This window comes from Lolium perenne, chromosome 3, assembly GCF_019359855.2.
Source record: "Lolium perenne isolate Kyuss_39 chromosome 3, Kyuss_2.0, whole genome shotgun sequence".
Lineage (NCBI taxonomy): Eukaryota > Viridiplantae > Streptophyta > Magnoliopsida > Poales > Poaceae > Lolium > Lolium perenne.
Window position 1 is genome coordinate 76,110,743 of NC_067246.2, and position 72,089 is coordinate 76,182,831.

A 72,089-nucleotide genomic window follows, 5' to 3' on the forward strand; every position below is an offset into this window, starting at 1 on the left:
CATTCAGAGTAATTGATCATCATATTATCAAGAAGCTTTGTTGCTTCACCAAGAGTGATGGACATAAAGGTACCTCCAGCAGCTGAATCCAATAAATTCCGCGAAGAAAAATTCAGTCCTGCATAAAAGGTTTGGATGATCATCCAAGTAGTCAGTCCATGGGTTGGGCAATTTTGAACCAAAGATTTCATTCTTTCCCATGCTTGAGCAACATGTTCAGTATCTAATTGTTTAAAATTCATTATGCTACTCCTCAAAGATATAATTTTAGCAGGGGGATAATATCTACCAATAAAAGCATCCTTGCATTTAGTCCATGAATCAATACTATTCTTAGGCAGAGATAGCAACCAATCTTTAGCTCTTCCTCTTAATGAGAAAGGGAACAATTTCAATTTAATAATATCACCATCTACATCCTTATACTTTTGCATTTCACATAGTTCAACAAAATTATTAAGATGGGCAGCAGCATCATCAGAACTAACACCAGAAAATTGCTCTCGCATAACAAGATTCAGTAAAGCAGGTTTAATTTCAAAGAATTCTGCTGTAGTAGCAGGTGGAGCAATAGGTGTGCATAAGAAATCATTATTATTTGTGGTTGTGAAGTCACACAACTTAGTATTTTCAGGAGTACCCATTTTAGCAATAGTAAATAAAGTAAACTAGATAAAGTAAATGCAAGTAACTAATTTTTTTTTGTGTTTTTGATATAGCAAACAAGATAGCAAATAAAGTAAAACTAGCAACTAATTTTTTTGTATTTTGATTTAGTGCAGCAAACAAAGTAGTAAATAAAACTAAGCAAGACAAAAACAAAGTAAAGAGATTGGGAAGTGGAGACTCCCCTTGCAGCGTGTATCTTGATCTCCCCGGCAACGGCGCCTTAAAAGAGCTTGATACGCGTACAGCACGCGTCCGTTGGGAACCCCAAGAGGAAGGTGTGATGCGTACAGCGGCAAGTTTTCCCTCAGTATGAAACCAAGGTTTATCGAACCAGTAGGAGCCAAGAAGCACGTTGAAGGTTGATGGCGGCGGGATGTAGTGCGGCGCAACACCAGAGATTCCGGCGCCAACGTGGAACCTGCACAACACAAACCAAGTACTTTGCCCCAACGAAACAGTGAGGTTGTCAATCTCACCGGCTTGCTGTAACAAAGGATTAACCGTATTGTGTGGAAGATGATTGTTTGCAGAAAATAATAGAACAGTATTGCAGTAGATTGTATTTCAGTATAGAGAATTGGACCGGGGTCCACAGTTCACTAGAGGTGTCTCTCCCATAAGATAAACAGCATGTTGGGTGAACAAATTACAGTTGGGCAATTGACAAATAAAGAGGGCATGACCATGCACATACATATTATGATGAGTATTGTGAGATTTAATTGGGCATTACGACAAAGTACATAGACCGCTATCCAGCATGCATCTATGCCTAAAAAGTCCACCTTCAGGTTATCATCCGAACCCCCTCCAGTATTAAGTTGCTAACAACAGACAATTGAATTAAGTATTGCGCGTAATGTAATCAGTAACTACATCCTTGAACATAGCACCAATGTTTTATCCCTAGTGGCAACAACACATCCATAATCTTAGAGATTTCTGTCACTTCCCCAGATTCACGGAGACATGAACCCACGTATCAGTCTTTTATGTCGATAGACACAAGAAGAAACATCATCCCTAAGACACCAGAGGCTGGGTATATGGCGACACAAGCTTTTATCCTCGCATCCAAACCACCTCCAGGAGATCCAAGGGAAACACTGTACAACATGGCGATAGCAGGAGTTGGAGCCATGGGGACGGCATTTGTATCAACACCGCCCGAAGGAACAGCAAGGCAAATAAGTCCACGACCTGCGGCAGCAGTAGCAGCAGCTCCTGAAGGACCAAGTGGAGCAAGGGACATGGCAGCACAAGCAAGGGTCGACAGAGCGCGACAAAGCAGGAGGGAACATCGGCAGTCCCCAGAGTTAAACGACGAGGATATGTGCGGCTTGCCGTGCTTCACGAGGAGAGTGCGAAAAACTCGAGTCCCTTCGGGATTCAAGTTACCCGATAACTTCAAGAAATTTGACGGCCTTCAAGATCCAGAGGATTCGCTAATTGATTATCTCGAGACGGTGAAGCTCACAGGAGGAACCAGAGCAACAGCTATGCAAAGCATCCAGGTGCATTTGAGTGGAGCTGCACGATCTTGGATAAAGAAACTTCCTCCAGGATCCATCGACAGCTGGGAAAGCTTCGAGGACGTGTTCGTCAAGAACTTCCGGTCCACGTGCAAGAAACCTGCGTCGTTAGAGGAGTTGAGAGCGTGCCGACAAAAGCCAGACGAGCCAATGAGAAAATATATCCAAAGGTGGAACATCATCAAAAACTCGGCAGAAAATATATCTGACGAGAGAGCGATAGATGCGTTTGTCGCAGGAATCAGGCGTGGAGATTTTGTCGAGGACTTGGGGAGGACCAATCCAAAGACAGTATCCGCGTTAATGGAAATAGCAAACAGATGGGCAGATGGAGAAGATGCTGTTCACAACAAACGGCACAGGTCGCCAGAGGAAGACCGCGGTCGAAATTATCAACCGAGGCGACGATTTCCCCGGCAGTACCCGAGCTATGATGCTCCAGGACAAATTTCGGCAGGCTTCCGAGCAAACACCGGAGGAAACAACAGAGATGATTATCAGAGAAGCAATGAGCAGCGAGGTGACAATAGAGATGACTCTCGAAGCAATAGGCAAAATAGTGAGCCAAGGTTCCCGAGGCCTTTCGTGTCTCCTGAAGAGATGATGAATGGGCCGTGTCAGATGCACTTTTTCCTCGACAGCAACGGAAAAAGACAGTCAGGACATCTGCAGAAAGATTGTCGCAATTTCCAGGCAATGTTAAGGTGGGCAGAGCATGCTAATGCTCGGGCAGCACAGAGAAATCCTCGAGAACCTAGGAGTGAAATTCACTTGCCACCCCCTCCCGCGGTTACAGACGACAATCGACATCAGCTCAGAATAGCGGCAGCACCTCCACCGCCGCCCTATGTTGATCCTAACTCTAATGGAGCGGTCTCGATGATTCAGAAGGGAAGGCCATCCAATAGAGCTCAGAAAGTAATTTCGCGGCAAGTGTTCATGGCAGAAAAAATGCCTCCACCAACAGTTGAGTACCTTAATTGGTCAGGGCAAGATATTGGCTTCACCATAGCAGATCATCCACAGCAAGTTCCTCGACCAGGGCAGTCAGCACTTATCCTACCAGCAGTCATCGCAGGGTTCGACGTCTCTCGCGTGTTCATAGATGGCGGCAGCAGCTTAAACCTTATGTATGCAGATACACTAAGGAAGATGAATATATCCCTAGCAAACCTGAAACCAACGGACACGAGGTTCCATGGCATCACACCGGAGAAGCCAAGTTATCCGCTGGGGAAAATCAATCTCGATGTTCAGTTTGGGACTCGAGAAAATTACAGAGTCGAGAAGTTGGAGTTTGAAGTCGTAGATTTTCCGTCACAGTACCACGCTCTGTTGGGACGACCAGCATATGCTAGATTTATGGCGGTACCACATTACACGTACGTGCTGTGGAGGATGCCTGGACCTAAGGGACCAATCACAGTTAAAGGAAGCTTTGCTTTAGCCGATAAATGTGACAAAGATTTTCATCGGATATCAGAAACTTTCGGGATGCAAGCTGAGTATTTGGCGTCAAGGAGTATGACTGACTACGACGTGCTACCAGACGTTGGAAGGCCAAATAAAGAATCAACTTTCAATACTGAGAAAAATTCTAAGGATGTGCAGATTCACCCGACAGACTCGAAAAAGACGACGTCCATCGCAAACGACATGGACCTCGCATAGGAAAGCGCGCTCGTCGAGTTCCTCCGTGAGAACTGAAAAATCTTCGCATGGTGTCCAGCTGACATGCCAGGAGTACCCAGGGAACTTGCCGAGCACCACCTAAACTTGGATCCACTAGCGAGACCAATCAAACAACCTTTGCGACGTTTTTCGGAACCAAATCGCAAGGCTATGCTGTCAGAAATCGATCGACTAAGAGAAGCTGGTTTTATCAAGGAGTTGCACACAGAAGCCACATGGGTAGCCAATCCTGTGTTGGTGCCGAAGAAAAACACTAAGGTCCTTCGCATGTGCGTCGACTTTACGTGTCTCAATAAACATTGTCCAAAGGATCACTTTCCCCTCTCGAGGAATGATCAAATTATCGACTCCACGGCAGGATGTGAACGTCTTTCCTTCCTGGACGCATATTCTGGTTATAACCAGATCAGATTAAAAGAAGAAGATGAAGTAAAAAACAGCGTTCATCACACCTTACGGCGTTTTCTGCTACAGAACAATGCCTTTTGGTCTGAAAAACGCGGGAGCAACATATCAGAGGATGATGCAGAAGTGTTTGGCGACACAGATTGGAAAAAACGTGCAAGTATACATCGACGATGTCGTATTTTAACTGATTTGGGAGCCGGTGTTAGTGTTATGCCTTTTTCTCTTTACAAGAGACTTTATTTAGATAAGTTGATACCTACTGATATATCTTTGCAAATGGCTGATAAATCTACTGCTATTCCTATTGGTATATGTGAGGATGTTCCTGTTCAAGTTACTAATAACTGCTTGATATTAACTGATTTTGTTGTGTTGGAAATGCCTGAAGATGATAATATGTCTATTATTCTTGGGAGACCTTTTCTTAACACCGCAGGGGCTGTTATTGATTGCAATAAAGGAAAGGTTACTTTCAATGTTGATGACAAGGAGCATACCGTTTATTTTCCCAAGAGGATTGATAAAGTATGTGGAGTTAATACCATTTCTAATGTGAGAACTATCAAAGTGGGAACTATTGATTGTCCTATATATGAGCCTAAAGAAGGATATCAAAATCTTATGATTGGATCCATATCAATACAATTCAAGGTAACATGATTGATTTGAGGTTTATTTCTTCTTATGCTATGTAAAATTTATTTGGTAGCAAGACTTGATCAACCTTGTTAACAAATACCTTTTATATGCATAGAGGAGGTAAACAACATTTCTTTCTTCCTCCACTTGTTCTACTTGCTGTAGCATTTTTGATTTGCAAAGTTCCTTAGTTGTATAGAAATTTCAAAATCTTTTTCTTCCCAGTAATAATAAATTTAATACCCAGAAATGTGCGTTTTTCAAAGTTTTCAAAAATTCACAAAAATTATACCGTTGGTCCTATTTTTCAAAGACGCACCTGGGAGCACCTGGGGATGACCAGTGGGGCACCCCAGGGTGGCACCCCACAGGCCGGCGCGGCCAGCAAGGGGGGCGCGCCACCCTGGCGTGTGGGCTCCCCTTTGCCCCACTTTTTCATCTCTTCCTCCCACTCTCTTCTCTCTCCCGAAAAAACCAGCACCAGCTTTCTCTCACTCGCGTTTCTGCTCAAGAGCTCAAGATTTCTCGATCTCTTTGCTCAGCCCAGATTTCTGTCTGAAATTTGGCACATTTGCTCTCCGGTATGTGACTCCTCCGATTATCCAAGTAGAATTTTGTTTGGTTGAGTATATCTTGAATATTTTGCTGCTGTAGGTAACATGTTTAGTGAGCTTGCATGCTTGTTCTAAGTTGTAGAAACTAGTTTTGATGCATGATTAGTACTCTAGCAAGTTCCTATAGTAGTTTCCCTCAATTATATGTCACCAAATCAAATTTTATATTGTTTGTTGAAAAATTTCAGAAAAGGAAGATGGATACTTTTAACTTTGGAGAAGTGTTTGAGAGAGAGACGACAAGCACGGGAAGACCCTCTAGGACCGCCACCCGATTCAGGCGATCCTATAATGAGGATGTCATCGCGCCAAGCTTCGAGCCCGAAGAGGACAATGGAGTCCCTAACGCTTCATCTTTCCCATGTTATGACTTTTTGAGTAATGCAGGGTTGTTGAATGATTTCTTGACCCTCGTTGATAAGGCGGGCTTAACCGCCTATATGGGAGATGAAAGGGAGCAATACCTCATGCTCACCAAAATCTTTGTTGAGAGCTTCAAGTTCGACAACAAGCACTATCGCCCGACAGTTGCATTCAAGATCTATGGTAATCCTATTACTATGAAATTGGAAGATTTTTGTGTTGCATTGGGAATTGCCCCTGTAGGTACAGCAAAGAGGATTGAGGACAATCCCAGGGCCTTGCTTGAGCTCTATCGAGAGATCACCAATGATGACTGTCGCACCATTCAGCGTGCCAAGATAAGAAACATCCAACTCCCCGCCATTAAGTATTTTGCTTATTACCTTGCTACTAGCATTCTTGGTAGGGAAAATACTAGCAATATTTCTAGCTATCATCTTGCTTTCTTAATTGCTGCACTCACTGGAGATACACCTTATCATCTTGGTGCTCTTATTGCTCGCCGCTTGTCTAACAAGGGGCCTATTTTTGGAGGAATTATTGCATCACGCATTTTAGCATATCTAGAACTTCCTCTTGACCCTACTGATGTGCCATTAACTCCTATAAGGCTTGATATTGCTGCTATGAAGTGCCATCAATTTGTTACGACTGACTCTAGTTCAGATAATATGGTCTATAGAATGTTGTTTGCTGACGGGGATGAGAGGGAAATCCCTTTTCCACAGCCAGATTTGTTCAGTATTGACAGGAAACCATGGTCGCGCTCTAAGGAGGAGGTGGATGAGAAAATGAAGATACAAGGCTTCCACCAGCAGCATGACTCCGAGGACGCCGAGCCCTCCTACGACTACACCGTCACGTATCCGGGTGCTTCTTCCAGCACATACCTGGTATATGATCCATCGTCGTACTACGGAGGTGCTACTTCATGGGCACCATGGGATTGAACTCCACTTAGGCCAAAATCCTAAGCTTGGGGGGAGGTATACCAGCATCACTCATTCTTTGCATATTATGGTTGCTGGATACTTGTATATACTTGTTTAGTTTCTTTGAGTGGTTTTCTAATAAGAGGGAGATGATATTTGGGGAAGTGCTGCCTAAAAACAGATTCTGGACTGATACCAAAAAAATTCTCAAAAACAGCCAGAACGTTATTTTGCGAAGCCAATTATTGTGCATGTTCCCCAGGTTGTTATCTAACTTTCATTAGTTGAACACTTTTCGAGCTGAGCAGCGGAAGAATTTCTTAAAAATCGATTACTGTACTGATGTCAAGTTTGACGAATTCCTGCTGCTTTGTATTTATGTGACTTTTCTAGTTTTCATTTTCTTGTTTTTGCTTTGTTTCTTTCCTAAAACACAAAAAGACCAAAAATATTTATGTTGTTTCTCTTCACCATTTGTTTATTTTGGTTTCTTGCATTTATTTTGCATTATTTGCTATCGTTGGTTCGCTATAAGAAAATCCAAAAAGATTTTGCTTTGTTTGCTTGTTTCCTTTTGTTCGTGTTTCAAATTCGAAAACACCAAAAATATTTGCTGTTCTTCTTTGGTTTTTTAAAGTTCATTTTGAGTTCAATGGTCTTCGGTGGCTGGAGCGTGGTTTTCATTTCATATTATCCAAGCTACACGAGTGAAAGGCAATAATGACGATCTACGACAATTTGACTGTGGTGAGAGGCTGGTATGAACTCTATTTGTTTTCATTTTTGTACATATACTCATCCATGTGAGCATGCTTAGTTGGTTCATGTGAGGTATATGTCATTTAAGAAAGTCTAGTAGTTCATGATCTCTCATGTTTAGCTCCAATTTATTAATATGAGTAGCATGTCATGGATGTTTGCTTGCATTGTTTTATTCATAAATAGGTATGACATTGTGGTATCCTCCTCTGAATAATTCATTTGAATCGACTTGGCACATGCTCACGCATGCATATGACTGAACAAAAGTCAATTAAGCCTTTATGATTTACATTGCTTCAGAGTTCTTGTATCACTTTTATGTCTCCGTTAATTTATTTTGCCGCAAGCATGATTATGACAGTGACTGCTCTCTTGATTTGTCGCTCCCCAGTCTATTGCTAGACTTCACTTGTACTGAGCGGGAACGCTGCTCGTGCTTCCAAACCCCTGAAAACCAAGTTGTTCCAAAGTGTCCACCATATATACCTATGCATGGCATTTCAAACCATTCCAAGTAAATTCTCATGCGCTACCTTTAAACCTTCAAAATGCTTCTCAATTTGTGTTAATGTTTTATAGCTCATGAGGAAGTATGTGGTGTTTATCTTTCAACCTTGTCATTTACTTTGGACGGACCTTCATAATAAGAGCTGGCAACGGGGTGCCCAGCCCCAATTAATAACTTCATTAATAATTCTCTTCACATGTTTTGCTCTGATTCATCAGTAAGCAACTTAATTTTGCAAATATACACTCCTCCATGGTATGAGATTGATGGAAGGCACCCGAGGATTCGGTTAGCCATGGTTTGTGTAAGCAAAAGGTTGGGGGGAGTGTCACTCATAATAAAAACTAAAGTACATGTGTAAACAAAAGAGAAGAGCGATGATCTACCTTGCTGGTAGAAATAACGTCCTTCATGGGAGCCGCTCTTGAAGGTCTGGTTGGCGAGGTAGTTGGTGTACCCATTACAATTCTTTGACAACAACAAACACCTCTCAAAATAATTTCACTCCTGTTTTAAAAATTAAAAGCTCTAGCGCATGTTAATCCCTGCTTCCGTCTGCGAAGGGTCAATCTTTTACTTTCATGTTGTGTCACCATCCTTTCTTTGAGCACTTTCTTGAGAGCACAACTGTCATTCTTAGTATAATATGCTTGTCCCAAAATATGATTGACTGTGGTATAACTTTGATGCTTTTATCTTTGACAATCTCTATTTCTAGTCTTTCTATGAATTTCAGAGGTGCCTGGGCATTTATGTTTTGCTGTTCAAATTCGGGCAAGCGAGATACCACTTTATCATACCCTTTTATGAACATTGCAATCCTGCTTATAGACATGATTCATGATGCTTATTATTAATTGTTGGTACCTTTCCATGATTGACATAGCTATTAGATGATCTTATTTGCATGTATCTTATTATGAACTGCCTAAGTGTTAGCCATATCATGAGAATATTTACATCATATGAACAAATGTGTTCGTGAAAGTTCTTTTATCGCACTCTGTTGTTAACTGAATTGCTTGAGGACAAGCAATAAGCTAAGCTTGGGGGGGAGTTGATACGTCCAAAACGTATCTACTTTTCCGAACACTTTTGCTATTGTTTTGCCTCTAATTTGTGTATTTTGGATACAACTAACACAGACTAACGCTGTTTTCAGTAGAATTGCTCTGGTGTCTCGTTTTTGTGCAAAAATTCAACTTTCGGGAAAATCCTCGGAATTTATACCAAAGGGCCTATTTTACCAGAAGACTCACGGAGCCAGAAGGGCAGGCCTGGGGGAGGCCCAGGGCCCCTAGACGCTAGGCCGGCGCGGCCTGGAGGGGGGCGCGCCGCCCTAGCGTGTGGCCCCCTCGGCTGCCCTCTGACGCCCTCCTCTGGACTACTTAAAGATTTCGATCTAAAAACGCGAGGCAGGAAGTCGAAGTCGCCAGAAACCCTCCAGTACGCCGCCACATCGCGAATCTCCGTCTCGGGACCAGAAACTCCGTTCTGGCACTCCGCCGGGATGGGGAATTGGAGGAGATCATCACCATCATCACCACCGACGCCTCTCCATCGACCAGCAATGCTTCCCCCATCCATGTGTGAGTAATTCTGTGGTGACCCTGCATACCACTGCATGTTGTAGTATGCCAGTCGTTGATATAACATTCACGAAGTACCATTCCGCAAATATTACATCCCTCAGAGTAGTACAACAGAACATAGCAGGTCCATAACTCATTCATTTATTATTACAAATATCATACACATGTGTCTCGGAGCTCCTCTTGGGTCCTAAGAGGAATACTCCTGGGTTCGAGGCGAACCCAACTTAGCTTACAATATAAGAGTCTCATTAAGTTATACATTTATTTCCTCGAGCAGCTAAATACTAAGAGTTCGGGCTGCTCGGTTACTACTACTACTGGATGTTACTAGGCTTGATCTCCTCCGGAAGCCTCCCCGGATCCGTAGACGATGAGGTAGTCTACGCCTTCGATACCTCCAGAGAGGTCTGGTTCTTCATAGCCGATGATCTCGGCTCCTTCATTGTTGTCGTAGTCCTCCTCCAGACAATTCAGACAATCTAAGCATGGGATTTAAGAGTGGTATGAGTACGAGCGTACTCAACAAGTTCATTATAGATAAGAGGTGTTTAATGCTCTAACTACCAATGCAAGTTTTGATAAACATTTCTTCAAGAGATTGCTTTTATTCCAAAGAGCTATGTCCGTCAGCCTTCACCGGTTTACTAGAACTTCATGGAGCTCCTTTCCGGCCGCGTTCGCAGTTCCTCATCCCGGAACAGGGAGTGACAGTCACGGATTCTTTACACTCTGCAGAGGTGTGTTGCTTTACCCATAAGAGATCTTAACCTTGGTGCCAACCGGGCAGCTTTCCCGTCCACACTTCCTTCGGTGTGAGGCCCGGTATAAGGTCTAGCCAATCATGTTCCTCCGCTACCTCGAACACCCACCCTTTGTTGCATGCCCCGACCCTGGGTCCTCGCCGGTCCCATTATTCCCACTCACGGGTGGACCCCGACCACGACAACAGTTTGGGACTCGTTAACCAAACTCCTTCGCCGGTAGCTGCAACCCATCATAGACCGCAATACCGTGGGGACTTAAGGCTTCCCCAGCCAACCGCTTGCACTTCAAGCGACAAGTGTCTATGGACTATGCCGTGGGGACTTAAGGCTTCCCCAGCCAACCGCTTGCCCTGACAGATACAAGTGTCTACGGTAAAGCGCATCCGTTGATGAACGAGAGGTGGAAACACTTTTGACTACTCCGTCCCACTCCGGATCTTATGGTTAACACGGGTATTACGGCACAAGAATCACTGGCGACATTTGTTGTTTAATCCTAGATGGATATAAACCCTTGCAATGGAACCTCCACCATATCAACACAATCCATGGTTCCATTGCCAACCACATAGTCATATTCATAGTTATGAAAATAGTGGTTTTGCTTCTTATGCAATAGTGATAACCATAGTACTTTGCAAGTAATTTGATAGAAATACTCAAATGACATGAGCAAGTGATGAACTTGCCTGAACACTGCAAAGTTTTGCAGTTGGAAGGTGTGGACTGACCCTTGTCCTCTGTCTCTGAAAAATAGCATCATTGTCCGATAAGGGCAATGGTTAAAGAAGCAGTTATGCATGATTCCAGTTTTAGGGTTTGTTTCCCCCCCTTCCGATGTCGTTGTTACTTCATGTGAGAGGTTAATACTAAGAACAACTTGTAGATACTTGAATTAGGGTAAATACAACCTTGAAATATTGTCAAGGTGTTTTTAAAGTCCAATTGCATTTATGGACTTATTTTCATTATTAAAAATAATATGAGTGATTTAAATTATTATTTGAATCATCTAAATAAGACTTATTCTTAATTGTCTTCAAAAATTCTGTTTGGTATTTTATTTAAATAGAGAATTTTATGCTGATCCATTTACATATTTTTAATTATTTTTTTAGAGCTCTTATCAATTTCTTATTGAATTTCAAAGTTTCAGGTTTTTATTGATTTGTGAAAAGACTATATTACCCTTGGGCCCCACCTGTCAGGTGGCCCAACGGGTTAGGTGTGGCCGACCCACTCCGGTCCGGCCCAACCCGCTCACTCTCTCTCTCTCTCTCGCTCGTGTCCGAACCCTAACCCTAGAGCTCTGGCGACGCCGTGGTCGCCGCCGTCTTCTCCGAGATTTCCCGGCCGCTCCCGGCCATCGCCGCCGGCGAGATGGGGCGCATCAGCACCGCCACTTGGCGGCGCACCAGATCATCGGCGTCGATCTGGTCCTAGCCGCTCCCTTCGCCGCTCCCCATCGCGGTCGCCCTCTCTGTGCTGCGGTGCTCTTCGGCGTCTCTGGTGTGATGGCGCCGTCGAGGCCTTCGCCGTCGTGGTGCGGGGCGCTGTGGCGCTAGGCGGAGCCTGGCCTGGCCTGGCCAGGTGCCGTCGTGCTTTCGACGCGCGCCGCCGTGGCCGCCATGGCTGCGGCAGTCGTCTGCTCGCCCCAGGTACGCCACTTCCGATCCCCTCCTCTCTCTCACTCTGGCCTGCTCTTCTTCTTCCTCCAGTAGCTCTGCTGCGCCTAACTCGCTGTGTGTGCGTATGCTGCTTTGCTGCTGCGCTGATGCTTGTGCTGCTGTGTTGTTCATGCGGCTCTGCCTCACTAGCCTTGATCATGGTCGCCATGGCCATGCCAGAGCTTGCCTTCCTTCTGTGCTATCCATTTCTTATTTAAATTCCCTTCTATGGCTCTGTTATTGTTACTAAGCTCGCCAGATGCTCAATTGTGTTCCTATAGGCTTGCTCATGAGCATCTTGTAATGCTCAGGGACTGCTTAATGGTTACTGTCTTGCTACAATTAAATCCATTTGATTGCTTAGTGGCTCTGGTTGTGGTGATGGTTTAATTATATGAGTGTGCTATTCATGTCAGGCTTGATCCAGTGGTACATCATGTATTTGATGTGCTTCTGGATACAATTACAGTTCATCCATTTGTTATCTGTGAAGCAGTTGTTGTTTACCTGTGGCCAATTAATTATCTGCTCCATGCTCTGTTGCTTAGTGATGCTCTAGCATGCTCTAGCATGCTATAGCAAGCTCTGATGATCATGTGATCATCAACAACTGGTAATTGGTTTGCTTATCTGTTGCCTGTGCATTGCTGTTACCTATCTATGTGTATGTGTGTGGCACAGATCAGTGCTGGTGCTTGCTCAAGCATCAGCTGATGCTTGCAGTGATCCTCTGGATCATTAGCAAATGTCTGTTTCATGATTTACTGGTTAATATCAATTATCTGTGTTGCCTATATTGATTAAGTGGATAATTGATGTGAACTATGATACAGTGATGATCATCACAATTGATTGGCTTGGCTAGATGGATGCCAACAGTGGTTGGGAACCCTAGCAATTCTTTGAACCCAATCAGGGTGATGATATTTGTATTTGGCTTGGTGATTTGGCTGTTCTAGGGTTTGAGGTGACCCTGGCAGTGGTTATATGCTGCCCTAGGGTAGCTCCCCTATTTGTTGGCTTTCTGTGATGGATAGATGCTCACTGGCTAGTCACTTGGTGAATTTCCAGTAGCTTTGATGTTGATAAACAAGATAGGCACATGTTGCCTATCAATCTGATGGTTTAGCTAGACTAATAGGTGCTTTGTGAATCTGGATGGCTACATAGGAGTAAATCCATGCTGGATTTCTCTGGTTGTGACACTGTGTTGTCACAACCATTATTCCCTGGTTTGATTTCCTTCTAGCCTTGGTTGTATTTGCTGGCACCAATTGGTTTAGTAACCAAATGATGATACATCCAGGGTTTCATACCCTTCTTGCTTCTGTGTGTGATGCATATGCTTATATATGAACAAAACCATCTGGTTTGTCCATGATGCTTGGTATACCTCACTCCAGCTCCTAGAATTTGATGTTGGTGTAGAGGTTTGCTTCTGTGTGGTTCTTGTGGTTGATTTACTTGCCCTGCTCCTCCTGGTGAGCTTGATGCCTCTTGGTTATGTGCTGTGGTGGTGGAAATGTGTTGAACAGCAGTGGCTGTTCAAGCTGTTCTTGTGTTCTTGGTTGTCCTTGTGACTTACTCTGTGAAGCTGCTGTCGATCAAATGATCTAGGGTTTACTGTGGCAAGTTTTATATGTGTCTGGCTTGCTCTTGTTGGTCGACAGCACCACTTGCAGCTTGTGGTGACTCACTCTGGTGTGTGTGTTGTTACACATGCACACAGCCTTGTGTGCTGCCTGGTTGTATGTGTGTGCAAGTCCAGCTTGGGACTTGTGCTGTGGAGAGATCAGCTCGGCAGCTTGATCATATCCCCTTCATTTCATTTGTTTGCTAACCTGCCAAGTGGCTTTGCCACTTGGCTTAATGATCTGGTTGTTGTGTATGTGTGCAGGTATCAAGTGCTGATCAGGATGAACTCAAGATCATCCAGATCAAGGAATTCATGAAGATCACAATGTAGTTTAGGTCATTTAGATATCTTGTAATTTTTCCTTTTTCTTTTTCTATTTATTCAATTCTTGTAATGTTTTGTAATTCCATAATTCAAATCTGAATATTGTAAAGACAATGTATTATGTGTGTGTTGATCAATAAAGCTCAAGTTTCTCTCAATGAGCTTAATTTAATTGTTGTATAACTCATATTCTTGCTTAATGATAATTGTTTGTGAAATTATCTTGAATTTGAATTATGTGATGATTATTTAATGTTTGAATTTGAAATTCAAATTCAAATTTGGTTTGAATTCATTCAAACAGCTTAACTTATAATTCAACCATGCAACTTAAGATTTCAATGTAATATCACTCCTCTCTTCTCAAAACCCTAATTTAGATAAGTAGGAACAAGTTCATCGCACTCTCGAAACCCTAACCCTGTAAGGTGTCGAGAGAGAAACCTGTCCCCCTTCGATGCAGTTTTGTTTTAAAAGCGCGAAATTTCCCCGTAATTTACAATGCAATGCACATCCCTTTCTAAAATCTACCCCTCGATCGTCTCTAAACCTGGGACATTACAGCCTTTCCCCCTTAAAGAAAACTTCGTCCCGAAGTTGTGGTTGTAATACCTGAAAAGTTCGGGGTATGTTTTCCTCAGGTCTTCCTCCTTTTCCCAGGTGGCTTCCCTCTCGGGATGGTGCTTCCATTGTATCTTGCAGTACTTTATCGCTCGATTCCTGAGTTGTTTCCAGTTTTCCTCGAGAATCTTTGCTGGCTTTTCGATGTATGTCAAATCTGGTTGTAACTCAAGCTCTTCATGTGATACTGGTTCATCTGGGGTCTTCAAGCATTTTCTGAGTTGCGACACATGAAATACGTTGTGAACCTGAGATAACCTTCCCGGTAGTTCCAATTCGAAGGCTAACCCTCGGTTTTGACTCAAAATCTTGAAAGGTCCGATGTACCTAGGGCTTAGCTTTCCTTTCACTCCAAACCTCTGAAGTCCTTTCATCGGGCTCACCTTAAGGTATACCATGTCTCCAACTCGTGGCTCCCATGTTCTCCTCTTTTGATCGGCATAACTCTTTTGTCGGCTCTGGGCTATCTTGAGCCTATCTCTGATAATGTCAATGATTTGTTGTTTTTCCTTGACATAATCAGGGTTGAACTCTTTGCTTGCTCCGGCTTCATACCAACATATCGGTGATCTACACTTTCTTCCATACAGAGCTTCAAACGGTGCCATGTTGATGCTGCTTTGATAGCTATTATTGTATGAAAACTCTGCTAGTGGCAAGTGCTCCTCCCATGATCCTCCGAAGTCTAGGGCACAAGCCCTAAGCATATCCTCTAAGATCTGGTTAGTTCTTTCTGTTTGTCCACCTGTCTGAGGATGATAAGCGGTACTAAAGTCCAACTTGGATCCTAAAGCTTCGTGTAGTTGCTTCCAAAATGCTGACGTGAACACGGATCCTCGATCCGACACGATCTTCTTGGGCACTCCATGCTTACTCACGATCTCTTTGATGTAAAGATCGATGAGTTTCTCTCCTTTGTCCTGTTGATTTACCGCTAAGAAGTGTGCACTCTTCGTCAACCGGTCCACGATTACCCATATCATGTCCTTCTTTTTATTAGTCATGGGTAGTCCGGTGATGAAATCCATCCCTATCTCCTCCCATTTCCATTCTGGAATAGGTAAAGGTTGTAACTTTCCTGCCGGACTCTGGTGTTCAGCCTTCACTCTCTGGCAGGTATGGCATTCCGCCACGTATTGTGCTATCTCTCTCTTCATATTATTCCACCAGAATAATTCCTTTAGATCCATGTACATCTTTGTACTACCCGGATGAATGGAGTATGGTGTTTGATGGGCTTCCCGGAGTATTACTTCCTTGATTTCATCAATATCCGGAACACAAATTCTCTTCTGGAACCATAATGATCCAGATTCTCTGCGGTGAAATTCTGATGGTCTTCCTTCATCTATTCTTCTCATCTCCTCCACGATGAATGGATCGTCCAGCTGACCCATCATTATCTCATTCTTCAGGTTGACATTTAGCTCATCGGCTACTTGTAAAGCCGATAGTCCTTCATGAGCTTCCTTCTCCCAAAGTTGTATTTGGGCTTGACTTATTTCCTTCCTCAACTCCGGTGATATTTCTTGTTCTACTCCGCCAGTGCTCTTCCTGCTTAAGGCATCTGCTACCACATTGGCTTTTCCTGGAGTATAATTGATTGTCAAATCATAATCCTTGATCAGTTCAAGCCATCTTTTCTGCCTCATGTTGAGTTCCTTCTGAGTGAAGAAATATTTGAGACTCTTATGATCTGTATAGAGCTCACACTTGGCTCCATAGAGAAAATGTCTCCAAGTTTTGAGTGCAAATACAACTGCTGCTAATTCTAAGTCATGTGTTGGATAGTTTACTTCATGAAGTCTGAGTTGCCTCGATCCATAAGATATCACTTTCCGGTCTTGCATGAGTACGCAACCCAATCCATGCTTGGATGCGTCACAGTACACGGTGTAATCCTTGCCAACTTCAGGAACTGCTAACACCGGTGCTGTGGTGAGTTTCTCTTTCAGAGTTTGAAGACTCTTCTCACACTCCTCTGACCACACGAATGGTGTGTTCTTTCTTAACAGCTTCATCATAGGTCCTGCTATCTTGGAGAATCCTTCAATGAATCTCCGGTAATAACCTGCCATTCCTAGGAATCCTCGGATTTCCTTGACAGTCTTGGGTGCTTCCCATTCTAGAACTGTTGCTACCTTGCTCGGGTTAACAGCTATTCCATCTTTACTAATCACATGACCAAGAAATTCCACTTGATCTAGCCAAAATTCACACTTGCTGAATTTGGCATATAGTTGATGTTCTCTTAGTGTTTGCAACACTAACCTCAAATGTTCAGCATGTTCGGCCTTGCTCTTGGAATAGATCAAGATATCATCGATGAATACGATGACAAACTTGTCTAGATATGGCATGAAAATCTTATTCATGAGATTCATGAAAATTGCTGGGGCATTGGTTAATCCAAAAGGTACTACAAGGTATTCATGATGCCCATACCTTGAAACAAAGGCAGTTTTCGGAACGTCTTCCTTCTTGATCTTTATCTGATGATAACCGGATCTTAGATCAATTTTGGAAAAGACTCCCGCGCCTCTAACTTGATCGAATAGATCTTGTATTCTTGGAAGTGGATACTTGTTCTTGATTGTGACGTTGTTCAGATTCCTGTAGTCTCCGCACATCCTTCTTCCTCCATCTCTTTTATCCACGAAGATCACAGGTGATCCCCATGGTGAAACACTTTCTTGTATAAATCCTTTCTGTTCCAAGTCATCCAATTGCTCCTTAAGTTCTTTTAACTCCTTAGGCCCCATTTTATATGGTGCTTTAGCAATCGGAGCTGTTCCTGGAATTAGGTCGATAGTGAATTCTATCTCCCTATCTGGTGGCATACCAGGTAATTCCGCAGGAAACACATCCTGGAATTCATTCACTACAGGTATATCCTCTAACTTCACCTCCTTCATGCTGTTCCGCTGTAGCTCCACTTCAATCTGTGTATGTTTGTCGCCTTGGTAGATCATTCTACTTCCATCGGGGCTTTTCAAAGACACCGTCTTGTTCACACAGTCGATCAATGCTCCATTAGCTTCTAACCAGTTCATACCAAGAATGACATCAATGTCCTTCATCGGCAAAATGAACAGGTCCGCGTCAAACGCGCACTTATTGATCATGATGACTTGTTTTTGTTTGGTATGGGTTACTACTATCGTTCCCCCCGCAGAAAGTATGGTTATGGGTGTATCTAACTTAGTGCAACTAATCCCATGTTTGATGATGAATTGTTGAGAAATGAATGATGTAGTTGCACCAGTATCAAAAAGTACTTTGCCAGGATGAGTGAGTATCTGGAGCGTACCTATCACCGCCTGATCGGAGTTGACCACCTCCTCCAGACTAGTGCAGTTCAGCTTGCCGAAGGGCTTCTTATTCCTCCAGTTCCCTCCGGTGTTTCCTCCACGATTTCCTCCTCCTCCTGACTGACCTCCTCCATTATTTTTCTTGGGGCAGTCCTTCAGCATGTGCCCCTCCTGGCGACAACCAAAGCATATAATCTTTGGCTTCTTGCAATCCTTAGAAAAATGCCCTGGAAGTCCACAGCTTCGACAAACCATTGGATTGGCAGTCTGAAAAGCTTGATTCCTCCTACTATTGTAGTAGTTGCTGTTGTTGTTGTTGTTGTTGCTGTACCTAGGCTTGAAACTCAAGCTGGTATTGGGCTTGTTACTAACAAACCTCTTAGGCTCAAACTTGGCCTTCTTCCTCTTCTCCTCCTGCAGTTGTTTGAAATCATCTTCCAGAGTGATGGCAGCATCCACCAACTCTTGAAACTCCGTCGCTCTCATCATACGGAGCTGTACCTTGTACTGGGGACTTAACCCCCTCAAGAACCTCTTCTTTTTCTTGTCCTCGGTGTTGACTTCTTCAACAGCGTACCGGGACAGTTTTGAGAATTCCCTGACATAGGTCAAGATGGCCTTGTCCTTCTGCTCGAGACTTTCAAACTCTCGACGCTTCAGTTCCACAATACTTTCAGGGACATTGGATTCCCTGAACTTCCTTGCAAACTCCTCCCATGTGAATACTTTTCCGGCCGGGTAAACGGCTACTATGTTATCCCACCATGATGCGGCGGGTCCACACAACAGATGGGTAGCATAACGGACCTTCTCCTGGTCGTTGCAACCAACAGTATTGAGCTTTCGCTCAGTGTCCATAAGCCAATCTTCCGCGTCCATTGGCTCGGGCGCGTAAGCGAAAGATATAGGCTTAGTGTTCTGGAAGTCTGATAAAGTGACTCCCTGATTCCCGGGTCTCTCCACCCTGTTCTGCTGCAGCAACTCTTGGAAGAATTTATTCTGCTGCTCCAACGTTACACGTTGTCTTTCCTCCACCAATTGCATGTACTGGACAAAATTCTGCTGCGTCATGGGTGGTGGTGGTGGTGGAAATTGATTTCTGGCTGCTTCCTCAGCCTCTTCCTTTTGTTTTGCTTCGCGCTCCATGCGCTGCGCTTCGGTCTCCTCACCTATCGCTCCCGACATAACCCCCTAGTTCTGCAACACAAGATGATACTCATAATTACTCCATGCGCAAGTTTTCTGAGCTCAACTTTGTGCACAGAACTAGTCACGCAATGGAAATCAAGAAGCAAATCCAAATCATACAAAACATATACCATGTATATACATACTTAAGTGGTCTTATTACAATACTCAAGTCGATGTGAGTATGCAAACTCACTTATTAAAGTATATGTACAAATTTCTGCAAATATTACATACTATAATACACGTGGTACTTGTGTATTATAGCCTCGCCTCCCTTGGTGGACTCTAGTCGATCTTCACTCCCGGTACATCCCAGGCTTCCATCCGGTCGAACGTGTCGTCCTCCTGATAGACCCTGGAACATAAGGTCTCCCCGTCGGCTGGTAATCCGAATCAGATGATGATCCTAGGGAGAAGTCAGTGTTCACAAACTGATCGTTAAGTGCATCATAGTCCACCCATCGGGTGTACTCCCCTGTAGCTCCACCATAGGTGTTTCCAACACTCGTACCCGACTCAACCTGTGTCGGATACCCTCCATCAACTCCTTCATTACTAGGATAACTCTGGTTCTGGGTTGTGGCGTCATCATTCATCTCCCCGTCATAATACACTGAAGTACTATGAGTTCGATGATCGAGATCCCCAACGCCAACCCGTGGAATTTTCTATAGGAGTCTCGGAACGCTGATTGTTTCCGGATTCCTCTCCGCCCTCATATCCCCCATAGGAACTACCCAAGTAGTTCCCAGGTGTAACAGGTGTAGATTCACGCTCAAGTGGATCAATACTAATGTAGTCACTAGCTGAGTAAACTGGTGTGTGCACCACATTCTCCATAGATTCTTTCCCCCTAATCTCCTCCTTGGGTTCAGTAAACTCCTCTAGCATCGTATCAATTGCTCCCGTCAGATGATGGTTCAACTGAAAGGGCAATGATATAAAGTTGCGGCTATTATCCATGTATTTTGCAGCTGCTATAGGTTTGCGTTTTGCATATTTGTAGTGGTTAAGCATGGGATCCTCTTCCTCCTGATTATGAGGAATGTGGGTGAATTCGGAACCCATAAGCTCTTTCGTCTTATGCTCCCGAATGTCGGTTATGGCTCTCATAACAGCTATATGGTAGGCTGTGTTGATAGTTCTGGCTTCCCCTGCTGGCATTACTACGCTCATTCCCAATGATTCGGGAAGTCGCAGTCCTACCCTACACTTGGCCAATACAGTACCATCATAGTACATGTATTTCTTTACTTGGATCTGGGGATCACACCCAAATTCAAGTAACATGGCACGTAGAATATCTGCAAGTCCTCCTTCGTATTCACTCAGTGTGGAATCCATCACTTTCACGTTTCGTCCGGGACGTGAACTTGCCATGTTGGCTGTAGAAATAGAAAGATTATAAGATTAGTAATAATGCATCATAATAGAGATAATAAAGAATTATCGCACTAAAAGATATGATTGTTGTATTCTCAATTGAATATACACCATATTTTTAGAGAATTCTTTACTAGTCCTATTTGACTCCTAACGTTTGGTCCCATTTACTAGGTTCCAACCTAAGGTCAAAGCTTTTGCTCTGATACCAACTGTGGCGACCCTGCATACCACTGCATGTTGTAGTATGCCAGTCATTGATATAACATTCACGAAGTACCATTCCGCAAATATTACATCCCTCAGAGTAATACAACAGAACATAGCAGGTCCATAACTCATTCATTTATTATTACAAATATCATATACATGTGTCTCGGAGCTCCTCTTGGGTCCTAAGAGGAATACTCCTGGGTTCGAGGCGAACCCAACTTAGCTTACAATATAAGAGTCTCATTAAGTTATACATTTATTTCCTCGAGCAGCTAAATACTAAGAGTTCGGGCTGCTCGGTTACTACTACTACTGGATGTTACTAGGCTTGATCTCCTCCGGAAGCCTCCCCGGATCCGTAGACGATGAGGTAGTCTACGCCTTCGATACCTCCAGAGAGGTCTGGTTCTTCATAGCCGATGATCTCGGCTCCTTCATTGTTGTCGTAGTCCTCCTCCAGACGATTCAGACAATCTAAGCATGGGATTTAAGAGTGGTATGAGTACGAGCGTACTCAACAAGTTCATTATAGATAAGAGGTGTTTAATGCTCTAACTACGATATTAGACCAGAAAGTCTAATACCAATGCAAGTTTTGATAAACATTTCTTCAAGAGATTGCTTTTATTCCAAAGAGCTATGTTCGTCAGCCTTCACCGGTTTACTAGAACTTCATGGAGCTCCTTTCCGGCCGCGTTCGCAGTTCCTCATCCCGGAACAGGGAGTAACAGGTCACAGTTCTTTACACTCTGCAGAGGTGTGTTGCTTTACCCATAAGAGATCTTAACCTTGGTGCCAACCGGGCAGCTTTCCCGTCCACACTTCCTTCGGTGTGAGGCCCGGTATAAGGTCTAGCCAATCATGTTCCTCCGCTACCTCGAACACCCACCCTTTGTTGCATGCCCCGACCCTGGGTCCTCGCCGGTCCCATTATTCCCACTCACGGGTGGACCCCGACCACGACAACAGTTTGGGACTCGTTAACCAAACTCCTTCGCCGGTAGCTGCAACCCATCATAGACCGCAATACCGTGGGGACTTAAGGCTTCCCCAGCCAACCGCTTGCACTTCGAGCGACAAGTGTCTACGGACTATGCCATGGGGACTTAAGGCTTCCCCAGCCAACCGCTTTCCCTAACAGATACAAGTGTCTACGGTAAAGCGCATCCGTTGATGAACGAGAGGTGGAAACACTTTTGACTACTCCGTCCCACTCCGGATCTTATGGTTAACACGGGTATTACGGCACAAGAATCACTGGCGACATTTGTTGTTTAATCCTAGATGGATATAAACCCTTGCAATGGAACCTCCACCATATCAACACAATCCATGGTTCCATTGCCAACCACATACTCATATTCATAGTTATGAAAATAGTGGTTTTGCTTCTTATGCAATAGTGATAACCATAGTACTTTGCAAGTAATTTGATAGAAATACTCAAATGACATGAGCAAGTGATGAACTTGCCTGAACACTGCAAAGTTTTGCAGTTGGAAGGTGTGGACTGACCCTTGTCCTCTGTCTCTGAAAAATAGCATCATTGTCCGATAAGGGCAATGGTTAAAGAAGCAGTTATGCATGATTCCAGTTTTAGGGTTTGTTTCCCCCCTTCCGATGTCGTTGTTACTTCATGTGAGAGGTTAATACTAAGAACAACTTGTAGATACTTGAATTAGGGTAAATACAACCTTGAAATATTGTCAAGGTGTTTTTAAAGTCCAATTGCATTTATGGACTTATTTTCATTATTAAAAATAATATGAGTGATTTAAATTATTATTTGAATCATCTGAATAAGACTTATTCTTAATTGTCTTCAAAAATTATGTTTGGTATTTTATTTAAATAGAGAATTTTATGCTGATCCATTTACATATTTTTAATTATTTTTTTAGAGCTCTTATCAATTTCTTATTGAATTTCAAAGTTTCAGGTTTTTATTGATTTGTGAAAAGACTATATTACCCTTGGGCCCCACCTGTCAGGTGGCCCAACGGGTTAGGTGTGGCCGACCCACTCCGGTCCGGCCCAACCCGCTCACTCTCTCTCTCTCTCGCGCTCGTGTCCGAACCCTAACCCTAGAGCTCTGGCGACGCCGTGGTCGCCGCCGTCTTCTCCGAGATTTCCCGGCCGCTCCCGCCATCGCCGCCGGCGAGATGGGGCGCATCAGCACCGCCACTTGACGGCGCACCAGATCATCGGCGTCGATCTGGTCCTAGCCGCTCCCTTCGCCGCTCCCCATCGCGGTCGCCCTCTCTGTGCTGCGGTGCTCTTCGGCGTCTCTGGTGTGATGGCGCCGTCGAGGCCTTCGCCGCCGTGGTGCGGGGCGCTGTGGCGCTAGGCGAAGCCTGGCCTGGCCTGGCCAGGTGCCGTCGTGCTTTCGACGCGCGCCGCCGTGGCCGCCATGGCTGCGGCAGTCGTCTGCTCGCCCCAGGTACGCCACTTCCGATCCCCTCCTCTCTCTCACTCTGGCCTGCTCTTCTTCTTCCTCCGGTAGCTCTGCTGCGCCTAACTCGCTGTGTGTGCGTATGCTGCTTTGCTGCTGCGCTGATGCTTTTGCTGCTGTGCTGTTCATGCGGCTCTGCCTCACTAGCCTTGATCATGGTCGCCATGGCCATGCCAGAGCTTGCCTTCCTTCTGTGCTATCCATTTCTTATTTAAATTCCCTTCTATGGCTCTGTTATTGTTACTAAGCTCGCCAGATGCTCAATTGTGTTCCTATAGGCTTGCTCATGAGCATCTTGTAATGCTCAGGGACTGCTTAATGGTTATTGTCTTGCTACAATTAAATCCATTTGATTGCTTAGTGGCTCTGGTTGTGGTGATGGTTTAATTATATGAGTGTGCTATTCATGTCAGGCTTGATCCAGTGGTACATCATGTATTTGATGTGCTTCTGGATACAATTACAGTTCATCCATTTGTTATCTGTGAAGCAGTTGTTGTTTACCTGTGGCCAATTAATTATCTGGTCCATGCTCTGTTGCTTAGTGATGCTCTAGCATGCTCTAGCAAGCTCTGATGATCATGTGATCATCAACAGCTGGTAATTGGTTTGCTTATCTGTTGCCTGTGCATTGCTGTTACCTATCTATGTGTATGTGTGTGGCATAGATCAGTGCTGGTGCTTGCTCAAGCATCAGCTGATGCTTGCAGTGATCCTCTGGATCATTAGCAAATGTCTGTTTCATGATTTACTGGTTAATATCAATTATCTGTGTTGCCTATATTGATTGAGTGGATAATTGATGTGAACTATGATACAGTGATGATCATCACAATTGATTGGCTTGGCTAGATGGATGCCAACAGTGGTTGGGAACCCTAGCAATTCTTTGAACCCAATCAGGGTGATGATATTTGTATTTGGCTTGGTGATTTGGCTGTTCTAGGGTTTGAGGTGACCCTGGCAGTGGTTATATGCTGCCCTAGGGTAGCTCCCCTATTTGTTGGCTTTCTGTGATGGATAGATGCTCACTGGCTAGTCACTTGGTGAATTTCCAGTAGCTTTGATGTTGATAAACAAGATAGGCACATGTTGCCTATCAATCTGATGGTTTAGCTAGACTAATAGGTGCTTTGTGAATCTGGATGGCTACATAGGAGTAAATCCATGCTGGATTTCTCTGGTTGTGACACTGTGTTGTCACAACCATTGTTCCCTGGTTTGATTTCCTTCTAGCCTTGGTTGTACTTGCTGGCACCAATTGGTTTAGTAACCAAATGATGATACATCCAGGGTTTCATACCCTTCTTGCTTCTGTGTGTGATGCATATGCTTATATATGAACAAAACCATCTGGTTTGTCCATGATGCTTGGTATACCTCACTCCAGCTCCTAGAATTTGATGTTGGTGTAGAGGTTTGCTTCTGTGTGGTTCTTGTGGTTGATTTACTTGCCCTGCTCCTCCTGGTGAGCTTGATGCCTCTTGGTTATGTGCTGTGGTGGTGGAAATGTGTTGAACAACAGTGGCTGTTCAAGCTGTTCTTGTGTTCTTGGCTGTCCTTGTGACTTACTCTGTGAAGCTGCTGTCGATCAAATGATCTAGGGTTTACTATGGCAAGTTTTATATGTGTCTGGCTTGCTCTTGTTGGTCGACAGCACCACTTGCAGCTTGTGGTGACTCACTCTGGTGTGTGTGTTGTTACACATGCACACAGCCTTGTGTGATGCCTGGTTGTATGTGTGTGCAAGTCCAGCTTGGGACTTGTGCTCTGGAAGTTTGGTGGTGTCGCGATCCTCCGGTAATGGATGGTTGACGCCCCTCCCAGTGATTCTTAGAACAGAAATTTGGTGCAGATTGAAAGCTCTCAACCCGAACAGCAAACTTGCTGGTTTCTTCCATGGGTAAATTGATTATTTCATCTTTTCCAGGTTCCAGTGTGTGTGACAGTCAGCACTTTTTAAGTTCGTATTTTGGTTGCAGGAAGTTGTACTATGAGCCATCTAACATGGCGTGAACGCATTATTCTAAAGGGTAGGTGATTTTATTGTTTTGCAGTTCTAGCAAGTTAGGTGATTTTATATAGAATTCAGATTTCTAGCTCTATTTCGGTATTGAAATTCCACTTGAGATGTTAGTCACGGTTTGAAGCACCCTTTTTTGCAATTGGAGGGTTGCAGCAATGTTCAGTGACACTAAAACATGAAAAGAAACCTACTACAGAAGCATGGGTAACTTTGAATGTCAGTGCCAAAAGAGAAGGCATTGTGCTGTGTCTAGAAATCTAAAGTATGCCGGTATTGTTCTGTTGTGAAAGATGCTGATTGTGTCATTTAAATGTCTAAAATTCAGGTTTATATAATGAGTCATTATTGTCTGGGCTGCTACAAAGAGTCAGTACTCATGTAAGTGGGTCATGGTTTCATACAGCCATGTTCTAAGGAAGTAAGATGTGGATAACAAAAGAAAACAAGCCTCGGATCCAATACATGCGATTGAAGCCCCAAATATGGCATCCTACAGCAAGAATGATAAAGAAGGTATGTGCTTGCTTGAATTCCTCAATCGCTAGCTTGGTGAATTACTTGTTGCGGCTGGAGGTTGACTACTACTACTACTACTACCTGAAAACTGTTTGCCTTGTACCATATTGCTGAACATGAAAAGTTACCCTGAATTCAGCTTCGATTCATGGATCTGTTCAAACATTTCAAACATAAAATGGAAATACTGCCAAATGGACAATAATAACGTGAATATGTAGTTGTTTAAAAACCATCGTGTAATACATTCAGCTCTGAATAGCAAAGCGAAGAAGGCATATTGAAAACATAGTTGAGCCATCCCATGCTTTATTTTATTACAGAGTGGCGTAATTGTAGCCATGGATGTGGCAAGCTTAAAAAAATAGTGACTTTGCAAGTAGGTGATAAATAAGATAAGACACAATACCAAGTTCTGAGAGATTCCGCATAAACATAGAAATGACAAATAACAATCACACATGCTTTATGTTTATCATCAGCGGCACCAAAACTGTTAAGCACCGTGCTCTGAATGTAAAATTGGACAAGAACTTCCTGAAAATGACCTTTATTGTTGATAAAATGCAAAAAGAAACACTGTATAGTCACTGAATAGCAAAGCATCCCATGCTTTATTACAGAGTGGGGGTATTAGGATGTGTTCGGTTTTAGGATGAAGTGGAATGGAATGGAACCATTCCATTCCATTCCATTCCACTCCATTCCATTCCACTTCATACTTGTGTTCGGTTGCACTGGAATGGCAAGGAACCTAATTAGTCTAAATACTCTATTAATTAGACCCTAATTTAATCTAAAATTTTAATTAACCTAAATTATGCCTAATACTGCCTAATAGATGGGAGAGCAGGGCCTCCATCCGCGTCGCCTGCCTGGCTGGCCCCGCCGCCGCGCTCCCTGGCCGCCGCGGCGGCTGGCCCCGCCGCGCGCTCCCGGCCGCCGCCGTCTTTGGCTGGCCGCCGCCTCCACGGCTGGCCCCGCCGCCGCGCTCGGCTGGCCGCCGCGCGTGGCTGGCCCCGCCGCCGCGCTCCCCGGCCGCGCGCTCCCCGCCGCCGCGCTCACGGCTGGCCGCCGCGCTGGCTGGCCCCGCCGCGCGCTCCACGGCCGCCGCGCTCCCTCGGCCGCGCCGCCGCTCCCCGCCGCCGCCGCGCACAGCGCCGCGCCGGGCTAGGCTGGCCGCCGCTCGTTCCGCGCTGGAGAGAAAACGATTAGCAGCTGATTGAGCTCGTTCCGCGCGGTCCGGCCGATTCGGCCGGACGGATTGGGACGGCATATTCCGGGAATATGCTCTTTCGGGGAACGAGTTGGTTCCATCCCATTCCTCAGAATTCTGGAACCGAACGCCAGGATGGGAGCTAGGCACGGGACGGTTCCATCCCGTTCCTTGCCATTCTGGAACCGAACACATCCTTATAGATACAGATCTGGTGACTTGTACAAATCACTGACTCGTTTATATCCAGCATCGAGGTCCGTCCTCTTTCATGCTTATATATAGTTTGGTCTGAACAAAAGCTGTAAATGAACAAGAAACATGGTTAGCAGCAGATATAGTTATGTAGATACAACAACATAGATGCAAATAAACCTAACGCACCTTCTTCACTCCTCTAAAACATCTCGATAGACAATGTTTTTGGTGCTTTTCCCAGATTTATCAACTTAATTGTTGGGCTTGGCCAAAATCCGTGTCGTCTTTCTTGACACTCCCCTTGACAGTGCAACATATAGTTGGCCATGTGAGAATACAGGTTCGGGAAGGTAAATACCGACGTGTGGTATGGTCTGACCCTGTGCCTTGTTAATTGTCATCGCAAAACTTAGACGGATGGGAAACTGTTTTCTCTTGAGTTTGAAGGGAAGTGAGATGTCCTCCGAAGGCGACATAGGGATCCTAGGTATGAACACCCTCTTTCCAGCATGCTGACCACCAACTATCTCCGCGTCGATTGCATTATCCTGGAAGGCTCTGATCATAAGTCGTGTTCCATTGCATAGGCCATTATGAGGGTCAAGGTTCCGGAGTAGAATGACAGGGCAGTTGACCTTTAATCTCAAAACATGCGGTGGCAATCCATTTGGTGTGACCGAGTTCAAAAAATCAATTGTGTAATTATTCTGCAAGTCATCTTCGATAGAGTCGAAGCTATGGTATAACTTTTCTTCGCCTGGAAACCTGGAGATCATCTTGTCATTTAGATCATCCACATGCTCGTTCTTGGTCGAAAGAATTGCACGTGCACTCATGTACTCTCTTGATCTAGCATTGGCATGCAGCGCAGGGAAGACATCTTCGATGAGCCTGTTAATAGCTTTTTTATTCTCGGTATAGCCAATCACAATTTCATCAGGGAGACGCACATAGTCGTTGCCAATAGTCTCTTCTGTTCCATTGCCGATCCTTAGGAGGTATTCGGAAAACCAAGGATCATCCTGTGCCCGCATATTGCGCGTGAGGCGTATCTTTCGGGTCTTCTCCCACAGATAGGATCTGAGAAGTGTAGAGTCCGTTATCTGTGCTCTTGTCCCACGTGTCACAACGGGAAGGACCTGCCTGAAATCCCCACCAAAGACAACAACCTTTCCCCCAAACGGCAAGGGACATTCCATTATATCCTGTAATGATCTATCAAGCGTCTCGACGGCTTGACGTTTTGTCATAGCAACTTCATCCCAGATTATCAAGGATGCCTGTTTAAGCAACTCTGCCGTGCCACTCTGCTTTGTGAAACTACACATGCTATTGTCAGTAAGTTTGATTGGAATTTTGAACCTGGAATGCGCAGTCCGGCCTCCAGGCATTATCGATGCAGCTATACCGGATGTAGCAGTTGCAATTGCTATTAGTCCCATGGAACGCACCTTTGCAAGCAATGCCTTGTACAAGTACGTCTTCCCAGTGCCTCCTGGACCATCAACAAAGAATATCTGGCTTTTTTGGTTGACCACATGATCCATTATGTCATTGAAACCAGCGAGCTGCTCACTATTCAAACTGCTAAATAAATCCAAATGTTCTTTGTCCGCGGTGACTTGCCTCTCCTCTATAACCTCTCTATACTCAGTGTCATAGGAACCATTGATCTCAACCAGATCCGGAAGTCCATAGGTTGTAATATCCTTTCCCATGGATTGCAACATATCCCTGATATCTCTAAGGACCATCTGCTCAAGTTCTACCTCATTGGATTGATCACGACGGTAATCCTCTGACATTGAAGCTAGATGTTTGTCCCACATCTTTCGGATTTCTGTTGCCTCACAAAATATCAGTATAGTCGCAAACAACCGTCTTAGGGCACAAGGCATCTGAAATGTGGCGGCTTCTGTCATGCAATCATCAAGGGTCCTGTCGTGGTCAATGAGGCCTAAGTGCTCACATGCCTCCCTGAAGGAACCACATAACTTGCCATTTACTGTTTTTAAATCATCAAATGATGTTGCACCTCGGACATGACTTAGGAGCACACGCAAATAGTATCTCTCTCCTTCAGCAGGGTGTGCATACACAAGTCTACCAATTTGCGATCTCCTATTTTTTCTGTTCTGCCACTTTTTATTTCCGGCAATCCATCTATAATGTTCTGGAAACTCTCTGTACAACCATTTCCGTGCCCCCGGAAACTTTCGGTTCATTTCAAAATACTCGGTTAGCATGGATTTGGAAGAGTTTGGTCGAGCGACAACATCTTCTAGATTTTCATAAGCTTTAAATGCAACTGTATGCATGTTTTCCAAATGAAGTTGGAGCTGCAGCACAGATGGACTGACACCAAACATTTTAAAACCGAAAATCCTGTAAATAGCCTCTGGAGGAGATACATAGCGTGCATCCCTGTATTGTCGAATTTCATTGATGATTCCACCATCATTGATGATATCCTGCTCGAATGCAAAGGAAGCCCGATCATGCCCTTTGTAGATGTATTTGAACAAGTATTTGACTGCCTTGATGCTCGAGCATGCTTCAACATTAATGTGGCAGTTGTATCGCATAAGTAGGCTGGGGTTGTAAGGAACCACCCATCTATTATCCAAATCTGCACCTCTGATCCTGACTACACGCCCATCGTCCCTCCTTTTATAGATGGGATATGAGTCTTTCCCTTGTTGTGTGGCATTGCAAAAATCTCTCGGATAATGGAACCTGCATTGTCCGTCAATCATGCAAGGACAACTTTTCTTCAGCTCACCACAAGGACCGTGCAACATGTGCTTGACGACCAGATCATGTAGAACAGGGTGTTTCTCTTTGTCAGGTATCTCTGCAGATATCACCCGATCATAGTCATCTGGGGTCGCTAACTTGTTTTTTGCTTTCATGATTAGAAGTATATGCTCATGCGGTAGACCTCGTTTCCGAAACTCTGTCACATGGACATAAGCTGCGACTTCTCCAAAATGCTTACCCTTAGTTAGTAAGTCCATCATATCTCGCTGTTTAGCTTTGTATACTCTTGCCACCAAGTCCGGACGGTCTTGTGGCAGCTGTCCAGGCTCCAATTTCTCAGTTATCTCCTGCCAATAGGGATTGCAAGTCATTGTGATAAAATAGTCGGGTTTACCCCACCGCTGAACTATTGCCATTGCATCCAGGAACCTGCGTTGCATGTCGCGGTCACCACCAGGAAATGTACGTGGTAGAACAATTCTTTTGCCATGTTGCGATGCACCCAAGCACTCTAGTAGGCAATATATGATGGTGAACGTCAATGTAAAAAAATATTGATAAATTTAGGGAATATATGTACCATTTAAAATTGTTTGTTGAACATCAGGCTCAAATAGTCCATAAGCATCATCTGTCTGGTCGTTGCCCACTATTAAAATCATAAGATCAATGAGTCTGACGTAGCAACTGGTTGGAAGGTAAGAACATAGCGGCATGACATGCAAATAAATACCAGTATTAATACATGCAGGTGCTTGTACATGATTTGTAGACCCGAGCACTTGACATGAAGAAGTAATGTTGATAGGCGTGCTAGATGGATCATAATTGGTCCCACATCCACCTAGTTGAAGAATATTCGAGCCAACAAAAGCCTCGAAGTCTGAATGAGCAAAAGGACCACCAAATTATGTCACCAAACAAACATATATATAAAACTCAAGTTAACATATTACCTTGTATATTATCTACTATGATGCTGGAACCTGTTTGCGTGTTATGACCAGATGAAATAACAGCAACTCTCATTCGTCCTGAAAATTGTTGTCTCTGGTAAGCATCATTCCTGCGCAACCAATTTGACTCATCGTCGTTGTAAACATTCTCCTTGTCTTCGAGGATGTCTCCATGTAAATGCAATGAATTTGTTACATCACCATCTGCAAGAGGCATGTTTTGCAGTTGGGTGACCGCTGATTGTCCGGTAGCTGGTGTATGTGAGAATGTGTTATTGCAATCGAGGAAGTCATTTATATTATGGTTATGGGTCTCATTAGGGTCTGCACATATGCACAAAAAAATTAGCATGGAAATAGTAATGTGATACTTAATGCGGAAGTTGATCATCTATTACCAAGGGATACATCAGTAGGTGTATGTGTTCCACTGTTGTCGGCAGCAATAGTTTTTTTCTGTTGGTAGGCTTCACGCCTTTTCTTGTTAATCTCTTCTCTATTTTGTGAGTACCGCTCTCTAGCCCTTTGTCTCTTTCTTTCCTTTGGGTCTGCATATATTGACACAGATGGCACGGTTATGATGTAAACAATATCCACACGAATTTGATAGGCATTATTTTGTTGAGCCATTAGCTGGTAGCTGGTCCTCATTACCTTGGGACATTGCCAAGGGTGCATGAGGTACAATAGTTCTGTCATTCTGCAGGGCGGCAGAAGCCTTTTTATTTTCACGGGACCGCCTCTGTCTACTTAGGATGTCATCTCTATTTAGTGCATACCGTTCTCTGTCCCTCTGCCTCTTTATTTCTTTAGGGTCTGCATAGATACATGACATAGCTGAGAATTTAAGCACCGTTAGGGATCATGAGCTATTGTTTGTTGATATTATATTTACCAAAGGAGTGGTTGTTGCTTATATCCTGGAACGGGGTCCGTGGCCCGTTGGGAGAGTTAGAAGCCATATGAATAACTTTATTCCTGCAGGGGCTCATGAAGGCAAAGATTGAGATATGTTAACTGCTAGGGCACTGTATTGCCATATGAAAAGTATTTTTATGATTCTGCTGTTATTTGTTAGTAATAACTTCTAGTGGCAACTTGATGCCATCTTTTCGTATCCTGTTATTTGTTTTTACACTATTACTTGATGTTATAGGTGCCGGAGGGACATGTCCTGGCAGGTGGCAAGATAGTTGCTCGTTCTGTCACTAAATTGCAGCATATTTTTCTTATTGAAGGAAAAAAGAGAAGTTTGGATCATTGCAGGAGGCTCAGTACTCTCACTTATTTTGACGTCCACCAGAAAACTTGCCAAACAGGTATAAGAATAACCCATGACAGTGTGATTTACATTTGGCTGGAATTTTAATGCATTATGATGTAGCTACAAAGCACCAACAATAGGCCCAACTTGAATTCATAAGAACTCATTATGTTTATGCATCTACATTTCAGAATCATGTATGTTGACACGTACTTCACGGAAAGAGATGTCTAGGATATGAAGGTCGAGGTCATCATACATTTCTGATTGATTGAAGAACCAGAATATCATACCTCGTATGAAGGTCGAGGTCGGCTGCTGCAGGTCGCGGTCTTCAGGGCGATTGTCACTTCGACTTGCGTACAGGCTAGGTGGCGCGTGGGTCAGTTACGGCGCATGGCAGTCCTGGCAGCGCATGGTTTAGGACGGCGTATGACAGGCTGGGCGGCAGGCAGGCAGGAAAGATCGTATCGGCCTGGAGGCGGCGGGCGGCCTGGAGGCGGCGGTCGAGAATGGCGCCGACGGGCAATCAGTCACCGGCGCTTTGGAGTAGGTGATCGTGAGATCAATCGTAGTATTGCTTTGGAGTAGGTGATCGTGAGAGTAATTCAGATTCTTGCTTTTTTTTTCTGGAGCGATTTAGAGTAGGCGATCCTGAGAGCAATAATACTCCACCGTTAATTCAGCTAGTTGCTTTTTTTCCTAGAGCGATCAGTCAATCCACCGGTAATTTAGGTTCTTTTTTTTTCTGCTGGTGGGCGTGGATGTTTGGCGGAAGGAAGTTTTCGTCTGCTGGGGTGCGCTCCGCCGCGGTAATCGCTGGATGCACAATTAGTTTTAATTGGCTACATCTGTGACGTTAGTTGTACAAAGTCCAAACGATCCGACGGTTATGGTTAATTCATGCACGATTAGCTGGGTGTACGTAAGAAAGATCAAGTTTGCTTGTTTAATAGTAGGGTTAATTGGATTCATGCCATTGCAACTTTCACAGTTTGGAGAAATGCCATTACAAAAGTTAGACTTGGAGATATGCCACTCCAACTTTACCATACTTCTATCTATGCCATTTCCTGCACTTAAGAGAATAACTTTTCAAAATATACATGTATTTGGGTGTGTACTACAATATTTACCATACTACCCACATGTCCAACTTTCGGCAGCACTTTGGTCTTTCGGTAGTGCTGGCACGAGCGTCGGCGACTCGCTGTTGGGTGGTTTGCAGAGGATCGCAGCGATCCTAGGACCAAGCGGCGGCCATGCGTACTTGTGGCCGGCCGCCGGCTCCGTCAGAGGAGCAGGAGGCAAGCAGGTTGATGCTGGGGGCGTGGCCGGCGTCCCCCGCGAGGAAGCAATAGCAAGCCATCCTGCTGCGTTCTTAAAGCAGGGCGACGATAGCATGGGACCTGTCCGCCGACGGTGGGGGACCAAATCGATGAGAGGAAATCGGAGGCGCGCGGGACGGTGCATCGGCGGCGGAAACCGGGTCTGCAGCCTGAGATACTCAGGCTTGGCGGGGGATCCGGGCCGGACGCGCACGGCGGCGCGGAAGGAGTCCCGCGCGCGCTTCCTGGCAAAAGAGGCGGCTGGAACTCGCAACGGAGGCGGGCATCAGGCCGACGGGCTGGAGAGCAGCGGGGCACCCGGCCGGCACCCTAGTGAGAGGCGCGTGACTCAGGGGAGCTGGAGGGAGGTGGGGTTGGCCGGCGGCGAGGCAGGCCGGCGCGCTGGGTTCATGCGGCGAGACCGAGACCTCGCACATCGTTTTCTAGATGCGATTCAAGCTACCGAGTCAACGAGGCATTGGTCGTCACTTTTTTTTCTTCATTCTTTTATACGCGTCCGTACATGAGTATAATGTACTATGAAAGTATAACTGCCCGTATATGGTTTTGTATAATAACTAAAATGGCATAGATAGAGGTATGAAGAAGTAAGAGTGGCATATTCCCAAATCTGGTTTTTATAATGGCATTTTTCCAACCTGTGAAAGTTGCAATGGCATGAATCCAATTAACCCTTAATAGTAGTGGAGATGTGAAGGATACAGGTGTATGTCAGACAAGAAAAACGGGCCTCCATGGGCTGTTGTTGTCCGCACAAAACCACAGCCCATATACAGAAACAGGCCATTAAATGAACAGATCTGCATCTACGGAACGCACGTCGTGGCGACAGCAGAATCAGATCCCAACGATTTCCCCCCACCCCAAAGCCCCCATCCCCCAAAGCCCCCAAAGTCACCTGGAGCTCCCAAGCAACTTGCAATGGCAGCTCCGGCCTCCGGCGAGATGCCGCTCCCCACCGCCGCCCTCCTCGCCCGCTCCCACTCCCCCTCCGCCCCCGCCCCCGCGCCCCAGCCCGCCGCCGCCTCCTCCCGCCTCCTCCTCTTCCTCACAGCCGCACTCGCCGTCTCCACATCCTACCTCCTCCTCCTCCGCCCGCCCTACTCCGCCGCGTCCCCCCATCCCCCCCTCTCCGCCGCGCGGCCGCTCTCCAAGCTCCCGAAGCCGGTGGTCCTCCTGGTATCCACCGACGGCTTCCGCTTCGGGTACCAGCACAAGGCCGCCAACCCGCACCTCCGCCGCCTCATCGCCAACGGCACCTCCGCCGCCGAGGGCCTCATCCCCGTCTTCCCCACGCTCACCTTCCCCAACCACTACTCCATCGTCACCGGCCTCTACCCCTCCTCGCACGGCATCATCAACAACTTCTTCCCCGACCCCGTCTCCGGGGACGAGTTCAACATGGGCTCCCACGAGCCCCACTGGTGGCTCGGGGAGCCGCTCTGGGCCACCGCCGCCGACCAGGGCGTCCTCGCCTCCACCTTCTTCTGGCCCGGCTCCGAGGTCCACAAGGGCGCCTGGGACTGCCCCGACAAGTACTGCCGCCGCTACAACGAATCTGTGCCGTTCGAGGACAGGGTTGACGCCGTCCTTGCTTACTTCGATCTCCCCGCCGACGAAATGCCGCAGTTCCTCACGCTCTACTTCGAGGATCCAGATCACCAGGGGCACCAGGTTGGTCCTGACGACCCAGTCCTCACTGATGCGGTGGAGCACATGGATGAGATGATGGGGAGACTCATCGCTGGTTTGGAAGCTAGGGGTGTGTTTGAGGATGTCAACATTATATGGGTCGGGGATCATGGGATGGTTGGGACCTGTGACCAGAAGCTGGTGATTCTCGAGGATTTAGCTCCGTGGGTTCAGGTGGAGAGTGACTGGGTTCTATCGACGACGCCGTTGCTGGCAATCAAGCCACCGGAAGGCGTGTCGCCGGCTGAGGTCGTGGCCAAGATGAATGAAGGGCTAGCGTCAGGGAAGGTGGAGAATGGGGAATATCTCAAGGTTTACTTGAAGGAGGATTTGCCTTCTCGCCTGCATTACTCGGAGAGTTATAGGATACCGCCAATCATTGGACTGGTAGATGAAGGTTATAAGTTGGAGAAGAAGCGATCAAACGCAAAGGAGTGTGGAGGGGCGCACGGGTATGACAATGCCTTCTTCTCAATGAGGACCATGTTTGTCGCGCACGGACCTCGTTTTGAGCGGGGTAAAACGGTCCCTTCCTTTGAGAATGTCGAGATTTACAATGTTATTGCCTCCATTCTCAGTTTGAGCCCAGCTTCAAACAACGGCTCAGCCTCTTTCCCTGCAACGGTTCTGTTGCCGAGTTAGTGATCGTGGATGCATGTGAGGGCTGTTGTTTGGAGGAGGGAAGCCACGTCTATGGTAGTATCCTTTTGTTGTATTTGTATCTGTAGTTCTGTACACCTCTTAATAAAGACTTCTGCCATGTGCAGCAATTTACCATGCCGGATATCTTTTTCCGCAAGGATGTCAGTTGGTAATGTGAATCACGCCAAGCATTTTGATCGTTTATTATGCCAAATGTATCATGCTAGTTCCTTTTTAAGGTCCATGTTTTCTGCTTGAGTTCATGATGATGATATCCATTCTAGTGGTTGGTGGGGTGTGTGTGTAACATTTGTGGTCTTTTGAACCCAAATGTTCTTTTTGCAGAAGAAGAGTATTTGTTCTTTGTATAACTATTTATAGACCCATGTAACTCATAAAGGTTTTAGAAGAAATTACATTGCAGAAACTTAGGTTATACAGTACCCCTGAGAGTATAAACTTGGATCAGCTGCTCGTTCATCATATTGAAAAGAAATGTACTGCTCCTAGTTTCATGTAACTATATTTTGGAAGGAAAACATATATCTCGTATCTGCGCATGCACCTCGAGTTTGTTTTCTTGTAATCTGTTTGCGCTGACATACAAAATTCAACAGCAAATCATATAATTGGCACTTTGCATAATATTTAACTGAGCAGTGGATAACATTTATCTCCTTGGGTCTCTAAGACTGTTTGTGCCTCCTTATTTCTCCTGCTTATCATGTGTATGAATGTACTGTTCCATGACAAGAAGAAAAATACTGTCGTTCCAAGTTCTTGAAATAGGTTTTGCAAGTTTATAAAACTGTGTAAGAAACTAGAACATATAGTTAGATTTTACTAGCTGTCTTAAATGCATTGTGATACCATGATTGCTTCACTTTGGCTCCTGCTTTCTATTAATAGCTGAGAAACCGAAGAAATATCATTGATAATTTCTTCTTGTTTTGGAAAGCATTTTTTTACGTACCTACTGTTTTTGTGTGGACATGTGCGAGTGTGAGTGCATAATGTAAGCTCTGTTTCTGTTGTTTACTACCTACTGTGAATATTTAAGCAATATTGTTCTTTCATTTGTGCCACCTTTAGTGGTTAATTACAGGTGGAAACCACCCTCTTCGTGAAAACTCCATGGAAACAACGTAGTAAGTTGAAAAAAATCTCAAATAGGTTTTGGTGACATTTTATATATCTGTGAAATCTGAACATCAAATCAACTGTATTCCATACATATGGAGAGGACAACAATGAATAGTGATTCTCACTGTTGATTACTCTTGTACTCGTTTCTTCTTAATGGCATGCTGTCCAGATTTGTGAATTTGATCTTGAAAATTTTCAGGTTTATAGACTATGTCATCCACTACTTATGGTATGTTTTAGAACCTTTTTAGGACTTCTACACGTTGTTTCTGCTGAGTTTTCACGGAGAGGATATTTGCCCACCTGTGTTTTACCTGTGGGTGGCTAAAGTTCTGTTGTCTTATCGATGTATTTCATGCGAAGATAGAAGCTCTTCAAGATTGAAAGACTCTCATGCTTTCTTGAATATGCTCGTTATTTGTCATGGATTACTATGATGTCCATATCCTGAAGCATTTTATGTCCAGCTTATACTTAATGTTATAATTAAGATTTCCATATGATTGAGCCACACAATGTTTTATTTTAAACTTATAATTAATGATCGGTACAATATAATTTTCTTAGACAGTCCGTTTTGCCTGCTGTTCAGAGGTGCAAACTTTACAGTGCTTACTTGAAATGCCATGGATAAGCTTGGATTTTTTCCGCTCTAGACTGGTACTACCTCTGTCCATAAATAGATGCCAAAAGTTTGTCTAAATTTGGATGTATCTAGACACGATTTAATGTATAGATACATCCGAATTTAAATAAATCTTTGGCATCTATTTATGGACGGAGGGAGTTTTTTTTAGAGTGATAGTCAGAGTAGTTCCAGGACTTCAGGACTTCACTGGAACACACGAAATTCGATGACTTCTTGAGCTGTGACACAATGTGTACTATTTCTTGTGTTATTTTTCTAAGTTTATTTTTGAAATTTACACTTAAGCTGTCAAAACTAAGTTGCAAAGGGTGACTTGGTTCATTTATTAGTCAGCCTTCATGTGGGGTGTGCATGATTGTAACTGCTGTTTTATCTTGACAAGCAGGCATTCCAAGCACATCAAACATTAGTAACACTACCAATTCAGGCATTCTGTGGACAGCTGCTACTTGAGCATTAGGTTCCACTTTCTTACCTTTTTGTAATCAGACTTTTCTCTTGGTCTATCTCATTTGCCCCCCAAGACATCATATTGTTGTTCTTTCTTCTCTTGCTTAGATTTCTTGTTGTTAAGAGGAGAGGTTTTGTGGGGAATATTGCACGGTAGTTTGCAAATGATCTCAGTATTTGCTTAAATACATTTTGTAGTTTAGTCAAGAAAGAATGCACTTCCAGTTGCCTAGTTGAGAATTAGGTTTTGTGGGAAAATATTGCCACATAAAAGGCCTCTGCTAATCCTACAATTTTCTTAACTATGGATTTTGTTAGTTCATTGCTTATGAAACTTTTGGACCTGTTTGCAAGATATTCTTATGAACTGATATGTTTTTTTAGTCAAAAGTTAGCGGTCACAGTTCATCTGCAGGGCGGTGATGGTGGTTCTTGTTGTGGACTAATGGACCCTTCTCAACTGCATGTACTGGGTTCTGTATAAGTGTATATACATATGCTACCAGTCAGGGCCCTAGCAGGTATAAAGTATAGCTTCATAGAAAGTAGACATCCATATTTTAGCAGATATCTTCTCTTGTACAATTGTTCAATTGAATATTCTTGAAGTAGTTTAGCATGCTGTTAACAAAAGAAACTACCAGTAAAAAAGTTCGGCAGATACATCAATAGCATATACTAAGTGATTATACTAGTTTTGGTACTTTTCTATACAGTATTGAAATTGGGTTGACGGGGTTCTGATACTCTTCATCTCTGCGGGATGGACGAGAGAAATTGCAAAGGCCCTACAAAACACTGACACTGAGCTAGGGTTTATAATGTCATCACCATAGCGTCCAAACTGATCTTGGTGACATGGTATGGATTTATCCTCCACATATACATCCATCAACTGCACAACAGCACAAGATCAGCCAGTGGTTCAAATTGTAGTGCTAATCTGTCCCTTGCCTACCCCTTTTTGAAAAGTCATATGCTTGTGAACAGTTGCTGTCTGTCTAAAGGAACGCTTGTTTATCTAGGTTTTAACTGTATCTTATTGTTTTGCCTGTTCATAATAGTGCTGATAATAAGTGAGTCTGTGTTTTGAAAAAAAAAAATCTCTCCAGTCCAGTGATAAATGCAACCCGGCATGAGCAGCCCAGTGGACCTTTGAACATAGTAGGACGCTGTCCTGCATGCAAGAGGTGCCACAATCTGGTCTCCTAAACTATGCTATGAACAGATGGAGATAAATGACAAACACTAGCAAATGTGAGATTATTATATGATGCACCTTGCACGGACCCGGTTACACGGTAACAGTGCAACAGTAGGGGCCGTAAATAAAGAGGGTCCAATTGGGACCAAGTTGTTAGTTTAATAGGCTCTTTTTTTGGCTCTGGAATGCAGGCCATGCACATAGTTGTTGTCGGTAATTTCTTTAATCCATATCTTGTGCATACTTATGCTTTATTTCACCTTGGAAATGATTCACTGTATGGACCAGATCTGTCAAATAGAACTGTAGGCCTTTTCTCTACTACTATCACTGTTGAGTCGTTTGCAGAAGTCTATACTAAGTAGGACTGTCCCATTTTTCTATTATTATTCAAAACCTGTATGGCTCTATTCATATTGCCTTGGATGATTTGCTAGGACAAACAACAGCTCCATGTCTTAATTTTATCCCAAATCAATGCCTCCTTTTTGCTACTTCTGCAAAAGAAAGGTACTACCTCTGTCCATAAAAGGATGTCTCAACTTTGTCAAAATATGCATGTATCTAGACGTGTTTTAGTGTGTAGATACCTGCAAATTTAGATAAAGTTGAGACATCCTTTTGTGGACGGAGGGAGTAGTACTTGTGCACTACAAGAAATATCCTGATCTATGTGGTTAAATGGTTCCTCTTTTTATTTCACCATTGCCACTTCTCTTTGGGGAGCTTCCTATATCATGTGGGTGCTATTCACAGCACAGAGAAGATGCTGTGATAATATGTGGCGATCTGTCAGGAGAAACAGGCGTACTGCCATCAGCTGCAGGAACTACCAGCAGATCAATCTATAGGCAAATAATTCCCATGGCCAAAGGGCGCAAAGCCCCTCCTGTTGCTCTGTTCATCCCTTGGTGAGTAATTTGCTTCTAGTATTGAATAACAGAGCCACTTTAACTGTCATTCCCTTTTACCTAGCATAACTTTTCTTTTGAGGGGGGACATTCGACATAACTTTCACACCCGGCAAGCACATAATTGCACGAAACACTGTCAGATAGTATCTTTATCTTTACCGTTTAAGCGCATCTTCACGGTAACAGGAAAACACCCAAGCTGTCCATGATAATGCAGGTTGCAGAATAATCTGTTGGCACTCATTCCAAGGACCGGAAACGAGCCTGTACTTGGCCTTCTGTTGCCCCATACAGTAGAGAGATCCTTTCCTCCTGGCCTTGATCCGTCAACCTCTGAGCCCATCTTGGCCCTGTTCATGCCCCTTGTATTCACGCTCGTAAAGCTCTAAACTGCAACTCACCAGTGTCCTCGTCAGCTGCATGCAATAAGAGCACACGGCTATCTCTGTGCAAGGTCACTATTGAGATCCCCCATTGGCTTGCTGATGGTTACTGCCTACTACTGCCCAGAAATATTTTTCCAGCGACTGACTGTCCTTGTTGCACTCACCTCCCCGTTGATTCCTTTTGTTCCTGCCCTGTCAATCCCAATGTGATGCCCATCTGCGACGTATACGACGGCCTGTTTTGTTTTTGCATCTGACTTTCCTGTATACTTCCACTAATACTGCCAAGGTCATGTTTCAAAAAAAATGCCACCAGGGGTCGTTGTCAAATCGATATCTGAAATTCCATAATGCCTTGATTCCTTTACAGTTAGCTCGCTAGCTTGTTCTGCTTGTTTGTTATAGATTAGCTAACCTTCAACTTAGCAGAATATTATAACGATTACCAGAGTATTGTGAACCAGGAAACCTGGCAAGCGTTCATGATTGATATCCATCAATCCATAAATGGGCCACATCCACCAATCCACCTCCATCTGGGTGCTGCTATGTGCGTGAACCAAAACTTTAAATTCTCATGATTTTTGCTGTTAATTGGGTGATGCATGTATTGAATTTAAAGACTTGAGCTACCAGGCAGCATTTGTTGTGAAGCTTCCACAGGAAACTGTTCTTATGCGGAACCATGTCACAATTCGCCTCCATATCTGAATTTTCTCCTCATCAGTCAGCATCAGATTCAGGTAAGGAGCCATTGCTTATTTCTAGCTTTCAGTTATTACTTATGAAGATTCGGTCTCGCTTATTCCCCGAGATATGACTCGGAAACGAACAAAGTAAGCAAAATCTGAAAAAAGGGGGTTTGCTATTTTAACATATATCTGAAGCATATTACCCAAGGCAACAAGCCAACAACTGACAAGGTTGAGAGCATATTAGTTTTTTTATTTAAATTCATTTTAGTATCATTTTGTACACCTGTTCTGCTAATGGATTTGTCTAATATCAGTGAAAGCCTAGATAATACACAAGGCTTTGTCTTTTTCTCGCGTTCTCTTGGGCGTTTGCCTTGTTCTTGTACCATGCTCAGTACTACAGGGCCCCAACTATTCACCTAGACTAATGAAGTAATACAGTAGATAGATCAGGTTGAGATTGCTGACCAATGATTTGGGGCTAATGTTTATTCAAAGTTTGACTGGCTGAGCTTATCGCGCGTTGCGCTAAAACAGGACAAGAAGCTCCAAATCCCGTGACCGCAGTAGCTTAGATTTAGTGTGTGGCCGTATTAGCCCATCAAATCACTGATGCAAATGTAACCTACAACAGCAATTCTGGTGGATACACTCATAGTCTAGTAAGATTAGTCAAGTGAACGGAGCGTGGTGTGAATCATTCTGGTAGCATGAGGTTTGGGTTTGGTCGCATCTCATCATTTGCTTTTGACCACACCGTCAGAGGAATTTATGCAAAGCTCGCCTTTTTACAGGTATGTTTTATCTCGGTCCGAATGAAATCCGATCAGAAAGAGTTTGCATCTCCGGCTGCTAAGAGATAATGCAAACCAAGATGCATTTCGATGTGGTATTATTGACTAGGAGCATGCCAAATTGTTTTCATTATCCAGAAAGAAAAGGAAGAAGGATTGCAACTCTGATGACGGCGACACGTTGCACGGGCTAGTGAGTGCCGGACATGCGTTTCCAAGAGGATCCCGCTTGACTTAGTAGTGGCACGTACTGATAGTACCGACTGATGCTGCTCCACATAGTGCGTGCGGTCGTGACGACGTGTCGACGTCCCGGCTGGAATGGGAGAAGAGGAGGGATCCGTTTCGTGCAGCGTAGTCTGGTACCAGCGACGAGGACGTGCAGCTCGTCATTGGTTCGGTCTGCCGTGCGGTGCTCGTACCACTACCACTGTCGTCGTCCAACGTTCTTGCCGTTGCTGTCGATGTTTGTTCTCTTGCAAATGTTGTTGTGTTTTTTCTGAAAAGGACCGGCGATCTATTAATCATTATCAACAACAGCACAAAGAACATCAAAAGTAATAAAAAATATAAATAGATCTTTAGACCATAAAGTGAAAACTGTGTGCACTAGAGCGAGCTGAAGGCGTGCCTGTCCTAGCTCCCCCATCGTTGGAGTTGAACAAAATTTGTCCAAGTAGAGTTTGGTATTTGAGACCGGGGTACAGCTTCACATGTACAATTTTCCTTATCTTGTATGAAAACCGCAAATGCAAAGCAAAAGGTTCAAAATTCTTCAAAAAAAAGCAAGACAGCTAGCTAAGTAGGCATTATTTTTAAACGAAAGGCTTCAGATAAGCCTGCCTTTGAAATAACGAGACCATCATACCACGAGTTATACGTGCGTGCTTGCGCACACGATTGCCCTCTGTATTAGAGTTACAGGGAAGTATGTATCGACATGTGGTACAAGATTGCCCTTAGGGCATCTCCAACGCGGGGTGGGTGGGTCCAGCCGGACAAAAATGCGGCCCAACGCGGGGACGCACCGCAAAAGCGGATGGCCGCGGCGTCCGGAACGACGTAAACCCGGCCCAAATCTAGGCCGGGTTTGCGTGGCCGCGGATGGCACGCGGCGTCCTCGCGTGTCCGCACAGTCCGTGTGGCGGCCCAAATCGGTGCCCCTTACCCTATTAAATGTGGACTGGGGAGAGGGGACTATCCCTATCCAATCCCCACTCTCCACTCCGGTCGCACGCACGAGCTCGAAGCTTCCACGCCGCCATGGCCCCGAAGCGGGAGTTCGAGCCGTCCGCCAACGACCACGAGGCCGGCAGCAGCCGGCCAGTCGCACCGGCGACGTTCGCCATGGGGCCACCGGCGACTCCCAGACGCGACCGGATCTACGTCACCGTAGCGGTGGCGCAGATGTTCTGGGACGCCGGTGTCCCAATGCCGTGGGGGGACGTGCACCTCCCCCACGGCTGGCACCTGAGCCCAGATCGGGTTCCGGTGCCGCCCATCCCGGGCTCCGGCCGCGCCCGCGTCGCGGAGATCCAGAGCGCCGCGCGCCGCGCCGGCGGACCTCCAGAGGACCCCGCTACGGCGACGCAAGTCCCAAGCGGGACTTGTGGTTCACCTCGCGACGGCGCGGCCTCGCGCAGCCGCCGCGCACACCGCAAGGCGGGTTGGCCGCCGCACCGGCGGCCTCTACATCGGCGAGCCCTATCCCCGGCCCGCACGGCCCCAACCCCGGGAGGAGGAGGACGACCCGAAGGCTGCGGGCGGCGCTCGCGGCGTCCCGCGAGCGGCGCGACCTCGACGAGATGGCCAAATGGCCGCACCTCGCCGAGACGCTGCGCGCCTCCGCGTTGGAGGAGGCGGCCGGAAGGCCCGGGGAGGACGCCCGGGCGGAGGCTTGGGCCTTCCTCGAGATGGCGCGTCGGCAGAGGAGGCCACGCGCTGGGCGGCGCTCGGGAGGAGGAGGAGCGCCGGGCGCGCTCCGGCTAGAGGCGGAGCTGCAGGCCGCATCGGAGGAGCAGCTCCGGCAGGAGTCCGCGGAGGGCACGGCTGCGCGGGCCGGCGAGCCCTCCGGACCCGCACTCCGCCTGGGAAAGGGCGCAGTGGTCGCCCTGGCCGGAGTCCCCGACGCCCTCCGGCATTTCGAGCCGGAACAGCGCGTCGCCGCCGGGGTGCGTCGTCCTCATCGACGGCGACGACGACGAGTACTACTGGGAGTAGTACTGCCGGCGGCCACCGTGCTCGCAAACCCTGGCTAGGGTTTGCTTTCTTTTTTAGTTTAAAACCCATATAGGGCTTTCTTTTGTGTAAAAATTGCCCAAAATAGGGCTAAGTTTAATTAACCACTAGTTTAAATTTATTTTTTGTTGTTTTCCTTTTTCATTTTCATTTTTGTTTTTATTATGCGGTGCCTCCGCGCGTTGGGCGCAGCGTGCGACCCAAACGGACACGCGGACGCGGGTCGCTGTCCGGGTGTCCGCTCGGTCACCCAAACGGCCCAAAACGAACGGCCCAGCGCGTCCGTTTGAGTCGCATGGTTGGAGATGCCCTTACCGTTGCAAAAATGAGTTAGCAATGAGTGCCAAAAATACTCCCCACACCAAGACAAGACGAAAGCTGTTGCAATCTGAGTCCATCATGTAGCTGGATTTAATAACTACGGACTGATCAGTATTAGCTGCCCGAAGGCTTATAATTGAGAAAAAAAGCTGTTGCAATCTGAATCTTGCTTTCTCGTTAGATCATGCAGCAACAGATCGAGAAGATGTCAACACGGAGAACCACCACTTGGTGGAATGGTGGGTTTATACCCGTTTATGACGCCACCCTCTTAGCTTAAAACTTTTTTGGAGTACTCTTCAGAATTTAGCACAAACGGATGCACTTCGGTAGACATTCAGTGATTCACGCCTGTAAGTATGTGATGTCAACAAGTTTTAGAAAATTTCACGTGATTGGTTGAATTGCGTGTATTCAAGTCAGAACGCCTACTTTTACATTTTTTTGAAAGAAATCCGGCCGAAAGGAGCTGAATCAAACTGCGCAATGATTCAGCCCAACAGTTGCATCTTTTATTTACAACTGTGGCTCTTCTTTTTATAAGTTATAAGGTGTAGTTTTATTGCATGAGATTCTTCATGGGGTCGGCTAGCTTCGTTTAGCTTTTCTAGCGCAGTTCAAAGATGCAGCCAGTTCCCCGCAAAAATAAACAAGAGCAACCAGTTGGTAAGCCAACTCAAAACGAATCACAAACGCACCAAGCTTCTGCTGTGCTTGATTGCACATCACGCTTTAGCATTTTGGATATTCTTATATCGAGGTATGAGAATCAGCTTAAATTAATAACCTATCGGCATAGATAAAGTTTAGTTTCTTCTCTATCCGTCTTTGTTTACTACGCGTCCATATATATTAAAATGTTCAACTTTAAGTACCAATTTGACTAATCAAATACATTTATCTGTCTTCAAATCATTTGAAATTTCTTTCGAATGTGAATAAGTGTTAGTATAATTTTTATGGCACACAATTTATATTTTATTGGTCAAATTGATAGATGTGCCTCTAGGATGGAGGTAGGTTTTTTTTTTTCATTAATTGGCACATGTAGCTCGTTTGCTCTAGATACTATCGATTCGAGTAGACAGACAAATAATTTAGCATTTGTAGGTGGACGAAAATATTTTACTCTAGATCAAAGTGTTAGAGCACGTGTATAATTAGAGATAGACTAGGATCTTGTTTTGCGCCGTCGATCTTGCACGGCTTTTCGCTAGGAGATTTACGGGTTGAATTTATTTGGCTAAATCCGATCTAATCTATGGAATTTGGGATTTTGAAAATTTATCTAAGATCTAATCTAAAGAACCGATCTGATATTTGATCGTGACCGGGTGCCGCGCCCCCGAGGAGAGATCTCTCCGGGGGCGGCGCGATGCGAAAGTGGTGGGAGGAATTAGGATCGGCGCCGCGAGGCTAACCGCTCTGATACCAGATTGGAAAATATAGAACCCTAATATTTCGTTGTTGTATTGCAATGACCCTCATGGAATATATATAGAGGTACATGACTTGGAGGCTGAGATATCTAACGATTTGGGATACAAGAAGATCCTAGTCTATCTCTAATTATACACGTACTCTAACATCTCTAATTATACACGTACTCTAACACAAAGATCTATCGTAGTATGTTTATTGTCAAGGGACATTTTTTTGTCTTTCTCTTCTCATTAATTAATGAGAAAGTACAATTACCCAGTGTACTATAGTAAAGAATATCAATTGACAAGTTAACATGCTAACTGTTATGGGTGACATCCGTGACCTTTTCCTCTGTTCTTGCGACTCGGCAGTCTAATAAAGTTAGCAATTTAAAGAAATGTGCACCATATGAGTGGAACATATGCTAGAATACAACTTGCGAGACAAACCACTGGACCGTGATGTGAATGCTTACTATTAAATCCTGGCAACGGACAAACGGTCCCTGCATCCTTGCTGCTGTTTGACATGCAAGATGTACCTTGATTCTTCTACCAAGATATCTACCACCTTCCTTTTTATTGTCGATTGTTCCTGATTTTCATGCTTTAGTTAGGCTTATTCTTTTGATAAAAAATATATATTAATATCGCGAAGAAACGAATTACATCTAGATTTTGCAACAACGCAAATACGCAATATGCACACAGCCGAAAAAAGAAGAAGATACTAAAAAAGGTCCAGCTATAGTATTCCAGTCCGTACAGTAGCAGCACAAACACCACCATGATATCACCTGAAATCCAAGTTCTCCAAAAGCGACGCCTCTAAGAAGGAAACATTACATCATTCTGAAAAAAAAGTCTCCGCTCTTAAAACAATGCCGGCAAAAAGGCCATTGCAAGGCACAACCTGTTAAGGCCATACATTGAATTTTTACCCTGAAAGGTAGGAAAATGAGTTCTCCTGTGTTGACGCCTCCACTTGCATGCCGCTACTATGAAGCCCGAAACACTCAGCAAATTCACCATCGATGCAAAGTCTCGAACTTGAGCACTAGTCCTCAAAACTTAGCTCCCGTGCCATTCCACACCTCTAACTTCACCATGGGACCAAAAATACGCGTCCCATGATGATAACAAATAGTAGAGATTTGCGCTGCTCCCTCGTGAAATCAAACGGTTGGGAAAAAACATGGGAACACATGACCAAATCTCGTCTAATCTATCGATCTCTAGGCATGAGTCGTTCAAGGGAGTTCACGGTGGAGCCTTCAGGAACTGGATACTCTGGCCTGATAAGGGAGGATAAGCATCCGGTAGATCTTCGTCGTGACGCGAGAGTAACCTGAAATCACCATCTTTATTCTTTGATACGGACAAACATGCCCTCACGCAGTCACGCCGCCATTCGTCGTCCAGCGACGATGAAAGGTTTAGATTTCAGAACCTCCACCGCATTAGGAAACGATATTCAACACGCTTAATTGCTTTAGTAATATGTTTCAGATCTTATGACAACCCATATACAACGCATAATATCTTAGTTAATTTATCTTCTTCTTTTTTGTTATTTCCCCGTTTCAAAGAGGCCCGAGACGTTCTGAACTTCCGAATTCTGAAATGTCACAAGAAACTAACCCCAAGTAGATACTAGCTAGTAGCTATACTTGGGGGTTCGCTGAAATCTTGTGAGCGGCAGACAGCGATGTGGCTGGATTGCATTTCCAACTCTTCAGACCGAACGTGTGCACAGCCACCGACAAGGATAGGAAAAATCGCACTCAACGCCGTGCACAAATTTGTCGTTAAGCGCGGTATGCCCTAGCCTAGTCTAGATTAGGGGTGATAAATTTCCTCAAGAGATAAAGGCTGGCAAGAGTGGGAACGCTGCTAGCCTACAAACTATAGGAATCGTTTTTTGCTAGCTTAGCTCAGTTCACTCTGTTCTAAACCTTGGTCTCAACTCCCGGTGTAAAAAAGTTCGTTTTTTAAGATCCTTCGCTTGTACCAAATCGAGCAATGCGTTGCCGACTGATAACGGCGTGAAACACACGTTCATTGGAACCCAAGTGGAATGTGTGATTCGTATAGCAGCAAGTTTCCCTCAGTACGAAACCAAGGTTGTCGAACCAGTAGGAGATGAATGCCACGTGAAGGTTGTTGATGAAGGAGTGTAGTGCGGCGCAACACCAGAGATTCCGGCGCCAACGTGGAACCTGCACAACACAACCAAAATACTTTGCCCCAAATTAACAGTGAGGTTGTCAATCTCACCGCCTTGCTGTAAACAAAAGATTAAACGTATGGTGTGGAGAATGATGTTTGCTTGTGAAGAACAACAGAGAACAGAGATTGCAGTTGATTGTATTTCAGATGTAAAAGAATGGACCGGGGTCCACAGTTCACTAGTGGTGTCTCTCCAATAAGAAATAGCATGTTGGGTGAACAAATTACAGTTGGGCAATTGATAAATAGAGAGGGCATAACAATGCACATACATATCATGATGACTAATATGAGATTTAACTTAGGGCATTACGACAAAGTACATAGACCGCTATCCAGCATGCATCTATGCCTAAAAAGTCCACCTTCGGGTTAGCATCTGCACCCTTTCTAGTATTAAGTTGCAAACAACAGACAATTGCATTAAATATGGTGCGTAATGTAATCAACACAAATATTCTTAGACAAAGCATTGATGTTTTATCCCTAGTGGCAACAGCACATGCACAACCTTAGAACTTTTTGTCACTGTCCCAGATTCAATGGAGGCATGAACCCACTATCGAGCATAAATACTCCCTCTTGGAGTCACAAGTATCAACTTGGCCAGAGCCTCTACTAGCAACGGAGAGCATGCAAAAACATAAACAACACATATATGATAGATTGATAATCAACTTGACATAGTATTCCATATTCATCGGATCCCAACAAACACAACATGTAGCATTACAAATAGATGATCTTGATCATGATAGGCAGCTCACAAGATCTAACATGATAGCACAAGAGGAGAAGACAACCATCTAGCTACTGCTATGGACCCATAGTCCAAGGATGAACTACTCACGCATCAGTCCGGAGGCGGGCATGGTGATGTAGAGCCCTCTGGTGATGATTCCCCTCTCCGGCAGGGTGCCGGAGGTGATCTCCTGAATCCCCCGAGATGGAATTGGCGGCGGCGGCGTCTCTGGAACTTTTTCCGTATCGTGGCTCTCGGTAATAGGGTTTTCGCGACGGAGAGTTTAAGTAAGCGGAAGGGCAGAGTCGGAGGAGGCACGGGGGCCCCACACCATGGGGCGGCGCGGGCCCCTCCTTGGCCGCGCCGCCTTGTGGTGTCACCACCTCGTGGCCCCACTTCGTATCTCCTTCGGTCTTCTGGAAGCTCCGTGGAAAAATAAGACCCTGGGCGTTCGTTTCGTCCAATTCCGAGAATATTTCCTGTGTAGGATTTCTGAAACCAAAAACAGCACAAAACAGGAACTGGCGCTTCGGCATCTCGTTAATAGGTTAGTGCCGGAAAATGCATATAAATGATGTAAAGTGTATATAAAACATGTGAGTATTGTCATAAAACTAGCATGGAACATAAGAAATTATAGATACGTTTGAGACGTATCAAGCATCACCAAGCTTAGTTCCTACTCGCCCTCGAGTAGGTAAACGATAACAAGGATAATTTCTGAAGTGACATGATGCTATCATAATCTTGATCAATACTATTGTAAAGCATATGAGATGAATGAAGTGATTCGAAGCAATGGTAAAGACAATGACTAAACAACTGAATCATATAGCAAAGACTTTTCATGAATAGTACTTTCAAGACAAGCATCAATAAGACTTTCATAGGAGTTAACTCATAAAGCAATAAATTCTTAGTAGAAAGTTTTGAAGCAACACAAAGAAAGATATAAGTTTCAGCGGTTGCTTTCAACTTCAACATGTATATCTCATGGATAATTGTCAACACAAAGTAATATGATGAATGCAAATAAGCAAGTATGTAGGAATCAATGCACACAGTTGACACAAGTGTTTGCTTCTAAGATAGAAAGAAGTAGGTAAACTAACTCAACATAAAGTAAAAGAAAGGCCCTTCGCAGAGGGAAGCATCGATTACTATTTTTGTGCTAGAGCTTTTATTTTGAAAACATAGAAACAATTTTGTCAACGGTAGTAATAATTCATATGTGTTATGCATAAGACATCCTATAAGTTGCAAGCCTCATGCATAGAATACCAATAGTGCTCGCACCTTGTCCTAATTAACTTGGATTTACATGGATTATCATTGCATAACATATGTTTCAACCAAGTGTCACAAAGGGGTACCTCTATGCCGCATGTACAAAGGTCCAAGGAGATAGATCGCATTTGATTTATCGTTTTTGATAGATCTCAACTAAGGACATCCATACCGGGACAACATAGAAAATAGATAATGGACTCCTCTTTAATGCATAAGCATTCAACAACAGATAATATTCTCATAAGAGATTGAGGATTAATGTCCAAACTGAAACTTCCACCATGATACATGGCTTTAGTTAGCGGTCCAATGTTCTTTTCTAACAATATGCATACTCAAACCATTTGATCATGATAAATCGCCTTACTTCAGACAAGACGAACATGCATAGCAACTCACATGATATTCAACAAAGGTGTAATAGTTGATGGCGTCCCCAGAAACATGGTTACCGCTCAACAAACAACTTATAAGAAATAAGATACATAAGCTACATATTCTTTACCACAATAGTTTTTAAGCTATTTTCCCATGAGCTATGTATTGCAAAGACAAAGAATGAAATTTTAAAGGTAGCACTCAAGTAATTTACTTTGGAATGGCAGAGAAATACCACATAGGTGGTAGGTATGGCGGACACAAATGGCATAGGTTTTGGCTCAAGGTTTTGGAGGCACAAGAAGTATTCCCTCTTAGTACAAGGCTTTGGCTAGCAAGGTTGTTTGAAGCAAACACAAGTATGAACCGGTACAGCAAAACTTACATAAGAACATATTACAAGCATTATAAGACTCTACACTGTCTTCCTTGTTGTTCAAACACTTCACCAGAAAATATCTAGACTTTAGAGAGACCAATCATGCAAACCAAATTTCAACAAGCTCTATGGTAGTTCTTCATTAATAGGTGCAAAATACATGATGCAAGAGCTTAAACATGATCTATTTGAGCACAACAATTGGCAAGTATCAAATTATTCAAGACCATATACCAATTACCACATGAAGCATTTTCTGTTTCCAACCAAATAACAATGAACGAAGCAGTTTCAACCTTCGCCATGAACATTAAAAGTAAAGCTAAGAACACCAGTGTTCATATGAACGAGCGGAGCGTGTCTCTCTCCCACACAAAGAATGCTAGGATCTGAGTTTATTCAAACAAAAACAAAAATAAAAATAAAAGCAAACAGACGCTCCAAGTAAAGCACATAAGATGTGACGGAATAAAAATATAGTTTCACTAGAGGTGACCTGATAAGTTGTCGATGAAGAAGGGGATGCCTTGGGTATCCCCAAGCTTAGATGCTTGAGTCTTCTTGAAATATGCAGGGATGAACCACGGGGGCATCCCTAAGCTTAGACTTTTCACTCTTCTTGATCATATTGTATCATCCTCCTCTCTTGATCCTTGAAAACTTCATCCACACCAAACTCAAAACAAACTCATTAGAGGGTTAGTGCATAATCAAAAATTCACATATTCAGAGGTGACATAATCATTCTTAACACTTCTGGACATTGCCCAAAGCTACTGAAAGTTAATGGAACAAAGAAATCCATTCAACATAGCAAAAGAGGCAATGCGAAATAAAAAAGCAGAATCTGTCAAAACAGAATAGTCCGTAAAGACGAATTTTTTAGAGGCACTTAACAGGCTCAGATGAAAAAGCTCAAAACTAATGAAAGTTGCATACATATCTGATGATCACGCATGTAAATTGGCAGATTTTTTTGATTCTTCTACAGAGAGATCTACTCAAATTCGTGACAGGTAGAAATCTGTTTCTGCGCAGCAATCCAAATCTAGTATCAACTTTACTATTAGAGACTTTACTTGGCACAACAATATGATAAGGAGAGGTTGCTACAGTAGTAACAACTTCCAAGACTCAAATATAAAACAAAAGTGCAGAAGTAAAATAATGGGTTGTCTCCCATAAGCGCTTTTCTTTAACGCCTTTCAGCTAGGCGCAGAAAGTGTGAATCAAGTATTATCAAGAGAAGATGCATCAACATCATAATTTTCCTTACAAACACAACTTGTCGCAGAGGGTACCTTAGATGCCCCATTATCTAAATTTCCCATAGTGGTACTAAGGGTTTTATCAATTTTAGGCTTATAATAATTCTTTGGTTTAGGCACCTTAGAGACATACATGAATTTTTGCTCTTTACCCACATAAGCTTTCTCCTTAAACTTAAGAGAAGAAAAAGTTGAACCCAAGGTTCCCATAGCTTCTTCAAGTTCACTAATCCTATGGGTTTGATTATCATGAGTAGCACAAGTTTCTAAAACGGCAATTCTCTCATTAATTTCACTTAGAGATTTATCAAGTTTATCAGTGTTATCAAGTAATATTCCCAATTTAGTCTCAACACTTGGAAGATTTTTCTCTATGGCTTCCAATTTTTTCATGACATCCTCAAGATAGATTTCAATTTTAGCTTCATTAACAGGTGGTATTCCAACTAGACTCTCAATAATGCAACTAGCTTCTAAAGCAGGAGTACCTCGGAAATTACCCCCTGAAAGAGTATCAAGAACATACCTATTCCAGCTAGAGATACCAACATAAAAGTTCCTAAGTAGGATAATAGTGGAGTGTTTCTTAGTGCACCTATGATGAGCATCACTAATTCTATACCAAGCATCTTTAAAACATTCTCCCCCTTGTTGCTTAAATGAACGAACTTCAACTTCAGGATTACTCATTTTTAGCAATAGTAAATAAAGCAAACTAAATAAAGTAGAGTAAAACAAGTAACTAATTTTTTTGTGTTTTTGATATAGAGAAAGCAAACAAGACAAATGAAATAAAGTAAAGCAACTAATTTTTTTGTGTTTTTGATATAAAGAAGCAAACAAAGCAGAAAATAAAATAAAGTAAAGCAATACAATAACAAAGTAAAGAGATTGGATGTGAGAGACTCCCCTTGCAGCGTGTCTTGATCTCCCCGGCAACGGCGCCAGAAATTTAGCTTGATAACGCGTGAAGCACACGTCCGTTGGGAACCCCAAGTGGAAGGTGTGATGCGTATAGCAGCAAGTTTCCCTCAGTATGAAACCAAGGTTGTCGAACCAGTAGGAGATGAAGGCCACGTGAAGGTTGTTGGTGAAGGAGTGTAGTGCGGCGCAACACCAGAGATTCCGGCGCCAACGTGAAACCTGCACAACACAACCAAAATACTTTGCCCCAACTTAACAGTGAGGTTGTAATCTCACCGGCTTGCTGTAAACAAAGGATTAAACGTATGGTGTGGAGAATGATGTTTGCTTGTGAAGAACAACAGAGAACAGAGATTGTTGTTGATTGTATTTCAGATGTAAAAGAATGGACCGGGGTCCACAGTTCACTAGTGGTGTCTCTCCAATAAGAAATAGCATGTTGGGTGAACAAATTACAGTTGGGCAATTGACAAATAGAGAGGGCATAACAATGCACATACATATCATGATGACTAATATGAGATTTACTTAGGGCATTACGACAAAGTACATAGACCGCTATCCAGCATGCATCTATGCCTAAAAAGTCCACCTTCGGGTTAGCATCCGCACCCCTTCCAGTATTAAGTTGCAAACAACAGACAATTGCATTAAGTATGGTGCGTAATGTAATCAACACAAATATCCTTAGAAAAAGCATTGATGTTTTATCCCTAGTGGCAACAGCACATCCACAACCTTAGAACTTTCTGTCACTGTCCCAGATTCAATAGAGGCATGAACCCACTATCGAGCATAAATACTCCCTCTTGGAGTCACAAGTATCAATTTGGCCAGAGCCTCTACTAGCAACGGAGAGCATGCAAGAACATAAACAACACATATATGATAGATTGATAATCAACTTGACATAGTAGTCCATATTCATCGGATCCCAACAAACACAACATGTAGCATTACAAATAGATGATCTTGATCATGATAGGCAGCTCACAAGATCTAAAATGATAGCACAAGAGGAGAAGACGACCATCTAGCTACTGCTATGGACCCATTGTCCAAGGATGAACTACTCACGCATTAGTTCGGAGGCGGGCATGGTGATGTAGAGCCCTCTGGTGATGATTCCCCTCTCCGGCAGGGTGCCGGAGGTGATCTCCTGAATCCCCCGGGATGGGATTGGCGGCGGCAGTGTCTCGGTAATAGGGTTTTCGCGACGGAGAGTTTAAGTAGGCGGAAGGGCAGAGTCGGAGGAGGCACGGGGGCCCCACACCATAGGGCGGTGCGGGCCACTCCTTGGCCGCGCCGCCTTGTGGTGTCGCCACCTCGTGGCCCCACTTCGTATCTCGTTCGGTCTTCTGGAAGCTCCGTGGAAAAATAAGACCTTGGGCGTTCGTTTCGTCCAATTCCGAGAATATTTCCTGTGTAGGATTTCTGAAACCAAAAACAGCACAAAACAGGAACTGGCGCTTCGGCATCTCGTTAATAGGTTAGTGCCGGAAAATGCATATAAATGATGTAAAGTGTATATAAAACAATGTGAGTATTGTCATAAAACTAGCATGGAACATAAGAAATTATAGATACGTTTGAGACGTATCACCGACCTCGGGTTGATCACCATTCCTACATTCAAGATGGTTAAGAGCATCCGCGTCCCCCAAAGCGTCCCCAAAGGGATTTGGGGCGCGCCGGACAAAAAATGTGTTCCAGCCGCGTCCCCCAAAGCCCATTTTTATCCGGCGCGCCCCGATACGGTGTCCGGCGCCCCGAGCCCGTCCCCGTCCCACTGGGGACGCACCGGGGACGCCGGACACACCGAAAAGCGAGGCGGGGAGTGGCGGGGCCGACCCGTCAGCGGCACAATTAATTTTAACCTAACCGTCGCCTACCTCGCGACGGAAGTTATTGGCGCGCAACGACGGTGCAGTTCCCGCAGCGATGGTGCAGTTCCCGCAGAGGGCGCAGCGACGCGTCCCGTCGCGCCTAGCTCTGCGTGCCGGCGTTAATGAGCGCCACCGCTCATCCGCTTCCCTCTGGCCTATAAAAGGGGCGCCTCTCATCGTCCCTCTCACACACAAACCCTAGCACCTCTCTCCCAAACTCTAGCCGCCACCATCTCTCAACAAGACTCGACGCTATGTCTGGTAGAGGCGTGATACGTCCATTTTGCATCACTATTTTATATCATAATTTACTGTTATTCATTGATATATTTCATATTTAGAGATGATACTTATGTTATTTCACCTATTTTGCATGTTTCATGATTATTGGAGAATCACTCACCGGAGTCAGGATTCTGCTGGAAAAAGCACCGTTAGAATGCAATATTTCTGAAGATCAACAACTGACGGAAATTACACCGAAGGTCTTATTTCTCCAGAAGAAGGAGCCAGCCAAAAGGAGGGGCCGAGGAGGGCCGCCATGGGCCCCCCCATAGGCCGGTGCGGGCTCCACCCTGGCCGCGCCGCCTTGTGGGGAGGGGGCCCACAGCCCCCCTCAGCCGCCTCTCTTTCGCGTACTTCATCTACCCGGAAACCTAAGGTACTGGGGATAATCGCGAGGAGACACAGCCGCCTCTGCGGGGCGGAAAACACCAGAGAGAAAAGAGCTCTCCGGTAGGCTGAAATCCGCCGGGGAAATTCCCTCCCGGAGGGGGAAATCGACGCCATCGTCACCGTCATCGAGCTGGACTTCATTGGGACCATCATCACCATCATCTCCACCACCGTCACCGTCATCTCCACCGCTGCACCTCGTCACCGCTGTAAGATCTAGGGTTGAATCTTGATTATTTCATAGGGGAAACTCTCCCGGTATTGATTACTCCTTGTTATTGATGCTATTGAGTGAAACCATTGAACCAAGGTTTATGTTCAGATTGTTATTCATCATCATATCACCTCTGATCATGTTCCATATGATGTCTCGTGAGTAGTTCGTTTAGTTCTTGAGGACATGGGTGAAGTCTAAATGTTAGTAGTGAACTATGTTGAGTAATATTTAATGGTTTGATATTTAAGTTGTGGTGTTATTCTTCTAGTGGTGTCATGTGAACGTCGACTACATGATACTTCACCTTTATGGGCCTAGGGGAATGCATCTTGTATTTGTTTGCTAATTGTGGGGTTGCCGGAGTGACAGCAACTTGAACCCCCGTTGGTATATCGATGCAGGAGGGATAGCAGGATCTCAGAGTTTAAGGCTGTGGTTAGATTTATCTTAATTACTTTCTTGTATTTGCGGATGCTTGCAAGGGGTATAATCACAAGTATGTATTAGTCCTAGGAAGGGCGATGCATTAGCATAGGTTCACCCACACAACACTTATCAAAACAATGAAGATTAATCAACTATATGAAGCGAAAGCACTAGACTAAATTCCCGTGTGTCCTCAAGAACGTTTGGTCATCATAAGTAAACAAACCGGCTTGTCCTTTGTGCTAAAAAGGATTGGGCCACTAGCTGCAACTATTACTCTCGCATTTTATTTACTTGTACTTTATTTATCTGCTATATCAAAACCCCCTGAATACTTGTCTGTGAGCATTTATAGTGAATCCTCCATCGAAACTGCTTGTCAACACCTTCTGCTCATCGTTGGGTTCGACACTCTTATTTATCGAAAGTACTACGATACACCCCATATACTTGTGGGTCATCAATACTATTTTCTGGCGCCGTTGCCGGGGAGTGAAGCGCTATTGGTAAGTGGAATTGGTAAGGGAAACTTTTACTGTACGTGCTGATTTTGCTTCTGCCTGCTGCTATAATTCATTATGGAGAGGTCTTCTCTTGAATTCCTATTTGGGAAATCTACTACTACTGCAAAGGTAGTGGATGAGGCGCCAGGTGATAAAGAGGTTCCATATAAAATACCTATGAAAATTATTGAACATGTTGTAGATAACCGCTATGAAGGGGATGGAACTGTCCATCCTGGAGATCATTTATTATTTCTACATGAATTATGCGGGTTGTTCAAGTGTGCATGTATTGCTATGGATGAAGTTAGGAAGAAACTATTCTCTATATCGCTGTCTGGTAAAGCGGCACATTGGTATAAATTACTGAAGAATGGGAATTCTCTTGATTGGAAGGATATTGTGCCTCTATTTTATTCTAAATTCTATCCTCCAAGTGAAATTCACAAAGACCGGAACCGCATATATAATTTCTGGCCTCATGATGGAGAGAGTATTGCCCAAGTATGGGGGAGATTGAAGTCTTTAATGCTCAAATGCCCCATTCATGAGCTTCCTAGTAATATCATTATTGATAATTTCTATGCAAGACTTTCTTTTCAAGATAAAACCTTGCTGGATACTACTTGTTCTGGATCATTCACGCGCAACAAAGAAGAGTTTAAATGGGACCTTCTTGATCGGATCCAAGAGAATACTGAAGGATGGGAGAACGACAAAGGTAGAGAGTCAGGTATAAATTATGATTATGAATGCATTGAAACTTTTATGGATACTGATAAATTTCGTAATATGAGTGCTACTTATGGTCTTGACTCTCAAGTTGTTGCAAATTTTCATAAAGCTTTTGCCTCTCATTTTGAATTACCTAGGAAGAATTTTGATAAGTATCATGAACCTTACAAAGATAAAACTGATTTACCTATTGATAAATGTGTTGAAATTAAAACTGTTGATCATATTATTCCTGAAGCTTATATTGAAAAAACTCCTTTTCCTGCTAAAATGAAGGAGTATTCTGTTATAACTAGTGTGGTTAATAAAAGTGCAAAGAAACCTATAGAACCTGAAGAGCAAATAAAGGTTGAACCTGCTATTGCAATAGTTCAAGATCTTGTGACTGAAAATGTAGAAGATGGTCATATCATTTTCTGTGAAGATGCTTCTAATATTGTTTTGCATCCTAATAAGTCTAGGAAAGCCAGTGTTCCTATGCTCTCTGTTAGAATTGGTGATCATTGTTATTATGGTTTATGCGACATTGGTGCAAGCATTAGTGCCATTCCTTATGAGCTTTACACGGAAATCATGCATGAAATTGGTTCTTGTGAACTTGAAGATATTGATGTGGTTATTCGGCTAGCTAATAGAGAAACTATCTCTCCTATTGGTATTGTTCGAGATGTGGAAGTTCTATGTGGTAAGATTAAATATCCTGCTGACTTTTTAGTACTTGGTTCTGCTGCTAATTGATGTCTACGGGTGCTTCTATTCTTGTAGACAGTGTTGGGCCTCCAAGAGCAGAGGTTTGTAGAACAGCAGCAAGTTTCCCTTAAGTGGATCACCCAAGGTTTATCGAACTCAGGGAGGAAGAGGTCAAAGATATTCCTCTGAAGCAACCCTGCAATCACGATACAAGAAGTCTCTTGTGTCCCCAACACACCTAATACACTTGTCAGATGTATAGGTGCACTAGTTCGGCGAAGAGATAGTAAAATACAGGTGGTATGAATGAATATGAGCAGTAGTAACGCGCCAGAAAAGTGCTTGCTGGCGTGCAGTTGATGGTAGTAATATTGCAGGAAGTAAACATGCAGTAGAACAGTAAACAAGCGGTGTTTGCAGTATTGGAAACAAGGCCTAGGGATCATACTTTCACTAGTGGACACTCTCAACATTGATCACATAATAAATAAGTTCTCTTCCTTTGTGCTACATATACTCTTGTTTGATAATGAACACCATTCGTTGTGTAGGGCTACAAGAGCTCCCTCAATGCCGGAGTTAACAAGCTCCACAACATTCGACATTCATATTTAAGTAACCTTAGAGCATAATAGATCTTTGCAATTTAAACCGAGTACTAACATAGCATACACACTGTCACCTTTACACTATGAAGGGGGAATAAATCACATCAGTACTATCATAGTAATAATTAACTCCATAACCTACAAGAGATTATGATCATAACCTACGCCAAGTACTACACAATGCACACACTGTCACCATTACACCGTGAAGGAGGAATAAACTACTTTAATAACATCACAAGAGTAGCACATAGACTAATAGTGATACAAAGCTCATATGAATCTCAATCATGTAAGGCAGCTCATGAGATCATTGTATTGAAGTACATAGGAGAGAGATTAACCACATAGCTACCGGTACAGCCCTTAGCCTCGATGGAGAACTACTCCCTCCTCATGGGAGACAGCAGCGTTGATGAAGATGGCGATGGTGTTGATGGAGAAGCCTTCCGGGGGCACTTCCCCGTCCCGGCGGCGTGCCGGAACAGAGACTCCTGTCCCCCAGATCTTGGCTTCGCGATGGCGGCGGCTCTGGAAGGTTTCTCGTACCGTGGCTTTTCCGACTCGAAGATTTAGGTCAGGGACCTTTAAATAGGCGAAGAGGCAGAGTCGGAGGGGGTACGGAGCCGCCACACAATAGGGTGGCGCGGGCCCAGCCCTGGCCGCGCCGGCCCCATGTGTGGGCCCCATGTGGCTCTCCTCTGGTGGCTCTCGGGTGTTCTGGAAGCTTCGTGGAATTCTAAGATGCTGGGCGTTGATTTCGTCCAATTCCGAGAATATTTCCTTACTAGGATTTCTGAACCAAAAACAGCAGAAAACGAGGCGGCACTTCGGCATCTCGTCAATAGGTTAGTTCCGGAAAACGCATCAAAACGATATAAAGTGTGAACAAAACATGTAGGTATTGTCATAAAACTAGCATGGAACATAAGAAATTATAGATACGTTTGAGACGTATCAAGCATCCCCAAGCTTAGTTCCTACTCGCCCTCGAGTAGGTAAACGATAACAAAGATAATTTCTTAAGTGACATGCTACCAACATAATCTTGATCAACATTATTGTAAAGCATATGAGATGAATGCAGTGGTTCAAAGCAATGGTAAAGATGATGACTAAACAACTAAATCATATAGCAAAGACTTTTCATGAATAGTACTTTCAAGACAAGCATCAATAAGTCCTGCATAAGAGTTAACTCATAAAGTAATAGATTCAAAGTAAAAGGCATTGAAGCAACACAAAGGATGATTAAGTTTCAGCAATTTCTTTCAACTTGTAACATGTATATCTCATGGATAGTTGTCAACATAAAGCAATATAACAAGTGCAATAGGTAAACATGTAAGAATCAATGCACACAGTTGACACAAGTGTTTGCTTCTAAGATAGAAGGAATAGGTAAACTGACTCAACAATAAAGTAGAAGATAGGCCCTTCGCAGAGGGAAGCATGGATTACTATTTTTGTGCTAGAGCTTTTCATTTGGAAAACATAGAAGCAATTTTGTCAATGGTAGTAATAAAGCATATGCGTTATGTATAAGATATCCTATAAGTTGCAAGCCTCATCCATAGAATACCAATAGTGCTCGCACCTTGTCCTAATTAGCTTGGATTAACACAGATTATCATTGCATAACATATGTTTCAACCAAGTATCACAAAGGGGTACCTCTATGCCGCCTGTACAGAGGTCTAAGGAGAAAGTTCGCATTGGATTTCTCGCTTTTGATTATTCTCAACTTAGACATCCATACCGGGACAACATAGACAACAGATAATGGACTCCTCTTTTAATGCTTAAGCATTTTAACAACAGGTAATATTCTCATAAGAGATTGAGGATTTGTGTCCAAACTGAAACTTCCACCATGATTCATGGCTTTAGTTAGCGGCCCAATGTTCTTCTCTAACAATATGCATACTCAAACCATTTGATCATGAAAATCGCCCTTACTTCAGACAAGACGAACATGCATAGCAACTCACATGATATTCAACAAAGGTGTAAAAGTTGATGGCGTCCCCAGAAACATGGTTACTGCTCAACAAGCAACTTATAAGAAATAAGATACATAGCAACATATTCAATACCACAATAGTTTTTAAGGCTATTTTCCCATGAGCTATGTATTGCAAAGACAAGGAATGAAATTTTAAAGGTAGCACTCAAGTAATTTACTTTGGAATGGCAGATAAATACCATGTAGTAGGTAGGTATGGTGGACACAAATGGCATAGTTTTTGGCTCAAGGATTTGGATGCACGAGAAGAATTCCTCTCAATACAAGGCTAGGCTAGCAAGGTTGTTTGAAGCAAACTCAAGTATAAAACGGTGCAGCAAGACTCACGTATGAACATATTGTAAGCATTATAAGACTTTACATCGTCTTCCTTGTTGTTCAAACACCTTAACCAGAAAATATCTAGACTCTAGAGACCAATCATGCAAACCAAATTTTAACAAGCTCTATGTAGTTCTTCATTAATGGGTACAAAGTACATGATGCAAGAGCTTAAACATGATCTATATGAGCACAACAATTGCCAAGTATCAAATTATTCAAGACATTATACCAATTACCACATGCAACATTTTCTGTTTCCAACCATATAACAATGAACGAAGCAGTTTCAACCTTCGCCATGAACATTAAGAGTAAAGCTAAGAACACATGTGTTCATACGCAACAGCGGAGCGTGTCTCTCTCCCACACAAGCATGAATTTATTCAGAGAATGAAAATAACAAAACGAAAATAAAAACAAACAAACGCTCCAAGTAAAGTACATAAGATGTGACCGAATAAAAATATAGTTTCAATAGAAGAAACCTGATAAGTTGATGAAGAAGGGGATGCCTTGGGCATCCCCAAGCTTAGACGCTTGAGTCTTATTGAAATATGCAGGGATGAACCACGGGGGCATCCCCAAGCTTAGACTTTTCACTCTTCTTAATCATATATCATCCTCCTCTCTTAACCCTTGAAAACTTCCTCCACACCAAACTCGAAACAACTCATTAGAGGGTTAGTGCATAATCAAAATTTCACATGTTCAGAGGTGACACAATCATTCTTAACACTTCTGGACATTGCCCAAAGCTACTGGAAGTCAATGGAACAAAGAAATCCATCAAACATAGCAAAACAGACAATGCGAAATAAAAGGCAGAATCTGTCAAAACAGAACAGTCCGTAAAGATGAATTTTTTAGAGGCACTGGACTTGCTCAGATGAAAATGCTCAAATTAAATGAAAGTTGCGTACATATCTGAGGATCACGCACGTAAATTGGCAGATTTTTATGAGTTACCTACAGAGAACCCTGGCCAAATTCGTGACAGCAAGAAATCTGTTTCTGCGCAGTAATCCAAATCTAGTATGAACATTGCTATTAAAGACTTTACTTGGCACAACAATGCAATAAAATAAGATAAGGAGAGGTTGCTACAGTAGTGAACAACTTCCAAGACACAAATATAAAATAAAAGTGCTGTAGTAAAATAAAACATGGGTTATCTCCTAAGAAGTTCTTTCTTTATAGCCATTAAGATGGGCTCAGCAATTTTAATGATGCACTCCCAAAAAATAAGAGTTGAAGCAAAAGAGAGCATCAAAAAGCAAATTAGAAACACTTTTAAGCCTAACCCACTTACTATGAAAAGGAATCTTGTAAATAAACAAGTCATGTAGGCATAATGCAACAAGCATAGGAAAACTAGACAAGCGCAACTTCAAGATTTTCAGCATATAGAGAGGTGTTTTAGTAACATGAAAACTTCTACAACCATATTTTCCTCTCTCATAATGATTTTCAGTAGCATCATGAACAAACTCAACAATATAACTATCAAATGAAACATTCTTATCATGAGTCTCATGCATAAAATTATTACTACTCCCAACATAAGCATAATCAATTTTATTAGTTGTAGTGGGAGCAAATTCAACAAAGTAGCTATCATTATTATTCTCATCATCAAATATAGGAGGTATAGTATCATCATAATAAACTTTATCCTCCATAGTAGGCGGCACCAGAAGACCACTATCATTATAATCATCATATATGGGAGGCATATCATAATCAACATAAACTTTCTCCTCAATACCCGGAGGGCTAAAGAGATCATTTTCATCAAAACCGACCTCCCCAAGCTTAGAATTTTCTATATCATTATCAACAATGGTGTTCAAAGCGTTCATACTAATATTACTACTAGCATGCAAATAAGGTTCCATAGGTTTTTTAATTTTTGCAATAAACCATTCATGTCTTGACTCAGGAAATAGTTTAAAAAGCTCACAGATTTTTTCCATTATGCCTTACTAGTGTTTAACAAGAAACAAAACGATGCAATTGCAGGATCTAAAGGAAATAGCTTCGAGCACACACACAACGGCAACAGAAAAGTACTTAGTTACCTGGGACCGGAGTATGAGTGCCTTTTACCTTTCCTCCCCGGCAACGGCGCCAGAAAAGTGCTTGATGTCTACGGGTGCTTCTATTCTTGTAGACAGTGTTGGGCCTCCAAGAGCAGAGGTTTGTAGAACAGCAGCAAGTTTCCCTTAAGTGGATCACCCAAGGTTTATCGAACTCAGGGAGGAAGAGGTCAAAGATATTCCTCTGAAGCAACCCTGCAATCACGATACAAGAAGTCTCTTGTGTCCCCAACACACCTAATACACTTGTCAGATGTATAGGTGCACTAGTTCGGCGAAGAGATAGTAAAATACAGGTGGTATGAATGAATATGAGCAGTAGTAACGGCGCCAGAAAAGTGCTTGCTGGCGTGCAGTTGATGGTAGTAATATTGCAGGAAGTAAACATACAGTAGAACAGTAAACAAGCGGTGTTTGCAGTATTGGAAACAAGGCCTAGGGATCATACTTTCACTAGTGGACACTCTCAACATTGATCACATAATAAATAAGTTCTCTTCCTTTGTGCTACATATACTCTTGTTTGATAATGAACACCATTCGTTGTGTAGGGCTACAAGAGCTCCCTCAATGCCGGAGTTAACAAGCTCCACAACATTCGACATTCATATTTAAGTAACCTTAGAGCATAATAGATCTTTGCAATTTAAACCGAGTACTAACATAGCATACACACTGTCACCTTTACACTATGAAGGGGGAATAAATCACATCAGTACTATCATAGTAATAATTAACTCCATAACCTACAAGAGATTATGATCATAACCTACGCCAAGTACTACACAATGCACACACTGTCACCATTACACCGTGAAGGAGGAATAAACTACTTTAATAACATCACAAGAGTAGCACATAGACTAATAGTGATACAAAGCTCATATGAATCTCAATCATGTAAGGCAGCTCATGAGATCATTGTATTGAAGTACATAGGAGAGAGATTAACCACATAGCTACCGGTACAGCCCTTAGCCTCGATGGAGAACTACTCCCTCCTCATGGGAGACAGCAGCGTTGATGAAGATGGCGGTGGTGTTGATGGAGAAGCCTTCCGGGGGCACTTCCCCGTCCCGGCGGCGTGCCGGAACAGAGACTCCTGTCCCCCAGATCTTGGCTTCGCGATGGCGGCGGCTCTGGAAGGTTTCTCGTACCGTGGCTTTTCCGACTCGAAGATTTAGGCCAGGGACCTTTAAATAGGCGAAGAGGCGGAGTCGGAGGGGGTACGGAGCCGCCACACAATAGGACGGCGCGGGCCCAGCCCTGGCCACGCCGGCCCCATGTGTGGGCCCCCTGTGGGTCTCCTCTGGTGGCTCTCGGGTGTTCTGGAAGCTTCGTGGAATTCTAAGATGCCGGGCGTTGATTTCGTCCGATTCCGAGAATATTTCCTTACTAGGATTTCTGAAACCAAAAATAGCAGAAAACAGGAACTGGTACTTCGGCATCTCGTCAATAGGTTAGTTCCGGAAAACGCATCAAAACGATATAAAGTGTGAACAAAACATGTAGGTATTGTCATAAAACTAGCATGGAACATAAGAAATTATAGATACGTTTGAGACGTATCACTAATAAGTCTTGTCCTAGTTTTTTTGGTAGACCTTTTCTAAATACTTGTGGAGCTATTATAGATTGCAAGAAAGAGAAAATTGTGACTAAATTTGCTGGTGAATCTTATGAGTTTAATTTCTCTAAATTTTCCAAAACTCCATATAAAGCTGATTTGCCTAATGATGATTTTAGAGTTGAACAGTGTGCATCTATTGCTCTTGCTCCTAATAATCCCTTGCAGCAACATTTGGAGGATAGTGAGAGTGAAGTCTTTAGGGAAGAAAGGAATGAGCTTGATGAAATTTTCCTTCATCAACATATTCTTAAACATGACTTGCCGGTTGAAGATCTAGGTACAACACCACCACCAAAGGAAGATCCTGTTTTTGATTTTAAAACCGTTGCCTGATAATCTTAAGTATGCTCATATTGACAATAAGAAAATATATCCTGTTATTATTAGTTCTAAGCTTACAGATTTTGAGGAAGAAAGGTTATTGGAAATACTGAAGAAACACCGAGGAGCTATTGGCTACACTCTTGATGATTTGAAGGGGATTTTTCCCTCTATTTGCCAACATGGAAGATGATGCAAAGCCTGTTGTTGAACATCAGCATCGTCTAATTCCTAAGATGAAGGATGTGGTAAGGAATAAGGTATTAAAACTTCTTGAAGCATGTATTATATATCCTATTGCTGATAGTAGATGGGTTAGTCTTGTGCATTGTGTTCCTAAGAAAGGAGGAATAACTGTTGTGCCTAATGATAATGATGAGCTCATCCCTCAAAGAGTAGTTGTAGGGTATAGAATGTGCATTGATTATCGAAAAGTTAATAAAGTTACTAAGAAAGATCATTACCCTTTACCTTTTATTGATCAAATGTTAGAAAGGTTGTCTAAAAATACTCATTTTTGCTTTCTTGATGGTTGTTCTGGGTTTTCACAAATTGCTGTTAAAACTAAAGATCAAGAGAAAACCACTTTCACTTGTCCCTATGGAACTTATGCTTATAGGCGTATGCCTTTTGGTTTATGTAATGCTCCTGCTACTTTTCAAAGATGCATGTCTGCTATTTTTCATGGCTTTTGTGAAAATATTGTAGAGGTATTCATGGATGATTTTTCTATCTATGGGAATTCTTTTGATAATTGTTTGCGAAACCTTGATAAAGTTTTGCAGAGATGTGAAGAAACTAACCTTGTCCTTAATTGGGAGAAATGCCACTTTATGGTTAATGAAGGAATTGTATTGGGACATAAAATTTCTGAGAGAGGTATTGAAGTTGATAGAGCTAAAGTTGAAGCAATTGAGAAGATGCCCTATCCGAGGGATGTTAAAGGTATTCGTAGTGTTCTTGGTCATGCTGGGTTTTATAGGATATTTATTAAAGATTTCTCTAAGATTTCAAAGCCTCTTACTAATCTTCTTCAAAAAGATGTACCTTTTGTTTTTGATGATGATTGTAAGGAAGCTTTTGAAACTCTAAAGAAAGCCTTAACAACTGCTCCAGTAGTTGAACCTCCTGATTGGAATTTACCTTTTGAAATTATGTGTGATGCTAGTGATTTTGCTGTTGGTGCTGTTCTAGGACAGCGAGTAGATAAAAAATTGAATGTTATTCATTATGCTAGTAAAACTCTTGATGCTGCTCAAAGAAATTATGCTACAACTGAAAAAGAATTATTAGCTGTAGTTTTTGCTTGTGACAAGTTTAAATCTTATATTGTTGATTCAAAAGTTACAATTCATACTGATCATGCTGCAATTAGATACCTTATGGAAAAGAAAGATGCTAAGCCAAGGCTTATTAGATGGGTGCTTCTTTTGCAAGAATTTGATTTACATATTATAGATAGGAAAGGTGCTGATAATCCTGTTGCTCATAACTTATCTAGATTGGAAAATATTGCTTATGATCCTGTTCCTGTTAATGATAGTTTTCCAAATGAACAATTGGCTGTAATAAAGGTGAGCTTGCGAGATAGTCCTTGGTATGCTGATTATGCTAACTTTATTGTTTCCAAGTACTTGCCTCCGACCTTTTCAGCTCAGCAAAGGAGGAAATTCTTTTATGACTTGAGGCAGTATTTTTGGGATGACCCACACTTATATAAAGAAGGAGTGGATGGTATTATGCGAAGATGTGTTCCCGAATATGAACAACAAGAGATATTGAGTAAGTGTCATGGTAGTGTTTATGGAGGACATCACGCCGGAGATAGAACCGCGCAAAAGGTTCTACAATCAGGTTTCTATTGGCTAACTCTCTTTAAAGATGCAAGAAATTTTATTTTATCTTGTGATGAATGTCAAAGAGTTGGTAATATCTCCAGACGCAATGAAATGCCTATGAATTATACTCTTGTTATTGAACCATTCGATTGTTGGGGGTTTGACTTCATGGGACCTTTCCCTTCTTCAGAAGGTAACACTCATATACTTGTCGCTGTTGATTATGTTACTAAATGGGTGGAAGCCATACCCACAAAAAGTGCTGATGGTGAGACCTCTTTAAGAATGCTTTTAGATATTATTTTTCCTAGATTTGGAGTTCCTAGATATCTTATGACTGATGGAGGTTCTCATTTTATTCATGGTGGTTTTAGAAAAACTCTTGCTAAATATGGTATAAATCATAGAATTGCTTCCGCTTATCATCCTCAAACTAGTGGGCAAGTAGAATTATCAAATAGAGAGATTAAATCTATCTTACAAAAGACTGTTAATAAATCTAGAAAGAACTGGGCTAGTAAGTTGAAGGAAGCACTATGGGCTTATAGAACTGCTTATAAGAATCCTATGGGTATGTCACCTTATAAAATGGTTTATGGGAAAGCTTGTCATTTACCTTTAGAACTAGAGCACAAAGCTTATTGGGCTGTGAGAGAACTAAATAAAGATCCTAAACTTGCCGGTAAGAAAAGATTGCTACAATTGAGTTCTCTAGATGAATGGAGAAGTGAAGCTTATGAAAATGCTAAACTTTTTAAGGAGAAAGTTAAGAAATGGCACGATAGAAGAATTATCAAAAGAGAATTTAATGTTGGGGATAAAGTCCTATTGTATCGGTCTCGTCTCAGATTTTTTGCAGGGAAATTGCTCTCAAAATGGGAAGGACCATATGTCATTGTGGAGGTGTATCATTCAGGGGCAATTAAGATTGGTTCTCTGAAAGGTGATGCCACACAAGTAGTGAATGGACAAAGGCTCAAGCACTATATTTCTGGAGATTCTTATAATGAAAATGTTGATGTTATTCGAGTGGTGACTCCGGAAGCTTTCATCAAAGGTCAAATTGACAGTTCTGCAGAGTTCGACTTTGAATAGGTAACAGTTCTGGTAATAAAAGGTCCGCGTTTAACTTTCCGAACAATGTTTTTGCTATTTTCGGAAAATATGAAAAATTACGAGATTGAAACGGAGAGGAGGAGACGCACGAGGGCGTGCCCCCATAGGCCGGCGCGGGCCCCAGCCTGGCCGCGCCGCCCTATGGTGACGGCCCCTCGGAGTCCCTCTTCCACTCGTTTTCGACCTTGTACTTTCCTTTTGTCGTGAAATTTTTTGCTATATAATCCCCCGGATCCCCAGAGGTCCGTGTATCGTTTTCTCGTCGTATTTTGTTTCGAGTTGTTTTCTGCCAGGATCTGCTTCGGATCTAGAGCCAGCATGTCTTCGTCGGGAACTCCGAAGGACAGCTTCTTTGAGGACGTCGTCAACCCCTACATGAATGAGCTGAAGATGCACCCCAAGGAGTTGCTGCTCGTAGATGGAGAGTTGCAGATTGAAGATGTCCGGGGCCCTAAAGGAGAAGGAAGTTTGGAGGACATGATGGAGAAATTAGAAAAGAGGTCTTCAACTACAAGAAGATGGCTGGGCGTGAAGTGGATATCTTCCACAAAATTGTGTCTGAACTTATTGATGGACACAAGAAGGAGACTGCAAAGCTGTGGGACGATATCCTCTCGCTTCATGACACTACCAACAAACTCCAAGCTCAACTCTATGATGTTCAGAATCAAAATTGTGAGTATGAAAACAGGTTTAAACACATAAGCTATGTTGCTAGTTTCAGGATTCCTGAGACCAAGATGTCGTTTGTTGATGGAGAGCCACTTCCTTGGAAGTCTGATGATGGGAAGAATTCACCACCACCGAAGGAGTAATTCATCATTGGTATTGGCACCCCTTGGTTTCTTCCAAGCTTGGGAGGGGGTGCCGCGGTATCACATCATCACTATCTTTTATCTTTTTACTATCAAGTAGTGTCATATCATGAGTAGGGAAGTTATCATATAAGATGGTTTGCAATGTGGAAGTATCTCTCTTTAGTTGGTCATCTATGTATCCCTTGGTGTGAGTTATCGTTATGGAATATTAATGAGAAGTTTTATCATTTACATATTGCACACCTTATTTTAGTTTGCAATCTCTATTATATGATTGATCTTGTTGATAGTATTGGTATCACTTTGGGAGCATTGAGTAAATCTATTTGGTTTTGGCAAACTTAGCATTGGTCAATAGCAACAACACTTTGAGTTTAAGTAGAAAAGAGGAAATACATGTAGATATGTTATTTCATTATCTTTCTTTCTTGTTAGCTATGAGCTTAGTATTCTGAAGTTAAAATTATTTGTGCTTACAAGAAAGATGCATGATTGTTTCTATCACATGTATATTTGTTTGTTTCCCTCAACTCTTATGCTTGCTAACCAACCTTGCTAGCCAAAGACCTGTACTGAGAGGGAATGCTTCTCGTGCATCCAAAACCTTAAACCAAACCTATGCCATTTGTGTCCACCATAACTACCTATTATGTGGTATTTTGTGCCACTCCAAGTAAATACTTCATGTGCTACCTTTAAACAATTCAAAAGTTATCATCCCTTATTTGTGTCAATGTTTTATAGCTCATGAGGAAGTATGTGGTGTTTCATCTTTCAATCTTGTTGGGCAACTTTCACTAATGGACTAGTGGCTTCATCCACTTATCCAATAATTTTGCAAAAAGAGCTGGCAACGGGGTTCCCAGCCCCAATTAATTAACCTTCACTAATAATTCTCTTCACATGTTTTGCCCTGATTCATCAGTAAGCAACTTAATTTTTCAATAGACACTCCTCCATGGTATGTGAAATGTTGGAAGGCACCCGAGGATTCGGTTAGCCATGGCTTGTGAAAGCAAAGGTTGGGAGGAGTGTCATCCATAAATAAAACTAAAGTACATGTGTAAACAAGAGAAGAGGGATGATCTACCTTGCTGGTAGAGATAACGTCCCTCATGGGAGCCGCTCTTTGAGGGTCTGTCTGGCAAGGGGGTTAGAGTACCCACTACCATTCGTTGACAACAGCAAACACCTCTCAAACTTTACTTTTATGCTCTCTATATGACTTCAAAACTTAAAAAGCTCTAGCACATGATTTAATCTCTGCTTCCCTCTGCGAAGGGCCTATCTTTTACTTTCATGTTGAGTCAGTAAACCTATTTCCCTCCATCTTAAGCAAGCAATTGAGTTGTTGTGATCCAACCATTTATGTTGTGATCTATTTAATGATGCCTTTTATTCTTCCTTGTTTAGTACAAGTTTTATCCGAATGAATATAGCTTTGAAAGTTATCAATGATTATGAGGAGATTATTATGATTGAGTATGCAAGTTTTGCCGTATAAGATTTGATATAAGAGCGCTGCTCGACAGATAAGTACAATCTGTTAATTGTTCTTTGACCAAGAACGAAGTTTGCCATCACCAACTATGATTTCCTAGGCACCTTTATTTGTGATTTCCTTCTACTTGTTTCAAGTTGAATTATATGAGGAAGTTGTTCACTAGAATGTCTTGTGTGAATTAATGTGATGCTTCTTTTCCGTATTTTATTTATCGACTCTTCACTCCATAAACACGTGGTCTTGTTTACTGAGTTCAGTTTCGCTTGGGGACAAGCGAAGTCTAAGCTTGGGGGGAGTTGATACGTCCATTTTGCATCACTATTTTATATCATAATTTACTATTATTCATTGATATATTTCATATTTAGAGATGATACTTATGTTATTTCACCTATTTTGCATGTTTCATGATTATTGGAGAATCACTCACCGGAGTTAGGATTCTGCTGGAAAAAGCACCGTCAGAATGCAATATTTTTGAAGATCAACAACTGCCGGAAATTACACCGAAGGTCTTATTTCTCCAGAAGAAGGAGCCAGCCAAAAGGAGGGGCCGAGGAGGGCCGCCATGGCCCCCCCATAGGCCGGCGCGGGCTCCACCCTGGCCGCGCCGCCTTGTGGGGAGGGGGCCCACAGCCCCCCTCAGCCGCCTCTCTTTCACATACTTCATCTACCCGAAAACCTAAGGTACTGGGGATAACCACGAGGAGACACAGCCGCCTCTGCGGGGCGGAAAACACCAGAGAGAAAAGATCTCTCCGGCAGGCTGAAATCCGCCGGGGAAATTCCCTCCCGGAGGGGGAAATCGACGCCATCATCACCGTCATCGAGCTGGACTTCATTGGGATCATCATCACCATCATCTCCACCACCGTCGCCGTCATCTCCGCCGCTGCACCTCGTCACCGATGTAACATATAGGGTTGAATCTTGATTTAATCCCTGCTTCCCTCTGCGAAGGGCCTTTCTTTTACTTTATGTTGAGTCAGTTTGCCTACTTCTTTCTATCTTAGAAGCAAACACTTGTGTAAAGTGTGTGCATTGATTCTTACATGTTTACTTATTGCACTTGTTATATTGCTTTATGTTGACAACTATCCATGAGATATACATGTTACAAGTTGAAAGCAATTGCTGAAACTTAATCATCCTTTGTGTTGTTTCAAAGCTTTCTACTAAGAATTTATTGCTTTATGAGTTAACTCTTATGCAAGTCTTATTGATGCTTGTCTTCAAAGTACTATTCATGAAAAGTCTTTGCTATATGATTCAGTTGTTTAATCATCATCTTTACCATTGCTTTGAATCACTTCATTCACTTCATTCACTTCATATGCTTTACAATAATGT

The 72,089-nt window shown here is 43.3% G+C and overlaps 1 protein-coding gene and 1 long non-coding RNA gene across 2 annotated transcripts; both read left to right on the forward strand.

The window, feature by feature from the left end:
• The first annotated feature begins 25,048 nt into the window (after positions 1–25,048).
• Positions 25,049–33,165, forward strand: LOC127341467 (uncharacterized). The gene is made up of 5 exons (XR_007875554.2): positions 25,049–25,179; positions 25,259–25,309; positions 25,628–25,815; positions 32,105–32,267; positions 32,404–33,165. It is a non-coding gene; the product is annotated as an uncharacterized lncRNA (long non-coding RNA).
• Positions 33,166–34,444: 1,279 nt separating this feature from the next.
• Positions 34,445–36,099, forward strand: LOC127341466 (uncharacterized). Its single transcript, XM_051367321.1, has one exon. The coding sequence runs from the start codon at positions 34,483–34,485 to the stop codon at positions 35,893–35,895; it is 1,413 nt and encodes a 470-aa protein (XP_051223281.1). The 5' UTR covers positions 34,445–34,482; the 3' UTR covers positions 35,896–36,099.
• The last annotated feature ends 35,990 nt before the right edge of the window (positions 36,100–72,089 follow it).

Coding starts and splice junctions, on each gene's coding strand:
- LOC127341466 (XM_051367321.1), top strand. CDS start 34,483: ATGGCAGCTCCGGCCTCCGGCGAGATGCCGCTCCCCACCGCCGCCCTC.